General features: G+C 40.2%; 1 protein-coding gene across 1 annotated transcript; it reads left to right on the top strand.

Moving 5' to 3' along the window:
• The first annotated feature begins 20,296 nt into the window (after window positions 1-20,296).
• On the top strand, window positions 20,297-66,722 carry ARL8B (ADP ribosylation factor like GTPase 8B). Its single transcript, NM_001046071.2, is given in 7 exon segments — window positions 20,297-20,601; window positions 55,278-55,358; window positions 56,696-56,769; window positions 57,401-57,494; window positions 60,973-61,040; window positions 61,349-61,419; window positions 66,491-66,722. Coding segments are annotated over 7 exon segments (561 nt in total). The 5' UTR covers window positions 20,297-20,478; the 3' UTR covers window positions 66,541-66,722.
• Window positions 66,723-72,089: the final 5,367 nt, after the last annotated feature.

Below are 72,089 nucleotides of genomic sequence, written 5' to 3'. Positions count from 1 at the left end.
CTGGAGGAGGGCATGGCAAGCCACTCCAGTATGCTTGCCTGGAAAATCCCATGGACTGAGGGGCCTGGTGGGCTACAGTCTAAAGGGTCGCAAAGAGTAGGACACCACTGAGTGACTAACACTTTCACTTTTTTCCATAGGTAGTTAATACTTATTTCAAACACTATTGCATATTCATATCTTATCGACTGTAGATGGTATCTGTTGTCTTCAGGCCATGAGCTATGAAGAACACAGTGCATTTTCTCTACTACCTTTGTACCCACAACTCTTCCTTCCCCATCTAGGTGTTATCTTTAATTTTTATAATGGTGATCTTCATGACCTAAAATAATATCAAACCTCAGTTTATTTTTGGAATGTAGACATTTGTCTATTGACACTCCCCAGTGATGGAAATGGAAATCAACTCACAAACATCTCCATCAAGCTCTCACCTCCACATACTTTCAAATTTTTATTTTTCTTCTTTTTTACTGGCAAGATGGTAATTCTTTTCTTATCCATTTCAAGACTGAGTCTAAATTTCAAATTTAATACAACTATTATAATATTTTCATTAAGTAATCACTAGTGCTGTGATTAGTTGCTCAGTCAAGTCCGACTCTTTGTGACCCCATGGACTGTAGCCTGCCAGGCTTCTCTTGTCCATGGGGATTCTCCAGGCAAGAATACTGGAGTGGGTTATCATGCCCTCTTCCAGGGGATCTTCCTAACCCAGGGATAGAACCCAGGTCTCCTGCATTGCAGGCAGATTCTTTACCATCTGAGCCACCAGGGAAGCCCAAAGAGCTAAATTAATCTGATTGAATCCATAGAGAAGAAAACGTAATCTTGTGCCCTTAAACTTCAGCTACTTGGCAGGAGATTCCTTGACCATCAGTGTTCAAGGGTACCTCCCTTCCTTGCTTTTGAATTTTCCTCTCTTCATCTGAATCATACTTAACCATACTGCTGCTTTTTTGTCTTACTCTATGTTCTTGCTTGAATTTTTTTTTCTCATTTTGCTAAACTGTCTCCTTTTTAATTACTATGTTGTTCTGGACTTCTGTTTATTTTATTGCAGGATAATCATAAACGTGTCCTGTAAGCACGTGAGTGCCTTCATTTCTCCAGGAGGTCACTGTGGCATGGGTTAACTGTAGGTGATGCACATTCCTATTTTGCTGGCTGAATTTTTACCTTGTAATTTTCCATCAGAGACTGCAGATTGGAATATGAGTTTGTTAGAATGCCCTCCTTATGGCTATCATTGAAAATCCTCACTTACTGATTTAAAAATATTAAAACAGACAATTGGCAACTTTGGTGGCTATTGATGGTACAGAGTTACTTACAACAAAGTCCATCCTGTCATCATGCGCTGTTGGCTGAGAACTCCAGCTCTGACGCTTTTGTTCATGACCCTTTTATTCTCAGGCTCAGCTGATAGTATTAAAGATTCCTGAGAATCATATTTGTGTGTCAGCCCTCCCATCTCTCCCTCTTTTTACACCCAATCATTAAAACTGGTGAATTTTATGTCTTGATTTTTTTTTTTCCTTTGTAGATACCTTTATGGAGGCAGTTTATGTAGAGGAAAATGCCCAAATCTTAAGTATACAAATCTCAGGACAAACAACATTCCTGTTACTCTGGAAAGTTCTCTTATGCTCTTCTTTAGTTAGTTATTTCCTCTCCTCCGAGGTAACTCCTCTTCTGACTTCTAGCACCGTAGTTTATTTTGACCTCTTCTAGAACGAACTTAGGAGAAGGCAATGGCACCCCACTCCAGTACTTTTGCCTGGAAAATCCCATGGATGGAGGAGCCTGGTGGGCTGCAGTCCATGGGGTCACTAAGAGTCGGATACGACTGAGCAACTTCCCTTTCACTTTTCACTTTCATGCATTGGAGAAGGAAATGGCAACCCACTCCAGTGTTCTTACCTGGAGAATCGCAGGGAAGGGGGAGCCTGGTGGGCTGCCGTCGCACCGAGTCGGACATAACTGAAGTGACTTAGCAGCAGCAGCAGCAGAATGAACTTAAATGGAACTAGACCTTTGGAGTCCTTTGTGTCTGATTTCTTTTGCTCAACATAATGTTTTTTGAGATTTATCCATGTTGTTGTGGGTATCTGTAGTTGGTTCTTTTCTACAGATGAATGTTATTTCATGAATATACCAAAAATCTTTTTTTCCCCATTCTTCTGTTGATGGGCATTTGGATTTTTCCTTAATTTTGGCTATTATGAAAAAAGCTACTATGAGCAGTTGTGTATAAATCTTGACGTGGGCTTATGCTTGTATTTCTCTCATTTATACACCTAGGAATGCCTTTTGCTAGGTTATAGAGTAAATAAATACATGTGAACTTTACAGAAAGGTGCCAAATTGTTCTCCCATAGTGGTGGCAGCATTTTATACTCTCACCAACAATATATGTGTTCCTAGTTGCTCCACGTCTGCACCAATACTTGACAGTTTTTTTTTTTTAATTTTAGCCTTTCTGATGTATGTATAGTAGTATCTCATTGTAGTTAAATATTTCTTCTATAATTTTATTTTTCAGTTGAGAATATATGTATCCTAGCATGTATGAATATGTCTGCATGTGATTCGTGTTGGCTGTGTATAGAAATAAAAAAAAAAATCCATTCAAAACTAGAAAACATGATGTCTCTGACTTTTCGAATCATGTTTGCCGAGAAGTTCAGTGACAATAATGGGTCTCTGCTTTATAGATAAACAGTACTGGTGCAAAGAATGTGAGTATTTCTTGAAGGATTTTTTTCTTTTATCTTAGAAATCTGAAGTTTCAATTGTGTGTTTCTCTTCATGAACTTTTTCTTTATTCCATTTAGCACTCAGGGACCTTTTAGATTCCCAGATGGCCCCATCTTTTTTTTTATCTTGACATTTTCCTCTTTTTAGGGAGATTACTTTCTCCTCTTTGTGGCGGCTGCATCTCTTTCGGATAGTCCTAGTACGTAACAGTTGTGACCTAGTGGACTCATCTTCTATGTTCTTCAACTTTTTAATCTTTAACACAGCCTCCTCCATTATCAGCATCACTAACCAGAATGATACTTAAAAAAAAAATTAGAGTGACCATACACTGACACATCATAGTCACCCACAGTCCATAGTTTACATTATTGTTCACTGCTGGTGTTATATATTCTGTGGGTTTGAACAAATGCATAAAGATATGTATCCATCATTACAACATCATACAGCATTATTTTCACCGCTCTAAAAATCCTCTGTGCTCTGTCTCTTCATCCCTCTCTCACTTCCCTCAGTCCCTGGTGACCACTGATCTTTTTACTGTCTCCACAGTTTTGCTCTCTGCAGAATGTCATATGGTTGAAATCACACAGTATGTAACCTTTTCAGATTGCCTTTTTTCACTTAGGAACATGCATTTAAGTTTCCTCTATGTCTTTTCATGGCTTGACAGCTCATTTGTTTTTAGTGCTGAATAATAATCCACTGTCTTGATATATCACTGTCCATTTACCCGTTCACTTACTGAAGGACATCTTGGTTGCTTCTGAGTTTTGGCAATTGTGAATAAAGCTCATATATACATCTGTATGGAAGCTATTGTGTAGATGCAAGTTTTCAACTCCTTTGAGTAGATACAATCTTAAAAAAAAAAAAAGATTTTCCACCTCTTTGCTTTTGCTCTACATCGTAGGGGATTTTTTTCAAGATTATCTTCTAGGTTGCTGTCTTAGGCCTCACTTTATCTGTTCTATTATTCAGTCAGTCCATTCAATAATTAATTTTGGTCAGATTCTTTTATTCTGCTTCTGTTTTTCTCATATCAGCCTATATTATTTTATGGATGTAAAATATTCTCAAATAATTTTGATGGTCTTAATTAGTTCTTATTTAAAAATTAAATCTTTTTTTGCTGATTTTTTTTTTCTTCCTTCTTGGGTCAGTTGTGTTTGTTCCTCTTAATCCTTCTCTTCACTGTTTTTTGTTTTCCTTAATCATCTGGTGTACTCAGTCTAAACACAATTTGTGGCAGCTTATATTTTCCAAAGATAAGTACGCAAAAGTATTCCATCTCATATATACTTCTTAAAATGTGATGCTGACACTGTTCCATCAAGAAGAGAAGTGTATATTCTTTCCCTTGAATTGGAGACGGTCTGCAATTCACAGTCTGCAATGGATGTGATGCTATATGACTTCCAGAGCTAAGCCACAGGGTCAGTTCAGTATCTGCCTGTCTCTTTCTTAAGATATGTCCCTTTGGAGCCATGAGCTGCCATGTATGAAGCTGAGCTGCCCAGAAGCCACCACATCTGTAGACACCACACAGAGATAGCAAGCAGTGCCTGTAGTCCAGGCCCAGCATTTGAACTGCTCCAGTGCTCCGAGGAGCAGACACAGCTGTCCCCACTGAATTCTGTCTGCCTCAATTGAAGATTTGTAAGCAGAATAATCGTTGTTATTATTTTAAGTTTTTCGCCACTTGCAGCCCAATGATAGATGACCACAACACTGCTCTTAACCCGTGATGGCCTCCCAGCTGCTCTACCCTGTGGATTTCCACCTTCAAGCTTCTCTTGTTCTTGGGAAGGATTGCTCTTTATTTGAGTGCTTTCTCTCTTCTCCCTTTACCAAATCCCATTTTGCTTCTACCTTTTAGAATCACTCCCTCCCCCAATTTTAGCTCTGGTCCTGGTTCCTCTACGTTGTTTTTCTTCATAGTTATGGTTTTAGTAGCATATAAAAAAATAACTCCTTTATCTTCTCAGCAGGCCTTGGGGGACTAAATTCTGTCCTCAGCTGACCAGAAGCCTTGAAAAAGTAATACACACACACACACACACACATTTTCAAAATGGAACAAAAATTCTGAGTGGAAATAATTTGGCAAAGAAAAAATTTTGGTCAGTCACACACAATGAATTTTTAAGTTCTGGAGAAGTGAACATTCAACATGATGGAAAGCAAAGTTACAGTATGAAAAACCTCCTTTATTTTGGTGAGAACACAGCACATGATCTGTCCTCTTAACAAGTTTTAAGTGTGCAGTACATTATTGTTGACTGTTGGAACAATGTTATAGCACAGATCTCTTCTTACCTGACTAATCCTTCTTACCTAACTGAAACTTTATGCCTCCCCATTTCGCCCTCCTCCTGGCCCTTGGTAACTGCTGTTTCAGTCAAGGATTTTAAGAAGTTGACTGTTTTAGAAACCTCACAGAAGTGTAATCATGCAATACTTGTCTTTCTATGACTGGCTCTTTCACTTGGTATAATATCCTCCAGGTCCACTGCGTTGGCACATATAGCATAATTTTTTTTCTTTTTAAAGGCTGAATAATATTCCTCTGTGTATATATACCACATGCCCCCAGTCAGAACCCACGGAGAACCCCAGGACCAGAACACATGGAGAACTTGAGAGTTTTCCACAAACCTTCAAGAACCTGCTTGCCCTTATCTCCTCTGAGGAAAATATTCCTATGAGGGGCTTTCTTCCAAGAGTTGTCATACAATCTGAAAAATGAACTCACATCTCAGGCTGTGTCTCATTGGATCAGAAATGGCACCAAAACTCTCTGAACATGAGAAACTCCACGCTGTAAGGCTGTGTGGGGCATGAAATTCTTCATTCCACTCTGCATGGTGAAGAGCTGTCCAATCTCTGTGGGAAATATATGTTCTAAATGAACAAACATAAAGATGGGTACTTGACTTGGGCTGCCTCCTGTGCCTCATTGATCAAAAAAGCAATTGGAGCTAGAGAGATTGCTTGGCTGGAGAAAGGGACCATGTTAGCTCAATCCTAACATCCCATCTTGGGACTTCCCTGGTGGTGCAGTGCTAAGACTCTGTGCTTTCAAAGCAAGGGGCACGGATTCCATTTCTAGTCAGGGAACTAAGACCCTACACGCTGCAGGGCACAGGCCCCCCGCCCCCCAAAAAACCCCAAACCCTCCAATCTCCAAAGGAATCTCTGGGCATGTTTGCCGTGGACAAGTTACAGGAAATAGACTAATAGGGTGAGTGTGACAACCAAAGTTAGAGTGTAGCATTTACTTCTAGGTTCAGCCTTAGGGCTTGGGAGAGGGCAACACCCCTGACGTTGCTTTGCGAAACACAAAGTGCAGCCGAAGTCCTTGCTGAGGACCAATGGGGCTTTTGTTTCCATGTGACCGTCTGCCTCAGAGCTATTTTTTGGGAAGTATTTTGTTTAAAATACAAAAATCTGTGTATCACTGGATGCCTGATTAACTAGACTCTGGGAGGAGTGGGGAGAAGGATGGAGCCCAGGAAATCTGCGTTTGCAGCTTCCTGGGATATTCCTTCTGCACACTGAAGTTTGAGAACCTATACATGGGTTCAATCCCTTGGTGGGAAAGATCCTCTGGGGAAGGAAATGGCAACCACTCCAGTATTCTTGCCTGAAAATTCCACAATGCAGGAGGCTGGTGAGCTATAGTCCACAGATTCGCAAAGAGTCAGAGATGCTGAGTGACTAAGCACAAAATACAGGTAGCTTTCTTCAAGGATGTGTGTGTGTGTGTGTGTGTGTGTACGGGGGGGGGGGGGTATATGCACAACCTGTGTGTCAAGGGTTATGTGGTGGCCATTCTTAGAAAGGGTCCAAGGTTTGTGGGACCAACCTCTTGCCTAGAAAAGAGGGTGAAATTAGCATTTTATTGGGTTGACCAAAAGTTCAAATGCTCTCTGAGAAGTTCCCTTTGGGAATAAGAAGGAAGCTAGTGATGTCATTTCCACCAGACTGCAGAGCCCTCACAGAGGTAGCCCCTTTGAGGAAAGGTGATCTCATGGGAGGATGTCTGTTAGAACTGTGTTCAAATGTTGTAGAGTGCAGTGAAGGGCTCCTTGGGTCAAGGAAAGGAACAAACATAATCTACGTTTCTTCAGGGGAAGTGCTGTCTAGGGCATGAAGTTGGGCAAGCAAGAATCCACTCCCAGTGTCACCAGCCCCACTTGACAGACAGGCCATCAGTGGGGCCAGGGACTGCATAGGTGGTTGACATACTAAAATACTTTTGTAATGGTGGTTCCCGTAGCCACTGCCTCAATCCCCTGTCCCCTCCAGTGTTCTCTCCTGACAACTCTATCCTTGCTTCCCCCTCATGTCCAGTATCTATGATCTAATGAACAAAGATTAAATTCAGGAATGATGGGGGTCCCAGAACCCTCCCTGGCCCTGCAGCTTGCTTATCTTCTGATGGGTTGGTGCCATGCAACATAGATGGTTCATTATTTGGGGTCACAGTTGTAGTGGGTGATTCATTTCTGACAATGACATCAAGTGATAACTTGGAACATTAGTAACTCTGGTCAACTCTGAAGTGAGGATGCTTCCTGTTGAGCAGACCCCCTTCTTGGATTCTAACGTCCCCTCTATAGTCTTGCATGCCAAGGCCAAGAGGGCACCCCAAACAGACAGATACCAGACTGCCTTCTAAACTTGATATATAGGCCTGTGAACAGCTCCTAATTCTATTTTAAAAATAAAGACATAGAGTCATTGCAAACCCCAGGGTCAGGAAGCAATTCATATGGGTTAAATAAGCATAAGGAATTATTATTTTTATTAAATTACCATGTATGTCACAGAAAGGTTACTGAAAACAGATCATCAGGGCCTGTGGTTTCATGGCCCATTGGAAGTTCAGACCAGTAGAACAAACCTTCCAAGAGGGTTTTCCTTTTTCTGTTTTGTTCACTGAGACCCCGTTGCCTAGGGACTAGGACAGTGCCTGGCACATAATAGGTGCCCATCAAACGTTTTTTGAATGATACCACAATTTCAAAGGATACCTAGTTGTTTGTTTCAGCAAAGGTAAGAAGAAACAAGCAGGAGATAACAAATCTATTTTCTACATGGAAACATGAGAATTTAGAATCCCTACCACTGTAACTGTGGGATTCTCTATTAGAACTTAAATATCCATGGCTTTGACTTGCAACCTCTGCTTTTGAGGCCAATTGCAATTTACTATGTAGAGTAGTACTCTATATGCGTGCTCAATTGCTCAGGCATGTCTGACTCTTTATGACCCCACGGACTGTAGCCCACCATGCTCCTCTGTCCATGGGACCTCCCAGGCAAGAATACTGGAGTGGGTTGCCATTTTCTTCTCCAGGGGATCTTCCCAATCCAGGGATCAAACCCATTTCTCCTGCATCTCCTGCATTTTACCACCTGGCCACCTGGGAAATCCTGTAGTACTCTAAAGAATTGACAAAACAAAATAGGGATGTCCTCATTATTCCAGATTTGCACTTGAGCTCTGTGGAGAGGCTCTCAGTAAAGGCTCACTCAGTGACAGGCTCTGGGCAGATCTAGACTCAGGAACTGAGTTCAAGAGGCCAGAGGGATTGATGGATGAGATGAAGACTATTTTTTAATTAATTTATTTTTTAATTGAAGGATAATTGCTTTACAGGATTTAGTTGTTTTCTGTCAAACATCTACATGAGTCAGCTATAGGTACATAGACTTTAAAATTTTTATTTGTTTTAAATTATTTTTTAAACTAAAGTAGAGTTGATTGACAATGTTGTTAGTTTCAGGTATACAATAAAGTTTTATACACACACACACACATATATATATTCTTTTTCAGATTCTTTTCCTTTATGCTGCTGCTGCTGCTAAGTTGCGTCAGTCGTGTCTGACTCTGTGCGACCCCATAGACGGCAGCCCACCAGGCTCCACCGTCCCTGGGATTCTCCAGGCAAGAACACTGGAGTGGGTTGCCATTTCCTTCTCCAATGCATGAAAGTGAAAAGTGAAAGTGAAGTCGCTCAGTCATGTCTGACTCTTAGCGACCCCATGGACTGCAGCCTACCAGGCTCCCCCGTCAGTGGGATTTTCCAGGCAAGAGTACTGGAGTGGGGTGCCAGTGCCTTCTCCATCTTTTCCTTTATAGCTTATCATAAAGTACTGAGTGTAGTTCCCCACGCTATACAACAGGTCTTTGTTGGTTATCTATTTTATGTACAGTAGTGTGTGTGTTAATCCCAACCTCCTAATTCATCCCTCTCCCCTTCCCTCTTTGGTAACCATAAATTTGTTTTCTATATCTATGGGTCTGTTTCTGTTTGGGGATGAGGTGAAAGTTTTTTTTTCTTTAATTTTATGAATGTTATTACTTGGATTCTCTGGATCTGATTTTCACCACATGAGATCTTTTAGTTGAGGCATGTGGAATATAGTTCCCTGACCAGGAATCGAACCTGGGCCCCCTGCATTGTAAACGTGGAATCTTAGCCACTGAACCACGAAGGAAGTCCCTGAGGCGAAAGGCTTTGGACTTGATCTCCTGTTGTCAGATTTCTTCTTGGCATTTCACCTGTTTTGCATTTTCTGTTTGCTTCTCTGAGCCTCATTAAAAAGTAGCTTAAACATTAATTAGCAGCTATCTATTATTTCCCTCCTCTTATTGAGCCCACAAAATCAAGCCCTCAAAGCAAAATACCCAGAGAGAACTGGCAAGCCCTTGAAATTCAATAGATTTTAGTTGCATTAGGATGATTGCATTAAATGAAAACAAATAAACACACACATACACACACCCTTCTCTAACAGTGGCACACCTGACCATTAACTAGGAATGCTAATCGGGATATTAACAGTTGTAATTTCTTGAGTACTTACTATATACCAGGCAGGTATTTCACATCCATAAGTGAACTGTCATGTTGGTGAAAACATGGAAACTGAGGTTTAGGGAGATTATCTTGTTCAGTGAAATGAAGCCAAATTAGAAGGCTACTTATAGGCTTTAAGTGTAATATGCTTTTGTGAAAGTAGCCAAATTATAAGGCTACTTCTGGTTTAAAGGTGCCTCTAATGTGTTTAGTGAAAAAAGGCAGATTTCACAAAAGCATATTATACTTAATTTCATTAATAGAAATTGTACATAAACACATACACATGCACTCATATATCTTCATAAACACATGAGAAAAATCAGCAGAAAGTTGCCCAAACTTAACGCAAGTTACCCACCTTCTCTATGCCTTGGTTTTTACATCTGTAAAGTGGATGTGGTAAAAGTATCCATCACATGAAAAGGACATACTGGTTAAATGAAGCAGTCTATATAAAGCATTTAACACAGTGCCTGACACATAAGTGAGTCCTTGATCTGTTTTTGCCATTATTATTTTTACTATCACTACTATTACTAAAGAAAAGTCAGTTCAGTTCAGTCGCTCACTGGTGTCCACTCTGCGACCCCACGGACCGCAGCCCGGCCAGGCTCCTCTGTCCATGGAATTCTCCAGGCCAGAATACTGGAGTGGGTTGCCTATTCCTTCTCCAGGGCACCTTCCCGACTCAAGAATGGAACCGGGGTCTCCTGCACTGTAGGAGGATTCTTTACCAACTGAGCTACCAGGGAAGCCCTATATAATTTACATTATATATAATGTAAATTATTTTATAAAAAGTACCGCTCATGTCAAAATTTATTTCCCCAAGCGCTTTTACCTTCACTCACAAACATCCAGTACAATAATAATGAACTCTTAAAAAAAAAAAAATCTGAAAGGTCTATTCAAGTGTTTCTGTTCCACAGCGTATTTTTGGCGCAGAGCAGTTTGTGGAACCCCATGTCATTAACAAAGTTTTCTTTGGCTGCCTAGGATCAGTCTTCCCCCAGTACATCCGCAGGGCAGGCGACCTGCCTGAGTCTGCTCAACGCCGGGGTGTTTTGGACTGACGCATCTATTTTGAAAGCTTCCAGGCCGCCTTTGAACTTGGCTTGACAGCCGATGAAACTCTCCCGGAGCATCCCAGACAATCCCGCGGCGCTTGGGAACCGTGTTCCTCTCTCTAGCTGCCAGAAGGAGCCCTGCAGTGCGCCCGGCAGCCGCCAGCTGGAGCTCAAAGGCAGCAGCGCGGCTCGGAGACCGCGGGGAGACCGCGGGGAGCCTCGCGGTGGGGGCGCCTCGGCTCCCGCCGCCCAGCTTCCTGCGCGCACCCCGCCTGCGGGAACCAAGGGCATACTTTCCAAAGCTGGACGGAAGTTCACTTACATCTCCCTGTTCTACGCCTGTCTATTGCATTATAACAGGTTGTTGTAGGGGTTTAATACGACCAAACTGAAACGTTGTCAAAGGAGAGAGATCCGAATGTGGAGAGGACTGGAAACTGGCCATTACTTCATTCACTGGCAAACATTTACAGTTTCCCCTGCTAGGTCTCAGGGAAGATTGGATCTTCCCTGGTAGCTTAATCGGCAAAGAATCTGCCTCAGTGCCGGAGACCCCGGTTCGATCCCTGGGTTGGAAAGATCCCCTGGAGAAGGAAATGGCAAACCACTCCAGTATTCTTGCCTGGAAAATCCCATGGACAGAGGAGCCTGGCGGGCTACAGTCCATGGGGTCACAAAGAGTCAGACACGACTTTGCAACTAAACCACCCACCAGGTGTCTGACCTGCAGCCAGGGGCTGGGAATGCCAAGTAAGGCCAACCAGCCTTTCCAGACAGAGGGCCTCAGTCTAGTTAATAATAACAGGGTAAAACATGGTTTGGATGAAACTGTTTGGTTCGGCTTTTGGCTGAAGCACCAAAACCAAAATTCATGTCACATATCAATGAGATGTGTGAGATCGCCCTGCAGAATTGCAAAGAGTGATGGCTTGGAGGCGCTGAACTCTTCATCCCCACTGAGGGTAGGAAAGGGACCTAGAGAAGGAAATTGAAGGAAAAAGTATTCAAAGAGGGCTGTTGATGAGTTGAATCTCCCCCCCAACCCTTACAGCCAGGGAGGGGGCATGTGAGGCTAGTTCTCTTAGCTTAAAACCAAGGGGAATGGGCTTTAAAGGGACCATTTAGAGAGGCCATCTGGGAAATCTAAAACATGTGGCCTGGGTTGACTAGCTGTTCTGACTGAAGAGGAAAAGGTGTTACCACGCTGGGGGTGAGCTTACCCCCAAAATTTGTGAAGACAAAGTACAGTGAGTGTTCCCAGGAGAGCGGATGTGGGTCTCCAGTGGAGAGAACTGAGGTGGAGCTGCCTTAGGTCTTGTCCGTGGAGACCTCCTGGTGGAGTGAGGAGATCTCAGCAAAAAAAGATAAGACTCCTAAGTGCTCTGATTCTAAAGGAAGGAATCCTTAAGGCACCTGCTAACACAGAGATGCATTTGCCTGAATCCAGTGAACTGCAAGTAAGGTACTTCCAGTGTACCACGAGGGGCACCGTCAGCCCGAAACACCTGCCATGCCTGGAGAAGGCCAGTCTCTACCATGGCCATGCCAGTCAAGCCAGCACTTTCTGCTCCCCACGCCTGGCTCCCTGTCTCCACTGCATCTGTGCTTCATGGGTAGGGTGACCGTAGACCCCAGTTTGACCGGGGTGGTTCTGATTGACTTCCAAAGTTCTGGCATAATTATTAACAGCACCCCCTTTCACTCTCAAAAGGATCCCATTTGGATGAGAAATTTCATGTTCATCCTACTGATGGGAGGTAGCCCCTTAGGCAGGTCTAACCTCCAATGCCTCAGTCTGTAACCTTATTTGGAAATGAGGTAATCAAGTTAAGATGAGGTTATGAAAGTGGCCCTCTATGACTGGTGTCCTTATAAAAGGAGGGAATTTGGACACAGAGTCAGGCATGCACCCAGGGAAGATGCCATATGAGGATGAAGGCAGAGATGGGGTGATGCCTGTACAAGCCATGGAATGCCAGCAATCTACCGGAATCTACCAGCAATCTACCTCTCCTGTGGGAGAGGCCTGGACCATGCTCCCTTACAGCTCTCAGAAGGGACAATCCTATGACAGCTCGATCTGAGACTTCTGTCCATCAGACTGTAAAACAAAGCATCTCTGTTTTCTAAACTCCCAATCTGCTATCCTTCTTTATAGCAGCCTGGGGAGATGAAAACACCAGGAAACAGAAGCTGCCAGTCTTATCCTCTGTCCCCTTCCCAAAGGTCCAATCTGCAGCTCAACCTAGGCAGCAGGAGAAATTTTGCCTAAAATAATTTGTTTTTTTCAGTTTTCTTCAAACTCCATATATTTGTTACTGAACCTGAAGTATGTGCAGGTTATTTTTGACGGCGTAAGAATATGGGTGCAGGGGGAGAAGCCTAACTCTAACTGCACCAGAGCAATGGCACAGCAGCAAGGGGTGCTGGGTGTCCCCAGAAAGGAGCTAGTTGTCTGGAGAGAAGATAAACCCAATAGCAAACCAGTAGCAAGTAAGCTGTTTGTTAGTATTTCTGCGCTGCAGTACTGAGTGAGGTTGGTGATAAAATAGTCCTCCTACCTGGGTGCCACTGCTGCTGCTCCCACCTCTCAGTACACCATTGCCCCAGGTTGGATTTGAAAGACAGGACGGTGGGAAATAGGAAAAAACAAACACCAAAGAGTAACGTTGAATCCAGCAGTTTTTCAGCTGGGGCAGTCTTGCCCCTAAGGGATGTCTGGAGCTGTTTTTTATTGTCCTAACTGGGGAAAATGTGTGCTACCAGGGCCTAGTAGATGGAGGCCAGGGATACTTTTAGAGATTCTATAGAATACAGAACAGCTGCCCACAGCTGGAATTCTGTGGCCCCAAATGCCCATAGTGCTGAGGTTGAGAAGCTCTGGCTTCAACACTGAAACCATAGGATGTATCTTAAGTGCTTCCAAAGTGCCCCTGGAAACAGACAGGACTCCCAGGGCATGTGACTGTAGAATGGGAAGCCTTAGAAGGGGACTGTGTTGGTCACTTGCTGGGTAGTGTGCCTGTCACAACACGGAACTTCCATGTGAGGCATTGGGATCTCGGATGTGAGAAGCATCAGTAGTGGCATTTAAGGAGCACCTTCTGTGCACAGAGCTCTGCTGAGAGGCAATGTTGCATTGTTTCATTTGACTCTTGTGACAATCCTAAGTTGTTGTTTAGTCTCTAAGTTGTGTCCAACTCTTTTCCGACCCTATGCACTGTAGCCTGCCAGGCTCCTCTGCCTGTGGAATTCCCCAGGCAAGTATACTGGAGTGGGTTGCCATTTCCCCCTCCAGGGGATCTTCTTAACCCAGGGATCGAAATTTTGTCTCCTGCATTGGCAGGGGATTCATTTCCGCTGAACCACCGAGGAAGTCCAACAGCCCTGACAGGTAGATATATTTCCATTTAGGCTAAGAGAGGTGTAGTAATTTGCCAAAAGTCAGAAGGGAAAAAACTGGGATGCAAACCTACTCCTTGACTCCAGAATGTGTGTTTTCTTACCTTACAACTGGATTTGCCTCTTGGTGAGAGTTGAGCCCAAAGACACAATTAAGCCAAAGAGCCAGAGAAAAGAGGTTTTATTACTTGCAGTGAGTAAGGAGAACACCGGGATCTTTCCCAAAGCGGTGCCTCCTTGAACAGCAAAACTTTAGTTAAGGACATGCATATTCATGAAGGGGCTTGCACAGTGCGTGCATATTCATTAAAGGGCTTGAGCAGAAGAGAATTCAGCCTAGAATTGGGGCAAAGGTTGTCAGGATCCACGTTTTGGTTGATTAAAATCATGGGAGTCAGAAGAGGTCAACATCATCATTCCTTAGGTTCCCACCAGTCTGGGGTCTCAGCATGTGGGGACCTTAATTCCTGCAGAACTCAGAGATTTGTGTCAGATTGTTATGTATAGCTCTTGAAGAGGAACTGGACTCTGTTTTGTCCCTGAACTGTTGTTTCTTGACTGCTTTCCCCTTGTTCCTGCCTTCCCTTGTTTCCTTAACATCATTAATTACTGAGACTTGCTCAAAAACAAACATTGTGGCCAGGCTTACATCTATGACGTATGCCAAAGAACGGCTTCTTTTGCAACAAGAAAGAGAATAGACTGGCTTAAAATTGGGAAAGGAGTACCTCAAGGCTGTGTATTGTCACCCTGCTTATTTAACTTACATGAAGTGTACATCATGTGAAATGCAGGCTAGATGAAGCACAAGTTTGAATTAAGATTGCTGGGAGAAATATCACTAACCTCAGAAATGCAGATGACACCACCCTTATGGCAGAAAGCAAAGAGTAACTAAAGAGCCTCTCAATGAAAGTGAAAGTAGAGAGTGAAAAAGCTGGTTTAAACTCAGCATTCAAAAAACAAAGATCATGGCATCTAGTCCCATCACTTCATGACAAATAGTTGGGGAAACAATGGAAACAGCAAAGACTTTATTTTGGGGGGCTCCAAAATCACTGAAGATGGTGACTGCAGCCATGAAATTAAAAGAAGTTTCCTCCTTCAAAGAAAAGCTATGACAGACCTAGATGGCATATTAAAAAGCAGAGACATTACTTTGCTCACAAAGTTGGTCTAGTCAAAGCTACGGTTTTTCCAGTAGTAATGTATGGATGTGAGAGTTGGACCATAAAGAAAGCTGAGCAGCGAAGAATTGATGCTTTTGAACTGTGGTGTTGGAGAAGACTCTTGAGAGTCCCTTGGACAGCAAGGAGATCAAATCAGTCAATCCTATAGGAAATCAATCCTGAATATTCATTGCAAGGACTGATGCTGAAGCTGAAGCTCCAATACTTTGGCCACCTGATGAAAGAACTGATCCATTGGCAAAGATCCTGATGCTGGGAAAGATTGAAGGCAGGAGGAGAAGGGGATGACAGAGGATGAGATGGCATCACTGACTTGGTGGACATGAGTTTGAGCAAGCTCCAGGAATTGGTAATGGACAGGGAAGCCTGGCATGCTGCAGTCCATGGGGCTGAAAGTGTCGGACATGACTGAGCGACTGAACTGAACTGAACATCAAGAAAGCCTTGCTGGTTCTCTTTCTCCAGGACCCCTCCCCTTTCTTATCTGGTTAGACTTTTATCCCCGAAACCATAACACTGGCCAGTAATCAACTCCACCAAAAAGCAGTGATGACCTGGATGAAGGAGAGATCCATCTGAAAAAAGTTAATGCTTCTATTTTGCACCTGCATTCTTTTCTTTTTCTATGTTTTTCTACTTTGTTGCATTTTATTTCATTTCCTTACCTCCCTTTGTACCTTTCATAGATACTGGAAACTAAAGCCCAGAGAGGGGACATGACTTGCCCAAGGTCACTGTTTAGTCTTAGCCAGAAGAAGAACTTTTAATTTAAGGCTTTTTCCTGTCAGCAGAATGCTCTTTTCATTACCCAGTGTTGAGTAGCCTTGGAGTTCTCTAATGATTGACTTTTCTTACAATGGGGTTAACTAGCTCTTAGATGAGTGAGGAACATGAGGAACACTCATGATGAGTGTTGCTTCTAAAGAGAACTCCCTGGGACTTCCCTGGTGGTTCAGTGGTTAAGAATCTGCCTGCCAATGCAGGGTACGCAGGTTCAGTTCAGACCCTAGTGGGGGACCTAAGATCCCACATGCTAGGAAGCAACTAAGCCGTTGTGCCACCACTAGAGAGTCCATATGCTGCGATGAAAGATCCTGCGTGGTCCATCTAAGACCTGACGCAGCCAAATAAAGAAAAATAAATAGATAGAACTCCAGAATTGTTTCTTGCTTCCCTGTTCCTGAGGCCTACCCTCCTTTTAAAAGACAAAGCTGACATTCTTCCCCTTGTCAATTTCGAAGGACTCTCTCTGTAACCTGGGTGACATCCATGGCTAAGAAAAGATTCTGGCTCCTTGACTGACTTGGCCAAGATGCAGCCATGTCCTGCGGAGAAGGCTCAGGTGCTGTCATTTTAAGACGCTGTGAGGCTGATAGTCAGGCCAGTGGGAACATGTGGAATGTGTCACACCCATCTTCTTCTTTGTCCAAAACTATTATCCCATTAGACAAATGTGAGGCTCACAAAACAGAGAGCTAAGAGATGAGACACTAACCACTTATTTTCTCAGAATGACTTTATTGGTTTAGATAAAAACCAATGTGAAGGCGATTACAACTTAAAATCACGTCCCTAGCTGTGATATTTCCTCCCCTGTGTCTCAGGTTTGTTTTGTTTTCTTTTTCTTTTTTTGCCTTTTTCTTTTCTTCTTGATTATTTATTTTTGAGATCGACCCAGTGCAAGCTTTGTTCAGTGGCCAAAGAATGGAGAAGCTGGGACAGATCAACTTCTCACACACCTGGCAAGAACGAGTCATTCTGTTTTTCTTTTTAACTTTTTATTTTATATTGGAGTAGAGTGGATTAACAATGTTGTGTTAGTTTCAGGGGTATAGCAAACTGATTTACTTGTACATATACATGTATCTTCTTTTTCAAATTCTTTTTCTGATAGCTAAAACTAGAGTGGTCTTCAGGGATGCCTCTAGCTCTGATGCCATAGAGTTTTCCTTTTCTTACACAACAGTCATATAGCAAGCGCATGCGTCATTCTGACTTGCCTTGTTCTCTTCATCCACATTCTCAGGACACTGGGATTCCTGACCTTTACATGTGACCTGGGAATGATCTGAGCACGTGATCTGGCATTCCCATTTTTAAAACTTAATTCTAAATAAAGTTCAAAGGGAGGAGTACCCACAAAGGACTTTGGTTAAAATATCAGATAAAGGTGGTATCTTTGCCCCTGTTTTTCAGATGAGAAAATGGGCCCCTATATTGTTAACTAAATGTCCGGAGTCACTATGTTCCAGAAATAATAACTAGCATTTCGTGAATGTGAATGCTGTGCCAGGCGCTATATGAAGAGCTTCATGTGGACTCATTCACTTGCTCCTCACAGTAACCTTTTGAGGCTGGTAACAATTCTCTCACTTTACAGTGGACAGAGGCGCAGAGAGACTGAGCGACTTGCACAGTTCACACCGCTGATAGGCGGACGGGGTCATACCACAAGGTTCCTTCTTCTGTAAACGCTGTAAATATACCAGCTTGCCTTTCATTACCTTACTTCATCTAATTTGCAATTATTTTATTTCATTCTCATTTGAATGCTACAAATTATGTACTTACTCTCAGTGGTGTGCCAATAAATGTCTAATAACTGGCTCACTAGGGAAGGGAGGAGCCTAATTTGTAGTGTTTGCCAATTTCAGTGGTGCAAATATCCCCGGTGTTCATCTCAAGCTACTAATGAGACATCGATGAACCCAGACTTTTGAAAAGAACTGTTCTCCGTTATAGGGTATTTCCATTCTGTGGATACATGTACATAACTTCAAGAATTATAGCTAATAGTAAACTGTATTAAAATAATTAGGAAATTATGTTTTGAATATTTGAATATTTATGGTTTTATTTTTAATGAAATGTATTTAACTGTAGATAAACAAAGGAAGCTCAGAATAATACCTACAACATGTTCCCATTTTGGGGCTTAAGAGAAAATTCTCTACCCCATATATGTGTATAAACATTTTCTGGTGCTGGGTGCTTAGTCAACTCAGTCATGTCCGACTCTTTGCAACCCCATGGACTGCAGCCCACCAGTCTCCCCTGTCCATGGGATTCTCCAGGCCAGGATACTCGAGTGGGTTGCCATGCCCTCCTCCAAGGGATCTTCCCAACCCAAGGATTGAATCCAGGTCTCCTGCATTGCAGGCGGATTCTTTACTGTCTGAGCCACCAGGGAAGCCCATAAATGTTTATTTGACCAATAAAAAAGTAAATTCTTCAAATGGGTTACATCAGAGATGGGGAAGTGAGGATGCCCAGAGACAGATTATGCCTCTGTACTTCTTGATTGTTGTACAACCATCATACTGTGCTTTTATGACAAAAAATAATTTATAAAGGTTTTAGTTTTAGTTTTTTGGTTTTCTTTGTTTTTGCTCCCACCACACAGCTTGCGGGATCTCCAGGGACTGAACCTGGGTTGCAGCAGTGGAAATGCCAAGTCCTAACCACAGGACACCCAGGGAAGTCCCGATATAAAGTTTTTTTTTCTTTTAATATGAAACTAGAATAAGGAAGTAAGGAGTGACTTTTCTATTAAATGGAAAAGTGGTGGTTTCTTGGCCATTTCTTGGTGTTCCCTGGCTTGCAGCTGCAACACTTCAGTCTCTGCCTCTGTCGTCCCGTGGTTTTCTCCCCTTCTGTGCCCGTGTATCTTCTCCTCTTCTTACAAGTACACCAGTCATTTTCGATTAAGGGCCTACTGTACCCTGCTAAGACCATCTTAACTGATTATATCTGCTTTGGTCCTCGTTTGCAAAGGTCACATCCTGAGGTACTGGAAGGTCAGGACTCCAACATATCTTTTGCAGGGACACAATTCAATCCATAATGCCTTCCCACCATCATTGCTGCATGGAACTGCCAGAGCAAATTTTAAAAATATAAATTGGTTCACCTTCCCAGTTCCCTATTACACCAAGATCGAACTAGAGCCCCCATGCCTTCCTTCTTCTGATCCCAGCCTCTGCCTCCATTCATCTCTCTTCCCATTCCCTGTCTTATTAATCTGAGGTGACAGCACTGAATTCTGTTCCTAGAGCATTCTAAACACCTTTCCCCTTCAGAGTCTTTGCTGTTCCTTCTGTCTGGAATGTGCTTCCACTGGATGAGTGCCTCGCTCTCCTTCTCACAGCCTCTAGGTTATCACGTTGAGGGTCATCTCCTCTGAGAGGTCTAGTCTGACTACATCAGGGGCCACTCCCTGTTCTTCTCCCTCTGTGGAAGGTAAGCTCCTCAGAGGGAGGGTTTTCTAAAATCTGAAAACCTTGCAGACATTTTAATGTACCTTTTAATTAAACTTTTCAACAGGCAACTCATTTATATGATTTAAGTGAAAATGATATAAAAAGATATTCAGAGAAGTCTCATTCCCATTTCTGCCTTTGACCATCCAGTTTACCTCACCCCAATAGAAAACTGTTTTTATTAGTCTTCCAGCATTTCTTTATGCAACCATGTGTTTTATATATGTACATATGTATTCTTGTTTTCCCATATTATACCAAAAATATCATATAATGCATAGTTGGTGCCTTAGTTTATGCACCTTGAAAATACTTCCTGGACATCATTACATATCAGTTTACAGAAAACTTTCTCATTTTTTAAAAAACAGTATTCAGTTTTGGGAATGTGCTAATCACTCCTCTACTGATAAACACGTGTGGCTTCCATCTTTTGTTACGTAGGACAGGGATTTTCATGATGAAACCCGCAGAGTTTTGAAGTCTTTCTGCACAGAGCCGACAGTCAGTAAACAATTGTAGAGAAAATGAATGATGAATGAATCAACAGGAATGAGCCAAGGAGTACATAGTAGGAAAGGAGCCCAAGGGCGGCACGCTGGTGCACGGTGCTGCACGGAGGCTCCACCAGGTGGCGCTGCAGGCGGCGGGCGCGCCTGGCCGGACGGGCCTTGCCGCTCTTGCCGTGGGCGCCGGCGGCGGCGCGGGGACGAGCGTGGGGGGTAGGGCGAGTCATATGACCGGCTCGGCTTCCTGGCTCCGGCCGCCGTCGCCCGCCAGTGTCCGCCTGTGTCGCGCCGGGGCCCCGAGGAGCCGTTGGCGGGGTCCGGGCCGAGGCCCGCTCGTGTGCAGGTCGTCGCCGCCGCCGCTGCCCGCCCGCTCGCCCGTCCGTCTGTCCTCCCTCCCGGCCGCCATCATGCTGGCGCTCATCTCCCGCCTGCTGGACTGGTTCCGCTCGCTCTTCTGGAAGGAGGAGATGGAGCTGACGCTCGTGGGGCTGCAGTACTCGGGCAAGACCACCTTCGTCAATGTCATCGCGGTGAGTGCCCTCCCGCTTACCCTCCCGGGGCGCCGCAGCCCGCGAGTCCGGCCCGGCGTCTGCTCGAAGGCCGGGCGGTGGTGGGGGGGTGGGGGTCCCCTCAGCGCGGCGGGGCTCTTGGGAGTGTGCGTGTCGGGGGAGGGGGCAGCTGTGCTGGTCGCCTCCCCGAGCGTCAGGACCTGGAGTTTCCCGCGTGTTGGTGGCTGAAGTGTATCGGTGCGGTCGGCAGTTGAAGGGTTATTTCCATTTAGTCGTCTTCTTCCAAGCGCCGTGTCCTCGTCGCGGCCGGGGTTTGGAAAAGGTGTAATTGGCCTTGTCACATTTTTAAGGCGCTTGGGGGTGGGGGTCTGGGATTTCCTTCGAGTTTGGTCTTTTCGGGCCGCGCAGGGGTTAACTTCAGCTTGTCACTTTCCTGAAGGGTGGGATTTGGCCAGTCCGTGTGTCCCGTGAGAAAGCCTAAAATAATTGAGATTGTCTCAACTAGCCACTCGGGACGGAGAGCACCATTGTGAGGAAAGCAGGGGACCAGTGTGGGTTCATCCCTCAATTCTTCGGGCAGCTTGTCTCGTGTTATTCAGTTAATTGGTTTTCTCACCCGTTCCCCGAGGGGCCGAGTAGATTGTGCTGCGTTCGCCGGTAAAGCTAAAGACAGACATTTCCAGCCAGTCCATAATAGTGCACAGCTTTTATTTTTTTAATTAATTTGTTTATTTGAAGTATAGTTGATTTACAAGTGCACAGCTTTTACAAAGCCAAGAAGTTGGGTGGGTGGGTGGGGTCTATATTTCTAGAGCTAATTGTCCTCGTTTAGGGGCTAAGATTTGTGGTCAGCATGAAGTTGGAAAAGAGGTGTTGGTCTTCTGTACTGGTTTTTCTTACATACAGAGAAAGGAAGGGACTGGGTAGAAACATCCACGCCCAGGGAATGAGTTTCTGGGAGGGAAAGAAATTGCCCTGGGAACCTATATACAGTGTGGTGTTTATTCATCGGTGATTGAGGGAAGGAGGATAATTAAATTTTGCTCGTTTGGTTGGCAGGGGAAGGAATAAGAGTGAACGATTCTCGTCAGTCTTCGTTTAGAGCCCAGGAGTTGCTGTGACTCAGTCTTAGCTGATATGGACTTGAGCTTGTCATGGATGAACTTTTGAGCTACTCCAAAGAGAGATGGCAGCAGTTTTTCCACCGTTTAGATGATGGGTGAAATCCTTTTTTTATTGGCGACTCGCTGTCCAACTGGTTTGGTTAGTGGAATGATTCAAACACGCCTGTCTTGTTGGAGAACACAACTTGTGTAACTTGTGACTCTTAGTCCTTGCAGTGATAGAGCAACAGGAAGGAGAAGTAGAGATGAGCAGACATCCAAACTTGCTTTGAGGAATATTGCATATAAGCATAAGGAAAACTTGCCTACTTGTTTGGCTCTTGTAATGTTATTGGGCTGGAGGCTTGAGATGACTGTCTTTTCATCAGGCCTAAAAGAGTGGATTGGATATCTAATACCATTAAAATTAGTAAGAAAAAACTTCAGGCTTTGGCTAAGTATCCATATTCGAACTCCTTATATGATGTGGAAAAGATAAGCTGAGCTCATTTAATTGTAAATTTTCTGATACTGTTTTGGGATGTTGAAGAATTGGTGTCTCTTCCTAAATCCTCTCTTTTTGAGAAGACTTAATTATAGTGTTTTGTAGGTTTATTACTACAATGAATTGTATTTGTTACAGAGAAATAGTTATGGTTGGGAAACCTAAAAAGATTTTAGTAAATCTTGAGGAACTCCTGAAACCATAAGCTCGATTTTCATGCTTGTGTGTTTAGTAGACAGGTTAGCTTGACATAATGAGCATGAGCTTTGAAGTCAAACAACCCTGGATTTGCAATCTGGCTCTGCCACTTAGCAGCCTTGTATCCTCTTTCAGTTTTTGCTTTCCCATCTATTAAGAGGAGTTAATAATAGGTTTCTTACAGAGTTGCTGTGAGTGCATGAAATGACAGATGTTAAGTGATGAGCATCATGCCTGCCCATAGAAGGGGCTAGATAAATGATAAGTGTTGTGTTATTTGTAGTGGGTACAGTCATTTAATGCAGAAACGGCATTTTGAAAAATATTTAGAAAGATATTAGCTGAGGTCATTCCTTTGCATTTGTGTAGGTATTCAAATGTGGACTGCTGTAGTGGATTCATAGATCATGACAAGTAATCGCAGCGTGTCCTCCCTCTCCCCCCATCTGTTAACATCTGGAAAGCTGTTGAACTCAAAGTGAACTGTTGTTTTAACGTTAGACTCTTATTTTTGTTTCGGTTTGGGCAAGCTGTGCAGCTTGGAGGATATTAGTTCCCTGAGCAGGGATTGAACTCTGACCCTTGGCAGTGAGAGCTCTGCGTCCTAACCACTGGACTGCCCGGGAATTACCTAGACTCTTCTTTCTGAATGTGGGTTGCAGATGCAGTCTTAGTCACTCAGTCATGTCTGACTCTCAGCGATCCCATGGGCTGTAGCGTGCCAGGTTCCTCTTTCCATGGAATTCTTCAGGCAAGAATACTGGAGTGGTACCCATTCCCTTCTCCAGGGGATCTTCCCAACCCAGGGATCAAACCCTGGTCTCCCACATTGCAGACTGATTCTTTACCCTCTGAGCCACCAGGAAAGACCGTAATGTGACTAGGTTCTGTTAAGAAAAAAATCATGACTGTGATCGCCTGTGGTCTTTAAGATGATGGAAAAAAGTTGTCAGTTACTAAGTCCTGTCCGACTCTTTTTCGACCCCATGGACGCCTACCAGGCTCCTCTGTCAATGGGGTTTCCTAGGCAAGAATACTGGAGTGGGTTGCTATCTCCTTCTCCAGGGGATCTTCCTGACCCAGAGATCAAACTCGAGTCTCCTGTGTTTGCAAGTGGATTCCTTACTGCTGAGCCACCAGGGAAACTTGGAAGAAAGAGACCTCAGTAAATTTTTTTTAAACCTCAGGCTTTAACCTAATCTGTGTTTCTTATATATCGAGGGTGAGGGAAAAGTTAGTAGTCTATAGTGAATTTACAGAGTTTTAGATAGAAACAGTATGTCTAAAATAGTAAATTTAGCTTTATTTTTAAAAAATCAACTGCATTATTCTTTGTATAAAATGTTTGATTTATAGACTCAGAGATTCAGACGTGTTGAACACTATGTGTCACTTTAGAAAGATGGCCATTTATTTCTCAAATTCAAAGTAATTTTCCAGGTATGAAAAGCTTCAGGTGAAACTGGTTTTCTTAGGTAAATATCAACTTTTTGTAAACATCACATTAAAATGTGGCTATATTTACTGCCTGAAAAGTTAATAAGACTGAGAGATGTTATTTAACTTACTGTAGAGGTTTGTGAAGCTGAATTACTTACATGTAGAACACCTCCAAGTCTTTAGTTTTTTGATTAATGTTAGAAAATGAAATACTGCTTATTGCTAAGTATTATGGCAGTTGTTGCATAATAAATCATGTGTTTTGTATGTGTAATTTATGTTGAGTAACCTTTACTCTTAACTGAGACTCTTAGATGGGTTATAGGATAGTTATGAAGAAATGTTTGGTAGGATTTACCAAAATGGATAAGTTTTATAGACATTGTGTATTTTTGAAAGTAGTAGTATTATAAAAAATTTCTTTACATTTTTGTGAAGTGTTGATAGCTCATAGGTTAATCAAAGGAAAAGTTTATTACTCCTGAGAATTACGAAAAGGAGATACTTGGAAAGACTGTAGAAATTTGGACCTAGAATAATTTTTTTAAGTTTGTTAAAAAAAAAAATTAAGTGGTCTACTTTTATCCTTGTTTTATAGATGTAGCCAGGAGATCCAGAAAGGTTAAGTGAAATTCCTAAGGCTAATTAGTAGCAGAGATAAAATTAGAACCCAGGGCCAGTGCATTTTCTCCTTACCTACCTCTGTAGACCTGAGATTAGAATCATAGAGCTCTGAATTGGGAGATCTTAATTCCTTAAATATTTATTTTGAATGTGAGCATACTCCTCTTATGAATATGAACAGCATTTTAAATCCAACATCTTAAGTGTATTGACTACCATTTGAGGACTACACATGCATGCACACACACAAATACAGTCTGTGTGTGTGTGTGTGTGTGTGTGTGTGTGTGTGTGTGTATGTGTGTATTTGAAGACATGAATTGGGGGAAAGAATGATCTGCCCATGAATTAGGGGCAAGTAGGCACACAGCAACTCAGCAGTGGCCACAGGACTGGAAAAGGTCAGTTTTTATTCCAATCCCAAAGAAAGGCAATGCCAAAGAATGCTCAGACTACTGCACAATTGCACACATCTCACATGCTAGTAAAGTAATACTCAAAATTTTCCAAGCCAGGCTTCAGCAATACGTGAACCGTGAACTTCAGATGTTCAGGCTGGTTTTAGAAAAGGCAGAGGAACCAGAGATCAAATTGCCAACATCTGCTGGATTATCGAAAAAGCAAGAGAGTTCCAGAGAAACATCTATTTCTGCTTTATTGACTATGCCAAAGCCTTTGACTGTGTGGATCACAATAAACTGTGGAAAATTCTGAAAGAGATGGGAATACCAGACCACCTGACCTGCCTCTTGAGAAACCTATTTACAGGTCAGGAAGCAACAGTTAGAACTGGATATGGAACAACAGACTGGTTCCAAATAGAAAAAGGAGTACGTCAAGGCTGTATATTGTCACCCTGTTTGTTTAACTTATATGCAGAGTACATCATGAGAAATGCTGGGCTGGAAGAAGCACAAACTGGAATCAAAATTGCTGGAAGAAATATCAATCGCCTCAGATATGCAGATGACACCACCCTTATGGCAGAAAGTGAAGAGGAACTCAAAAGCCTCTTGATGAAAGTGAAAGAGGAGAGTGAAAAAGTTGGCTTAAAGCTCAACATTCAGAAAACGATCATGGCATCCGGTCCCATCACTTCATGGGAAATAGATAGGGAAACAGTGGAAACAGTGTCCGACTTTATTTTCTTGGGCTCCAAAATCACTGCAGATGGTGATTGCAGCCATGAAATTAAAAGACGCTTACTCCTTGGAAAGTTATGACCAACCTAGATAACATATTGAAAAGCAGAGACATTACTTTGCTAACAAAGGTTCATCTAGTCAAGGCTATGGTTTTTCCTGTGGTCATGTATGGATGTGAGAGTTGGACTGTGAAGAAGGCTGAGCGCCCAAGAATTGATGCTTTTGAACTGTGGTGTTGGAGAAGACCCAACCAGTCCATCCTAAAGGAGATCAGTCCTGGGTGTTCATTGGAAGGACTGCTGCTGAAGCTGAAACTCCAGTACTTTGGCCACCTCATGTGAAGAGTTGACTCATTGGAAAAGACTCTGATGCTGGGAGGGATTGGGGGCAGGAGGAGAAGGGGACGACAGAGGATGAGATGGCTGGATGGCATCACTGACTTGATGGACATGAGTCTGAGTGAACTCCGGGAGTTGGTGATGGACAGGGAGGCCTGGCGTGCTGCGATTCATGGGGTCGCGAAGAGTCGGACACGACTGAGTGACTGAACTGAACTGAGGCACACAGCACAGTTGAATATTATTACGTTCGAACATTTAAATAACTAACAGGCGTTGTTGGGTTATTGAACTATGTTGTTATTGTTTAGTTGCCAAGTCTCTGCAGCTCCATGGACTGTAGCCCGCCATGCTCCTCAGTCCATGGGATTTTCCAGGCAAGCATACTGGAGTGGTTTGCCATTTCCTTCTCCAGGGGATTTTCCTGACCCAGGAATCAAATCTGCATCTTTTGCATTCGCAAGCGGATTTTTTACCACTTAACTACCAGAGAAGCTGAACTATGTTAAAAAAAAAGGAGAAATAATTCTGTGATCAGAGTGTTCCTTATTGAATTACTCTCGGGTAAGAACGCCAAAAATAGTTTTTATATTTACCTGTAAAGTTTAGCAAATCTGAACTGTGACTATAGGAGCTGGCCTTCCGGGTTGCCTTCAGATAGAGATTCGAAATTGTGGAACAGGAAGCAACTTGCTAAAGAGCATTTCTTCAAACTTCTTTATCCTTTTCCCCTCACTCATTATTTTTTCCAATGCAGGCTTAGAATCCCAGAGCAAAATGTTCTTGTTAAAAAGCTGTTAAGAGTGCATTAAGGCATTTTAAATTACTATCTTAGAGGATATTTCACAACTTAAAGCACTTACTAAGTTTCTCAAATGTTAAGTCTCTTTTAAGATAAAGAATGTCACTGCACATGGATACAAAATTCATTGTACTATAAAAAATAGTTACTGTTTTTAGAAGATTTTTTTTCCTAATTATCAAACTATCACAAGTCATTAGTAGATATTTGGAAAGAATACTATAACATAGAAACTGCTTGTTATCCCCACCATCCAAGATTAACTACTGTCAGCATATCAAAGTATTTCCTTTTCGTCTTTTTTTTTTTTTTAATAATGTGTATATCCAAACCCCCTTTTTTTTTTTTAAGTTTTGAGATACTATTTATAATGTTTGTATCGTGGTTTGTTTTAATTATCATGTACACATTCTTCTGTTCTAAAACCATCTTTAATGCCTTCATAATTTATTCTGTTATAGCATATCTTGTGGATATACCATAATGTATTTGATCATTTCCTCATTATTGGACATTTGAGTGGTTTCCAGGGTTTTGCTGTTGTACATCAATTTGATCTGCATTTCCTGGGGATGGATTCCAGAGTTGGCATCACTGAATCAAGGGCATGAACATATTTCATGTCAAATGGCCAAAATTGTTTTCCAGAAAGTATGCACTCCTACTTAGAAGGTCTTCTGAACAGATTTTATATACTACGTGAACTTGGACTTCATTTAAGCACTGTGTCCTATGGTATTTTTAGGGAATACTTAGTTTTGTTGTAAAGTTAACCAGCAGTATTTTTAAACTATCCTATCAGATAATTGCTCTGTTTTCATGTTTTCATGCTTCCCTCGTGGCTCAGACAGTAAAAGCGTCTGCCTGCAATGCGGGAGACCAGGGTTTGATTCCTGGGTTGGGAAGATCCCCTGGAGAAGGAAATGGCAATTCACTCCAGTACTCTTGCCTGGAAAATCCCATGGACGGCGGAGCCTGGTAGGCTACAGTCCACGGGGTCGCAAGGAGTCGGACACGACTGAGCAACTTCACTTCACTTCATCAGATAATTGCTCTGTTTTCGTGTTTTAAGAAGTACCATTTATGCTTCAGCAACTGCTAAGACTAAGACTGTAGAAAACATAATTCCTTTTCAATTTTCTTTTTTTAATTGAACTTTTAGGCAACCCATAAAAATACAGCTGATCCCCTGTAGCTATCACAGTTTAGTTTTAAACTTACTGGTGGATTGCATCAGGAGTTTGTATTGCAGAATTATGATGTATTTCCGTGCAGTCCTTACCCAATCTTGCCCTGTTACAGTGGGATGCTGCTTTTTGAAGGGAGAGGTGTTAGAAATATTTTTTTTCTAAACCAGAGTCTAAAGAAGTTTGCTAGATAGATCACTTCTTGAAACTATAGCATATGACATTTTTAAACTTGTAACTTGAGTATTGTTTATATTTGTAAAAGTTGATTCATGTCTTTTGAGCTCTTGTATGAAAAAAAAAAGGAAAAAGTATTAACCTGTTTGCTGAATAGGTCAAAATCAAATGATAATTTAAGGATTTTAGTTTTTCTGAGATGGGACAAATCAAAATTGAAATGTGTAATGGAGTAATTTGAGTTCATTTCTTTCCTCAAAGTCAAAACCACAGGTCTTATATTCTATTGTGCTATTTTTTTTTTTAAGGTTACAGTGTTTCTTAAATTAGACATTGGATCTGCTATTTGGATCTGATTTCATAGTTTGCCCAGTTTTATTTAATAGAGGAACATTCTTATTTCATATCCTGACAGGAACTTAAAAAAAATTAAAATAGTAATAAAACTTTAGGGTTCATTTAGAAATGATCTTCAAGAATACTGTAATTTTAAAAAATTGTAATACTGGCAAAATAATTTTAGGATTCAGATATCTAAGTTGTGACACCTATCTTGAAAATTGAGGCCTTTTCTGCTAGACTGGGGTTAGAAAAGTAATTGTTGTTAAAAAGGAAAAATTGAATGATGATTGGCAAACTGATTCTAAAAATGTCCTTTGTACCAATTGACAGGAATTAGTTAAGCATCCGCCAGAATAGTATTACTGTGAGAATATATTTTGAGCCTAAATTTGTTGGCATATGAATGTGGTATAGTTGAGTTTATTTAGAATATGTTTAAGTGGCTCCTTGAGTTAAAATGGCAGGGAGGTTAGGAGTTGAAAGCCAGATGATCTAGGTTCACATCCTGACTCTTGTGGTATTTTTGGTAAGTTATTCAACTCAGTATCTGCTTCCTTATTTGTAAAATGGGAATAATAGTCATTTCTTAGAGTTACTGTGGGTTAATACTTATAAAACACTTTGAACAGTGATCAGGATAAGGCATGTGTTAGCTGCTAGGTTACTGTTTATATAATGTGATCTCCTTGGAAATTCTCTTTATTTGTTCTCTTGAGTATAAAAGTGCTTTAAACACTGCCTGGCACATGCTTGGTACTCAGATGTATTTACCAGTAGACAAACATTGCATTTAAAATACAAAATTAAGAACAAATGTCTTTATGAACCCATATTCATATTTCAGTGTGCGAAGTGTAGCGTAGTTAGGAATGAGAGTTCTGGAGTCTGACAGATTTGGATTTGAATACTGACTCAGCTATATATCACTTTTGTTAGCGTCTGTGTTTCATTTTTCCTCCTCTGTAAAAAGTAGATAGTCAAAGAACTGCCTCCTGGAGTGGCTTTCAGAATTAAATGAATGTTTGTGAAGTGCTTAGCCTTGTGCTCAGAGAAGGCAATGGTACCCCACTCCAATACTCTTGCTTGGAAAATCCCATGGATGGAGGAACCTGGTGGGCTGCAGTCCATGGGGTCGCTAAGACATGACTGAGCAACTTCACTTTCACCTTTCCCTTTCATGCATTGGAGAAGGAAATGGCAACCCACTCCGGTGTTCTTGCCTGGAGAATCCCAGGGACAGCGGAGCCTGGTGGGCTGCCGTCTACGGGGTCGCACAGAGTCGGACACGACTGAAGCGACTTAGCAGCAGCAGCAGCCGTGTGCTTAGCACTGTGCCTTGTACATAGAGAGCACTCGGTAAACGGTAACTAAAAAAAATGGTGACTGCTGTGTGTCGGGAGTAATGTTGGGTGTAATCATCAGCTTTATGTTAAATTACTGCTTATATTTGTCTTTATTATATTTAACTGTAGCTTTTGTTTAGGAAGTAAGCTTTTGTTTTGTTTAATTGTTTGAAAAATCTTGAACGTTATATTTTATCATGTTGAATTTTTTTGATAGCTGAAGTGGGCTGGTAGGAAAATGTCTTAGCCTCCTGGATAGGCTAGTAATTTTTGATGGACCTACTTGTATAATTCTGTGTGTGTGTATGTGTGTGTGTGTGTGTATGTAATTGCAGTTTTTGTTGTGAAAACAGTTTGAACTGGGAATTGGAAATATGAGTTGTTCTTTTGTTTGTCCTACCACTGACTAATAGCAGGACTGTGGCCAACTCATTTAACTTCTCTGTTCTTCAGTTGTGATGCTTCTAAAGAGTGAATAAGCACTGAGAACCTTATTATTTGAGGTGTAGTGGTGTTTTCTTACATCTGGAATTGGACCTTTTACTCAGAGACCAGAGAATAAAATGAAAGTATAAGGCTCCAATATACGATAGTTATAAGGTCCCAGCCTCTTCCCAAAAGAAAAATTGAGATGTAAAAGGTGGAAAGGTAGATTGAACCCAATAGGAAGAAGAGTGGCCCTTTTGAGTCGTACCTGCCCTCTAGAATATAGGTATCCTGTACAAGTGTATGCACAGAAGACAATTTTAATTTTGGACAAAAGACCATAGTATTGTTTCTTGCATGTGTTTGTTGTAATTTTTCGCCAGGATTTAAGGGTCAAGTGGGTTTAAATCACCGTTGACCGCTGTAAATTTGCAAGTCCCAACAGACAGTGCTGAATCTGTATTGGCCTGTTCCCCTAGATGAGAAGTGGGCTGTGTAGACTGCATGCAGACTGGGCCAGAAAGGGCTTTTGGCAGTGTTTCTTCTCTGAAGGTGCCTTAAGGTCTGGTTTAGACACTCACCACTAGGCCTACTTTTTCTTTACTTTTTTCTTGAAAGGTCATTTTGTCTGGAGAAGGGTTTAGCAAATGTATAGATTTGGTCATTTCTGAATAGAAGGAAATTGAGGGGAGGAAATTCACTTTTTTTACCCCTTCCAAAATCTACCTGTTTCACTCCACTAGCTGTTGGTTTCCTTATTTTGGTTTTATTTCTTTATTCAATGGCTCAATTAAAAACCTTAAAACAATGGGAAGGAGTGGCAGGGAGACTCAGGAAGGAGGGGATTTATGTGTACTTACAGCTGATTCACATTGTTATACAACAGAAACCAATTCAACATTGTAAAACAGTTAATCTCCAATCAAAAATTTGAAAAACCAAGAAACCGTAGAATGTTTGTTTTTTTAAAAAAATACCCCAAATCCATATTGTTTAAATAGTGCTGATACAAATAGGAAATAATAATAATAACACCATTAAGGTTTAATTACTGTTAATATTAAGCTGGGTATCCATCACATTTTCCCCCATCCCTTTGTATATACAAATATATACTTTTAAAAATGGACATAGTTGACATGTAACATGAATTTGGGGTTTGTAACAGTGATTCTGTGTTTGTACATATTGTGGAGTAATCACCACAGCAAATCCAGTTCTCATCACTAACATCACTAGCCTTACATCGTTACAGTTTTTTTTCTTGTGATGATTAACTCTCAGCAACTGCAAATACACATACAGCACAGTGTTCTTAACTGTGGTCCCATTTCTGTACATGGCACCTCATGACTTATGTATTTTGTAACTGGAAGTTTGTATCTTTTGATCTCCTTTCATCTGCTCCCTATCCCATCTGTTTTGTGCCTGCAAGCTTGGCTTGTTTTGCTCTTTGTTTAGATGCCATATATGCGTCTTCCTCCGTGAGACTTATTTCACTTAGCCTAATGCCCAGTACATGCTTTCTGATCACAGTGATGGGATCATGCTGTACAGACTTAGTGGTCTCGTGTGCTCTAGTCTGTTTGATTTACCTTGTGTCATGGTGATAGGTGACTCAAGTTCAGTCAGTTCAAGACAGAACTCTTGATCTCTTCCTCTCTCAATCCAAGGATGGATATCTTCCCCAGTCAGGATTGCTCATATTACCTCCATCATAATTTTCACCACACTTATACCACCATCAGAAGTTATCTTGCTTTTTGTCTTCATTTGTTTTCTGTATATAAGTTCCATAGGGGCTTTTTCCTTTTTTCACTGCTGCATCCCAATGCAAAGAACAGTGCCTGGCACATAATAAGCTCTCTAAATGTTGAGTAAATGAATGAATGAATTTAACAGTAAACTAGTGTGTCTGTTCTGTTACACTCAAACTGTGTGCAAGGCATTGTGGTAGGAGATGATTTGTAAATGTACCAGACAAGATTATTTATAGTAGAATATGTGCCTTATAGTAGTCATGTATAGGTTAGAAATATCAACTGTCTTAAAATTTTCTCATAATGCTCTGGAAATCTCCCTACCCTCATGGAAGACATCAGAGAAGTTCTAGAAAGGCAGTTTGCTGGGACTGTGCTGAGAATGGGTGTCAAGCTAAGCTTTGATTAGAGTAGTTTTCATTCATTCAGTAGTTATTTGAGGCATTGTTCTAGGCAGCATATGTATAATGAAGAACAAAACAGACATGTTTCCTTCCCTCCTGGAGCGTCCAGTGCCGTGAAGGAACAGTAGGAGAAGCAAAGGAGAAGCAGAGACACGTTTGAGGGCAAAAACTTTTGTCAGATTAATTATAACCTGTGTGAGTGCATGCTCAGTTGTGTCTAATTCTTTGTGACCCCATAGGACTGTAGTCTGCCTGCATGAAGGAAAGAAACAAAAGACCGGAAAAATAGGCTGATCTAGTTCACAGAAAGCCTTGACTGAGTTTGAATCTGTAGGCATGGGGAGGCATTGAAGATTCTTGTTCAAGGGAATGAAGAACTGTGTTTCCAAAGGATTAACTTAGTAGCAGTGTAGAGACCATCAAAAAGTTAACAGCTCATTACAAGGATCTAGTTGAGAGAGAATGAAATGGGGATAGGGAGTCAGGGAAAGTAGTGAGCATTATTATGAAAGTGGAGTGAGTACAGTTGAGCAGTTGAATCAGATGGGTCAAGCCAAGGGAAATTCATACGTAGTCAAAGACCTTTTTAAGGATTTAAGTGAATGGTGGGAAATGTGATTGTATGGTGAACAAGTAGCCCATATGGGGTAGAGAAGAGAGGGTATGGTGAAGAGAAGGAGATGTGTTGAGTATAAAATGTATTATATACTTAATGATATAAAGGGAACGATGTTTGGGAATTAGTGCTATGTTTAAGTACAGTGGAGCTAAAACTGAGCATTGAAATTTCATTCCACGTCTTGCCAGTGTTTTGTACACAAGGACCAAGCAGGGTATCTCCACTTCTTTGAATTGCAGTTGGACTATCTTGACTTATTTTTGGTGCTTAGGGACGTTAGTCTGTGCCCAGAATGCAGGCCGTCCATAACAGGTCCTTTAGACAGCTGAATTCAGTGACTCAGACTCTTGTAGTCTTGGAAGCTTTTGCTGCTTAATTTGAAGGGGATATTTCTATCCCAGGAACATCCCTGGTTTAGTGTCTTTCTTCTGAGAGAAAAGTCGGTGTGTGTTTTTTGTGTGCTTTCAACATGCAGGGCTGGATGGAAGCACAAGCTGGAATCAAGATTGCCAGGAGAAATATCAATAACCTCAGACATTCAGGTGACACCACCCTTATGACAGAAAGCGAAGAGGAACTAAAGAGACTCTTGATGAACGTGAAAGAGGAGAGTGATGAAGCTGGTTTAAAACTCAACATTAAGAAAACAAAGATCGTGGCATCTGGTCCCATCACTTCATGGCAGATAGATGGGGAAACAATGGAAACAGTGACAGACTTTATTTTTTGGAGCCCCAAAATCACTGCAGATGGTGACTGCAGCCATGAAATTAAGATGCTTAACTCCTTGGAAGAAAAGCTATGACCAACCTAGACAGCATATTAAAAAGCAGAGACATTACTTTGCTGACAAAGCTTTGTCTAGTCAAAACTATGCTTTTTCCAGTAGAGTCATGTGTGGATGTGAGAAATGGAGAAGTGAAGGTGAAGTCGCTCAGTTGTGTCTGACTGTTTGCGGCCCCGTGGACTGTAGCCTACCAGGTTCCCCCATCCATGGACTTTTCCAGGCAAGAGTACTGGAATGGTTGCCATTTCCTTTGTCAGGGGATCTGCCTGACCCAGGGATCGAACCTGGGTCACCCGCATTGCAGGCAGATGCTTTTACCGTCTGAGCCACCAGAGAAGTGGATGTGAGAGTTGGACCATAAAGAGGGCTGAAGGTTGAAGAATTGATGCTTTTGAACTGTGGTGCTGGAGAAGACTCTTGAGAGCCCTTTGGACTGCAAGGAGATCCAACCAGTCCATCCTAAAGGAGATCAACTCTGAATATATCATGTCTGACTCTCTGTGACCCCATGGACTATATATGTAGCCCACCAGGCTCCTCCATCCATGGGATTCTCCAGGCAGGAATACTGGAGTGGGTTGTCATGTCCTTCTCCAGGGAATCTTCCTGACCGAGGGATTGCGGGCAGACGCTTTACCCTCTGAGTCACCAGGGAAGCCCGAATATATATTAGAAGGACTGATGCTGAAACTGAAGCTCCAATACTTTGGCCAGCTGATGTGGAAAGCCAACTCACTGGAAAAGACCCTGATACAGGGAAAGGTTGAAGGCAGAAGGAGAAGGGGATGACAGAGGATGCAGTGGTTGGATGGCATCTCTAATTCAATGGACATGAGTTTGAGTAAGCTCTGGGTGATGGTGAAGGAGAGGAAAGCCTGGTGAGCTGCAGTCCTGGGGTTGCAAGAGTTGGACGTGACCGAGCAGCTGAACAACAGCAGCAGCAGCAGCAAACATATAAAGTATCTGATCTTTTGTGATTTAAGTTGGGATTTTTCTTAGGTGTTGGGTAAGCTTGTGGATAATATTAGGCTCAGAATATCATTTTTTCTCTTTGTTATTTTACTCTGTAGTTGCAAAGACAGAGTGTAGTCCTCAGTCCTCGTATCTCAGGCTGTTTGATGTCCACTTAGAAACTCCCTTCGTGTGGTCTGTCGTGGATTTATGGTGCTCGCAGTGCTCACAGACACCAGTGCATTTTGGAACATGTGGACATCACCATAAAACAAGACAGGAAATGGCTGTGCCAACAGCACCATGTCGTTCTCAACGGTAGTTAACATGAAGAATGTTCCTAAACATCCTACTATTTCTTTATCATCCTTTTCCTTTATCTCCATTACACAGGGCATTCAATAAAAATCTTTGCATTTCATTTATTTAGTTACGGAAACTGTTTTAAGAAGTGCTTTCACACACAAGGCGCTGTACTTTTTTATTGGCTCATTTGTCTAGTGGATATTAAATAAGGTAAAGAAAGGTGTAATAACACAGGTTTTAGCTAAAGCTGGAATTCAGCTTCAACTCTCAGGTTGAATGTTCTGTTCCATAAAAATGGTGAGCTGTGCTGAATCCATGTTTACAGACAAATCCTTTAGGCTTGCTTTGCCACCTGATAAGTACTGCTCCTCCAAGTCTTGCAGCTGAGACTAATTTGGAAATTATCTGTGATCGTGTGGTGGTCCATTTGCAGTTTTAGCTTTCTTTGGCCGTTTGTTGCTGTATGCTTTCAGTCTGCTTTACTAGTCCCTATTTTATTGTTCCTAAGAGCATTTCTAAATCTTAGTGTTGTGTTGTGCTTTTGTGACACTTCGGAGGAGGTCTTAAATTTGCCAGTGAAAATCAGCAACGTGGATATGGGGAGAAGGATGGAGGCATCAGGCCTTGGAGTACATGTTAGACTCTGGTAATGAAGGAGAATGAGACATCCGTTCTTTTTGGGCCTATACCTTTTCTTTATTGGACTACAATACAGTTTTTAGCTCCCAGTGTTCCTTTTCCCTTAGATGACTGTCTTATGTATTGTTTAGGGCCCACATCTGTGAACCCTTGCCCCAGGGAAAGTTAATTGTCTCTTGCTCTGTTTTCACAGTACTTTGTTCAGAATTGTATTTGTGCCAGTTATCTGTTCATCTATGCCTACTTCCAGACTGTAAGCTTTATTATTGTTTTGGCCCCTAAGTTAGCTCTGGGCCTGACTCAATAGCTGCTTCATAATTCTTGACTTAACAGAGTGAGGCAGTGTTGGGTCATGTTTAAATGTGTTGGATCAGACCTGCCTCAATTTGAATTCTTGATCTGCCCAAGTTCTGTGACCCCCTCAAAGCTTCAGTTTGCTCACTGGCAATTTGGGAGTGACCCTGGGTATCCCATGCACTCATGGTATGAGGTAAGATAATCAGCACAGTCCCTGGCGTACAGTGCTCCACGGTTGGTAATTATCACTGTGGTTGATGGGACATTTGGGGATTCAGACAGGAGCATGTGCTCCAGCTAAATGGTAGGTGAAATGGAAAGCCCTCACTCCTTAGTGAGCACTGAGCAGGGATCCTGTTTCAGCGACTCCTGAGTTTTAGGGTAGAGGTGTAGTGGGCTCCGAGGACCAGTTTCTGAATGTTGATGTAAGTTTTCCAGTATTGTGAGAGAGAAACTAAGATAACAGACTATCCTTTGCCATAATCCACTATGGATGTGCTAGGATGTTTGGAGTAACCCTTTGAAAAATTTGCTAGTCTGTTTGGTTTGTCTTCCTGTTTGTAACTTTGTGGTCACTAATTTTGGCTTGGTGGAAGAGATTCTGATCTGCTCTAAGTTTATTTTATTGTACATGCTAGTAGATTACTAACACAGTATCCATTCATATTTACAACCTCTCAGTCCACGGGGTCGCTAAGAGACGGACTCAACTGAATGACTTCACTTTCACTTTTCACTTTCATGCATTGGAGAAGGAAATGGCAACCCACTTCAGTGTTCTTGCCTGGAGAATCCCAGGGATGGGGGTGCCTGGTGGGCTTCCGTCTATGGGGTCACACAGAGTCGGACACGACTGAAGTGACTTAGCAGCAGCAGCAGCAGTTGATCATTAAGTGTGTTTTTGTTGTTGCTGTTGTTGAACATCCTAACGTTGGTTTCAAGCTTCTGTACAAATAATGACCCTTGCCTGTCAAATAACCCTCAAATGCCTGAAGTATTTTTTTTCAACTGGAGTGTAGTTGCTGCACTCAGTATTATATTCGGGTAGAGAATAACATTCTGGCTTTGAAATTTAGATCTGGGTTCAGATTCCAATTTTGCCACTATTTAGCTGAATATGTGATCTTGAGACCTTGACTTCTGATTGCCTTTTCTGTAAAATGAGGCCAGTAAAATGACAGATGTGCCACTATTGTTATTTTTATTGTTATTAATAGGGTTAGCCAACAGCATGTATCCTAGCTAATAAGTAATATGTTCTTGATGCAGTAAACACATATCACTGGAGAATATTCTTGTTCCTTCAGTCTCTTTCTGCACTTTCCGTTCCCTTCCAAACTCCCCACCCAACTCCCCACCCGGATGGTAGTAAGCGGGGCTGCAGACAGCTACTGAATAAATAATGATGATAGCCTCTTGGAAGGCACGCAGTTTGGAACTGAGTGCTGTGCAGTGACGCAGTGTTCATGCCTGGCCATCATTTAAGAGCTGCGTTTCAGTATGAAGCAATCCTGATAGTACTGACTGGGCTAATGGAATAACTTCACAGAGTGTAATGTTTCTTTGGGGACACCCATTGAGCCAGAGGGTAAAAAATAACCATGAGAGAGAATGTATTCAGACCATGGCATTTTGTGCAGCCATGCCAATATACTGCCAAAGGGATAAATATTGAATCAGAGATGTCTCTACTGATATGCAGATAAACAGATAGCTAAAAGAATTGATATACTCTTGTTTAAAACGTTGAGGTGAAATTATTGACTTTGATTTTTTAAAAGGTAAACAGTGCTGCTAAACATTTTACAGTGAGGGAAGACAGAGCAATCCACATGATGTTATTAGCGGGTGAGATAAGGTTGTAAATCCACAAGGCTGGAAAATTTAAAAGTAGGCCATAAAGGGCTAGTAAATTAAAATTCATGTTTTAATGTATCCTAAGGATAGATCTCACAGTTTGTTTTCTCAGAGTCTGACATCACAATTATGTTTAGAAACATTTTCTTGCCTCCACTACTGCTGTCTAGAATGCCTCGGCTAGTCCTTAAAAGATAAGGGAGGCTTGCCTGTTTTATGAAATAAAAACCTATGGAGCAGGGTTTCAGTAGCTTCATTTATACCTTCCAGATGGAAAAGGAAACTGATAAGAGATTATGCATGTGCTGTCATCTGGCATGATATGCTGTAATCCTTGGATATATTTAGAGAATTTTTCATACTAACATTTAAGGGTTCCAAGTAGCAGTAAGAGTCACAGGTTAAATTCCAAACTAGGAGACAGTTTCTTGGTACTTTCTCAGTAATTGGTATTTGTTTAATTGTAGATCTAAAAAGCCACTAATGGATATTACAGTTTCAGTGAACAGTGAAATTTGTTTCCCTGGAAATAGAATGAGGCAGACTCAGAGAATTGTGTTAAATGTTGTCAACGGTTACATGGCCCAGAGAAACACCCATATAACTTCCCTTAAAGAAATGGAGATGAACAGGAAGCAAAAGTAGTTAATGGATATTATTGGACCTGGGAGTTCTGAATGAGTCAGTTCAATTCCTCATGGGTGTTTTGTCTAAGAGAAATTAGGGCAGTTTGTGACACAGAGTTCGTGGGGCTCCCAGTGGCCTTCCTAGTCATGTTCTTTCAGAGGTGGCATTGGTCATGGCATCATCTTCCTATACAGGATGTGATTAGTTGTTTTCTTCACTTTGGGGACCATGTGTGGCAGTTTTAAAAATAATGCTCTCATGGTGTTTCAGGAACTAAGCCTCATGGATAAGTTCCAACACAGATTGATCTTGTCTTTAATTCTCTACGTAGTGAATGTTGGAACAGATTTTAACACTCCTTAAAACTGAAGCATGGGTACAGTCAAAAGAGAAAAGACACTCTCAGAGAAGCAGCTGTATATGTGGAACTGTGATTTGCTGTATTTTGAAAATTAGAATTAATTTCAGAGATGTTACCACCAGAAGCCAAGGGGCTTGGCGTGCTCCCACTCCCCTCCCTCCTCCCCCAGCATTTGGTTCGACAGAACTGCCCGGTTTTGACATCTAGACCATTGAGCATATCATAACCAGTGAGCCATTCCTCTTCCTTCTTGTTCCTGTCTTATATTTTATGTTTATTTTCGGACAGAGTATCAACCTTTGTGTATGTTGTAAACTATTTTTGGGTATCAAGGTAATGCTGAACTTTTAAAATGAGCTGGGAAATATTCCTTGAGAAGGAAATGGCAGCCCACTCCAGTATTCTTGCCTGGAGAATCCCATGGAGGGAGGAGCCTGGTAGGCTACACCCCATAGGGTGGCAAAGAGTCGGACATGACTGAGCGACTTCGATTTCGATTTAATTTTTAGGGAAGAGATTTTGTAGAGTTTGTATTGTTTTGGTAGAGTTCCCCAGTGAAAATATCTTGGTCCAGAGATTTCTTTTTAAGAAGATTTAAAATCACTAATTCCATTTCTTTAATAAATTGTGGCTGTTGTTTAGTCGCTAAGTCGTGTCCGACTGTTTTGCGACCCTGTGGACTGTAGCCTGCCAGGCTTTTCTGTCCATAGAATCCTCCGGGCAAGAATACTGGAGTGGGTTGCCATTTCCTTCTCCAGGGGATCATCCCTACCCAGAGATCGAACCCCGTGTCTCCTGAATTTGCAGGCGAATTCTTTACCACTGAGCCACCAGGGAAGCCCTCTTTAGTAAGTAGAGGACTGTTAAAAAGGGCTTCCCTGGTGGCTCAGTGGTAAAGAACTGGCCTGCAGTTCTGGTAGATTGTGACTTTTAAGGAGTTGGTCGATTTCACTGGAGTTGTTAAATTTGTGTGGGTAGAGTTCATAGTATTTCCTTATTATCCCTTTACTACCTATTGAGTTTAGTAATATCTCCATTGTGGATGTTTGTAATTTTTATCCCCTCTTTTTTCATTGGTCAGTTGTTCATCAGTTCTATTTATCTTCAGAGAATCAGCCCTTGGTTCCTTTGATTAATGTCAGAGGATTTTCCGATCAGTGTTACTAACTACTGCTCTTACTGTTTCCTTCTCCTTGTTTTGGATTATTTTTTTCTCTCCCACCCTGCTTTCCTAGTTGTATTGAGATATAATTGACATAAGCACTGGGTACATTTCAGGTATTCAGCATAATGGCTTAACTTTCATATATTGTGAAATGATTACCACAACTTTAGTTAATCCCATCATCTCAGTTAGATACAAAAAAAAAAGAGGGAAAAATTTTTTTTTCTTGTGGTGATTAACTCTTAGGATTTTACTCTCTTAACAGCTTTCAAATATACCATACAGCAGTGTTAACTACAGTCACTGTGCTGTACATATTTGTTCTTTTTTTTTTTTTAATTTCTCACATTGTTAATTTGAGGCTCTTCTTATTAGAGAAGAATATACACATTTGAGTCTTCCTTCTAAGCATTGCTTTAGCTGCATCCCACAAATCTGGATAAGTTTTTTATTTAGTTTAAAATACTTTGTAATTTTCCTTGAGACTTCCTCCTTGCCCCAAAGACTATATTTGGTTATTCCTGATACTTTTGTATTAATTATTTCTAGTTTAGTTCTGTTGTAGTCAGAGAACATAGTTTCTATGACTTGAACCTTTTAACATTTCTCCAGTGTTGTTTGATGGCCAGTATTTGGTTTATCTTGAATGTTCTATGTTTACTTAGAATGTGTACTCTGCTCTTTTTGAGTGTTCTATAAATGTCAGTTACACCTCGTTTGTTGTTATTTAACTGCATCCTTGCTGGTTTTCTTGCTATTTGTTCTTTCAGTTAACATGAGAGTAATTCCACAGTCACTGTAATTGTGGGTTTATTTCTCCTTTTAGTTTCATTAGTTTTAAATTTATGTATTTTGAAGCGTTGTTAGGTGCATACACATGCAGGACATTACATGCTCTTGGAGAAATGATTCTTTTATCATTACTTAGTGTTCCTCTTTATCTTTGGTAATTTTTCTTACTCTGAAGTCTATTTTCTTTGATACGAATATATTTACTCCAGCTTTCTTCTGGTTAATGGTTGCATGGTGATACTCTTTCTGTCCTTTTTCTTTTAACCTACTCTGTCATTTTATTTGAAGTGGATTTCTTGAAGATAGCGTACGGCTGAATCTTCGTAAAATATGTGTATTCTGGCAATCTGTTGTCAGTTGTGTGTTTAGACCACTTTACTCTCATTATTGGTGTGCTTGCGTTGAGTTCTGCCATTTTGTTCGTTTTGTCACCCTTTTTTGTTCTTTTTCGTCTTTGCTGTTTTCTGTTCATTTGGACTCTGTTAGAATTGTAATTTCTTGAGGTTTTGGCTGTTCTCTTTGTATAGCTCCTTTAGTGGTTATCCTTGGGATTAAAATACATATACTTTACCTAATTTACTTAAAATTATCGTTTCATGTGGAAAGTAGAAACTTACCACCATGTAGATGTGTTTACTTTCTTTCCTTTGTGTTATATGTGTCATATTGTATCCGTAGATGTTGAGAACCATACCAGTGTTATAATTTTTTCTTTCAACTATCAAATATTATATTGTAAAGAGAAAGTTAATAGTTTATTACATTTATCCAAATATTACTGTTTTTGTTGCTTTCTTTTAATTACTAAACTCTAGGTTTCCTCTGTTAGTTTCTGTTACAGCTGAAAAATTTCCTTTAGTATTTCTTTTAGAGCATGTCTGCCAGGTGCAAATTCTTTTTGTTTTCCTTCCTTTGAGAGGGTCCTTATTATCTTCATTCCTGAAGGGCATTTTCACTGAATATAGAGTTCTAGGTTGACAGTTCTCCCCCCTCCTCCAGCACTTTTGAATAGACTTTTATTACTTATGATGAGAAATTCATAATCATTCAAATTGTTACGCATAGACATTCTAATTGCTATTTTCATGTATCATTTCTCTCTGGGGCTACTTTCAAGATTTTTTTGTCTGATCTCAGCAGTTCAATTATGATGTATCTGGATATGGATTTCTTCGAGCTTACCCTGTTTTGGATTGGTTGCACTGCTTGAATCTCTTTCACCAAATTTTGAACATTTTCAGCCATTCTTCTCTCTTTTTTTCTTTATCGTGTAGTTGGCATACAATGGTTAGTTGTATAATCTGAAATAAAATGATTAAATATTCATATGCCTTGCAAAATGATAACCACAATAAGTGTAGTTAACCTCTATCACCTTTCATAGTTGCCAAGAAACTTATTTTCTTGTGATGAGAACTTTGAAGATTTACTCTGGGCAACTTTCAAATATTTAATACAATACTATTAACTTTGTCACCATGCTGTACATTATATCCTTATGACTTACTTACTTTACAATTGGATTTTTGTGACTTTTGACCCTTTCACCCATTTCTGGCAACCACTTGTCTGTTTTCTGTATCTGTAAGCTTATATTTTTTGCTGTTTTCTTTTTAGATTCCACATATAAGTGATATCATTTAGTATTCGTCTCTGTCTGACTTTTTTCACTTAGCATTACTCTTGAGGTCCACCTGTGTTGTTCCAAATGGCAGGATCTCATTCTTTTTAAAGAGTGAATAATGTTCCATTGTGTGTGTGTGTGTGTGTGTGTGTGTGTGTGTGCGCGCACGCGCAACACATGTGTATATAACTGTCTCACATTTTAAACGTCTTATCATTTGTCATTGGATGCTCAGGTTGTTTCCATATTGTGGCTTTTGTAAATAATGTTGCACTGAACATGGGGATGCATGTATCTTCTTGAGTTAAAGTCTTCATTTTCTTCAGATAAGTACTCAGAAGTGGAATTGCTAGGTCATATGGTAGTTCTGGAATGTCAGGTCCATGAATCAAGGCAAATTGGAAGTGGTCAAATAAGAGATGGCAAGAGTGAATGTCGACATTCTAGGAATCAGCAAACTCAAATGGACTGGAATGGGTGAATTTAACTCAGATGACCATTATATCTACTACTGCGGGCAGGAATCCCTCAGAAGAAATGGAGTAGCCATCATGGTCAACAAAAGAGTCCAAAATGCAGTACTTGGATGCAATCTCAAAAACGACAGAATGATCTCTGTTCGTTTCCAAGGCAAACCATTCATTATCACAGTAATCCAAGCCTATGCCCCAACCAGTAACGCTGAAGAAGCTGAAGTTGAACAGTTCTATGAAAACCTACAAGACCTTTTAGAACTAACACCCAAAAAAGATGTCCTTTTCATTATAGGGGACTGGAATGCAAAATAGAAAGTCAAGAAACCCCTGGAGTAACAGGCAAATTTGGCCTTGGAATACGCAATGAAGCAGGGCAAAGACTAATAGAATGTTGCCAAGAAAATGCACTGGTCATAACAAACACCCTCTTCCAACAACACAAGAGAAGACTCTATACATGGACATCACCAGATGGTCAACACTGAAATCAGATTGATTATATTCTTTGCAGCCAAAGATGGAGAAGCTCTATACAGTCAGCAAAAACAAGACCAGGAGCTGACTGTGGCTCAGACCATGAACTCCTTATTGCCACATACAGACTGAAATTGAAGAAAGGGAAAACCACTAGACCATTCAGATATGACCTAAATCAAATCCCTTATGATTATACAGTGGAAGTGAGAAATAGATTTAAGGGCCTAGATATGATAGAGTGCCTGATGAGCTATGGAATGAGGTTCGTGACATTGTACAGGAGACAGGGATCAAGACCATCCCCATGGAAAAGAAATGCAAAAAAGCAAAATGGCTGTCTGGGGAGGCCTTACAAATAGCTCTGAAAAGAAGAGAAGCAAAAAGCAAAAGAGAAAAGGAAAGATATAAACATCTGAATGCAGAGTTCCAAAGAATAGCAAGAAGAGATAAGAAAGCCTTCTTCAGCGATCAATGCAAAGAAATAGAGGGAAACAACAGAATGGGAAAGACTAGGGATCTCTTCAAGAAAATCAGAGATACCAAAGGAACATTTCATGCAAAGATGGGCTCAATAAAGGACAGAAATGGTATGGACCTAACAGAATCAGAAGAGGTGGCAAGAATACACAGAAGAACTGTACAAAAAAGATCTTCACAACCCAGATAATCACGATGGTGTGATTACTGACCTAGAGCCAGACATCCTGGAATGTGAAGTCAAGTGGGCCTTAGAAAGCATCACTATGAACAAAGCTAGTGGAGGTGATGGAATTCCAGTTGAGCTATTCCAAATCCTGACAGATGATGCTGTGAAAGTGCTGCACTCAGTATGCCAGCAAATTTAGAACACTCAGCAGTGGCCACAGGACTGGAAAAGGTCAGTTTTCATTCCAATCCCAAAGAAAGGCAATGCCAAAGAATGCTCAAACTACCGCACAATTGCACGCATCTCACATGCTAGTAAAATAATGCTCAAAATTCTCCAAGCCAGGCTTCAGCAATATGTGAACTGTGAACTTCCTGATATTCAAGCTGGTTTTAGAAAAGGCAGAGGAACCAGAGATCAAATTGCCAACATCCGCTGGATCATGGAAAAAGCAAGAGAGTTCCAGAAGAGCATCTATTTCTGCTTTATTGACTATGTCAAAGCCTTTGACTGTATGGATCACAATAACCTGTGGAAAATTCTGAAAGAGATGGGAATACCAGACCACCTGATCTGCTTCTTGAGAAATTTGTATGCAGGTCAGGAAGCAACAGTTAGAACTGGACATGGAACAACAGACTGGTTCCAAATAGGAAAAGGAGTACATCAAGGCTGTATGTTGTCACCCTGTTTGTTTAACTTCTATGCAGAGTACATCATGAGAAACGCTGAACTTGAAGAAACACAAGCTGGAATCAAGATTGCCGGGAGAAATATCAATAACCTCAGATATGCAGATGACACCACCCTTATGGCAGAAAGTGAAGAGGAACTCAAAAGCCTCTTGATGAAAGTGAAAGTGGAGAGTGAAAAAGATGGCTTAAAGCTCAACATTTAGAAAACTAAGATCATGGCATCCGGTCCCACCACTTCATGGGAAATAGATGGGGAAACAGTGGAAACAGTGTCAGACTTTATTTTTCTGGGCTCCAAAATCACTGCAGATGGTGACTGCAGCCATGAAATTAAAAGACACTTACTCCTTGGAAGGAAAGTTATGACCAATCTAGATAGCATATTGAAAAGCAGAGACGTTACTTTGCCAACAAAGGTTCGTCTAGTCAAGGCTATGGTTTTTCCTGTGGTCATATATAGATGTGAGAGTTGGACTGTGAAGAAGGCTGAGCGCCGAAGAATTGATGCTTTTGAACTGTGGTGTTGGAGAAGACTCTTGAGAGTCCCTTGGACTGCAAGGAGATCCAACCAGTCCATTCTAAAGGAAATCAGTCTTGAATATTCATTGAAAGAACTGATGCCGAAGCTGAAGCTCCAATACTTTGGCCACCTGATGCCAAGAGCTGACTCACTGGCAAAGACTCTGATGCTGGGGAGGATTGAAGGCAGAAGGAGAAGGGGACGACAGAGGATGAGAAGGTTGGATGGCATCACTGACTTGATGGACATGAGTTTGAGCAAGCTCCAGAATTGGTGATGGACAGGGAACCCTGGTGTGGTGTAGTCCATGGGGTCGCAAAGAGTTGGATGTGACTGAAGTGAACTGAACTAATGCTAATACCCACCCCCCAACCCTCACGCTTCTGAGTTTAGAATCTGCTTGATCCCACATGTGAAGATTATGTAGGATAATTTTTTTTTAATGTGAAGATACAAGTGTATTTTACAGATGTATAGTGGACTTTTGATGTTCATGGGAGAAATACATCCAGACATTAATGACTTGATAAGTTAGCCAATTCTGTATATCCTCAAGCGCTCCAGCACTGATTTCTTTGGGAGCCCTTTTTTCACGTTGTTATTTATTTATTTTTTTTCACATTGTTATTACATCATCAGAATTTCTGACTGAGTGAAAACGCTGCACTGTGATGTGGTCGCCCAGTGGTTGACTAGGATGCTCACTGTCAAATTGTTCTACAAACAAGTTGAGTTTTCTTCAGCAGTTCTTTGGAGATACTGTGTTGGCACAAAAGTTCTTTTAAGTTTTTCTGTAAGATGGTAATGGTACAAGACCCTGAACGAACTTTTGGACCAACCCAGTAGATGTGTAAAACCATTACTAATGTGCTGTTAATGCAAGTTATGATGAAAATTATGATGGATATATGAAATAGTAATCAGAGACTTTTTGAAGTGAATTTTCTTCAGGAATAGAAGTTTGCAGGAATGAAGGTTTTCAGGCTTCTAATAGAAGTTGTGGGTTTGAGGACATTTTAATCCTCAGGAGTTGTCTTTGTAAAGGAGATTGCTGCAGAGTAGCTGTCTTGGTATTAGCAGTGCTAGTGGTAAAGGACCCGCCTGCCGATGCAGGAATCATAATGAGACTAGGGTTTAATCCATGAGTTGGGAAGATCCCCTGCAGGAGGGCATGGCTACCCACTCCAGTATTCTTGCCTGGGAAATCCCACGGACAGAAAATCCTGGTGGGTTACAGTCCATAAGGTCACAAAGAATTGGTTATGATTCAGCAACTAAACGGCAGCCACAACTCCTGTTGGACCATAAAGAAGGGAGTCAACAGTCATAGGTGTTTGTGAATCAGTACAACTCAGATTCATCATCTATGTCTGCTGCTGCTGATTGGATCATCTTGCAGCAGAGTTTTAGAACTAGCCTGCCTCCATCAGAACATCCAGACCAGAGTTCATAAATGCCTCATCTATGTGCATAAGACAGATGAAGGAAGAGCACAGCACTCACTGTGCCCAGGTGGAAGCCGCTGCCAGTCAGTTGGAGTTGGCAGAGCAGATGGAAAATATTGACATCTAGAGCAGAGTCTCCACAAGGGGCCTGTCCATGCCAGATCCTAAGGATGCTTTTTTATCTTTTTGGCTAGTGTTTTTGAAGAGTGAGAAGCTGTTTTGACTATTGTTGCAAATTTTGTCCTTTTTTGAAGGATAATATTATAAATTTATGATTTTGCTGAAGGTTTTTATTACTTGATTTCCTTCAGAAAAATAACTTAGGAGTTTAGTTTATTCGGAGTTATAGCTCTTTTTCAGAATTTGGGCCATTTGAAGATGAGAGGCCTTAATTGACCATGCCCTAAGAAACCTGAAAATTTTGTGTGCTACTTAATTTTGTTTGATAAGGACTGAAGAGAATCCCTCCATCTTAAAACAAACTAAAGTCAAAACCCACTGGGATTTTGAGAGATGTTATTCTTTGGTTAGTAAGATTTAACTCTCAAATGAAGCTTAAATATGTCCTTTTAAACTGATGTCCTGTGGGAAGGAATTATGTCTGTAGTTGGAAGTAATTCTGGGTTTGCGCTTAAAACTGATAACAAATTACAGTTTTTTCGGAAATTAAGGAAAATTGTCCAAAGATTTCTAAAAAGAAAATGAACATGATATGATCCTTGATGTACCGCTGTACTGAATGATTATACCTTTTCTAGCCCCTTAAAAAAAGAGAGCCTCAGATATGACATATGTGTTCACAGTGGAAACTATGAAGTGCTGAGAGAGAAGAGAAGAATATGTATTAAGTGGGATAGTTTTCACCCAGAAGAGGAACTTAGACTTGGGAGAGCACACTGTGTTTAATTCATTTCCCAGCTTATACATAAATATTAAAATATAGAAAATCAGAGTAGATTTAAAAATGCCAATTTCAAAGCCTAGAGGCTTTTCCTTTATATAGAAATGATTAAATATGGATTTTTCTATTAGAAGACATTTGTAAGTCAGTATCCTTTTAGAACATTGAAGGACAGAACTAGATTAGCAGTGATTTGTTCCTGAACTAGTTGTCATAATTTCTTAAGATTGAATCTGTTCATGAGTTTCACTAATATTATAGTAGGAAATTTATTTTTTTCAATTCTAGATGTGTCCTAGATATGATACACAAGAAGGTGATATTTGATTATCCTGTTTAAGAGATCTTTCTTTGGAAACAATTTCAAACTTACAGAAAATTTGCAGGAATGAAAGCACTCCAAAAAACATTTATAGACCCTTTGTTGAGGTCAGACATGTCACCTCATTGCTGTAGCCTTCATGTACTGTGTATGTCACCCTGTATAAGGAAGATCTCTGTGTGCCATGCCCATTGTTCCTAGATGTTTACATTTGTATTTTCTGAGTTTAGGAATATTTTCTTACGTGACTAATTTAGTTGCCAACTTTATTGTGTTTTTTAAAAAATGGTATCTCATAGATGTTATCTATCACTATTTTGTCAGTTGACCCAGTAATGTTGTTGATAGTTTTTTTGCTCCCCAGCAGAGGATCCAGTCTAGGGTCAGGTACTGCATTTAGACATCCTGTCTCTTTAGCACCTTCTGTCTAGTCTGAAACATTTTAGAGTTTTGATCTTTTATGACATTGGCATCTTTGAAACTCCTCCTCTCCCCCTGCCTTTTAAATACAACGTTCCTCTGTTTCGGGTCAGTCTGATGTTTGTTCATGATTAGATTTAGTTTATGCCTTCTCAGTTGAAATACTTGGATGTTGTGTCCTTATGGTAATACTTCTTTGGGCACATGAAGTCCATTTGAGAAGTCCATGTGAAGTCAAGATTTTGTCTTGATTTCTTCATTGTATAATTACTTGTTTTTCCCTCTGCAGCTGATGAGTGGTTTGTGAGGTATACTTTAAGACCGTTTAAGGAATGGAAATACCTTATTCCTCATCAAGATTTTCTCCTAGATCTACCTTTCATTTTAAATAATTCCAGCAAAAGTGGGTTGCCATTCTTTTTTTTTTTTAACTATTGTAGTTTGAAACATAAGAGTAATATTATTGGCAGTAATTTAACTTATTAGTGAAAATACAAGAACCAAATAATGATACAAACTAGGAAAATGGGTATTAGTAATGAGTTTTCCAATTGAATTAAACGTTCTTGGAAAAAAAAGTGAATTACTTGTATGTTTATTTGCTTTATCTTACTTGTCAAATGTGTAAATTTTGGCAGTTTAAATGATTTGCGTCATAGTTATGTTGTTTAAAAAGAGAGACGACTGCTCTGCTTAGCATGTGAAAGTAGTTTCTTTTGGCTGAGAGGAGAAATGTAGTCTGAATCTTTTGTTCTTGCTGTTTATCTCATTCTGTCTCTACAAAGTATCTTGATAACTAAAACCTTAAAAAATAAAAAGATTCTTAGAGAAAAACCTGTGAGAGATTTGTCAAAGCAGGTATTTTTCCACTTGTGTTTAAAGTTTATTGAATTGGATCAGACTGCTGCTAAAGAGAAACAGATCAAGCAAAGAGAAGCTTCTCCCATGTTGTTCACAGCTTGATTTCTGCATTTGTTCATTTACGAGAGCAACTGTAAAATCTCATCTGTTGCATCTGGAATCTCTATTTTAAAGCACTGAAATGTATGGGTATTTCACTGTGTTCTCACAAGTGTCAGAGACCATGGTATATGAGCAGCCAGTGCTTGCATGGTGCGTTTCTACCTTAATCTGGTTACAAAGAATAAACACCTTCCCAATTCTTACTGTCTTAGAGTATGGTCAGTGAAGTGTCCTTTCACTAGTACAGGTCCTCTGCCTCATGTTTCTGCCTTCCTGGGGTTAACCATTACCTTGGTTCTTCTCTTTCCTTTTCTTTTTGCCTTACTCATGCGATCCACAGTAATAAATTTAGGTAAGCTCTGTGTACTGGAGTTGACGCAAATAGAACTTTATGGGACAAGGTCTGCTTTTAGCCTTTGGTATACTAATGATTTTGGGGGGAGAAAAAGTCACATTTTTCCTACTCTTGAAGGCATTCATCACTTAACTATATTTTATTCAATTTTAATTTTTTTCTAACACCAAGAACATTTTATATTGGGTTATAGCTGATTCACAGTGTTGAGGTCATTTCACTTGAACAGCGAAGGGGGCTTAACTATCCATGTACATGTATCCATTCTCCTCCAAAACCCCTCCAATCCAGGCTGGTACATAACACTGAGGAGAGATCCTTGTGCTGTACAATAGGTCTTTGTTGACTATCCATTTTAAATGTAGCAGTATATTTTAAATGAGAGGCCTGTGAATAAGCATAAAATAAAAAGCAAAGACATTACTTTGCCGACAAAGGTCCGTCTAGTCAAGGCTGTGGTTTTTCCAGTACTCATGTATTGATGTGAGAGTTGGACCATAAAGAAGGCTGAGCGTCAAAGAATTGATACTTTAGAACTGTAGTGTTGGAGAAGACTCTTGAGAGTCCCTTGGACTGCAAAGAGATCAAACCAGTCAACCCTCAAAGTTATCAACCCTGAATATTCATTGGAGGAACTGATGCTTAAGCTGAAGCTCCAGTACTTTGGCCACCTGATGCGAAGAACTGATTCATGGAAAAGACTGATGCTGGGAAAGATTGAAAGCGGGAGGAGAAGGGGACGACAGAGGATCACATGGTTGGATGGCATCACCGACTCGATGGACATGAATTTGAGCAAGCTCTGGGAGTTGGTGATGGTCAGGGCAGCCTGGCGTGCTGCAGTCCGTGGAGTCGTGAAGAGTTAGACACAGCCGAGCAACTGAACTGAATTGAACTGATGAATAAACATAAAACCATAAATGCTAGAGCTGTAAGTGACTTTGGAGATAGTCTTCCAATTTCCTTTTCTTCTAGTAAGATAGCTTAATCCTGAAGGTAAGATGACTTGTGTGTGGTTAGTAATTAGTGTAACTGCTAATAAGATTCCTCGATCTCGAGGGTATTTTACCATCTTATTTTGCTTCAAATTTATTTTGTCCCAGCCAAACAAATTCCAGAGATACAACCTTGTGACTCTAGGTGTGCATAATAGCTGCAGTTTCATCCATTGTCCCAAAATCATTGTGAGTGCCACTCATGATCTTGAATTTGTGTTAAGTGAAGGTCAGTTTATATTTGATATGCTATTTAAGAAGACAGGTATGAAAACATCTTTTTATTTCTCTTTACAGATGTTAAAAATAATGTGACTTTGAGCAAATAGCTTAACCTGTCATTGCCTTGGTTTTCTCATCTGAAAAATGAGGATATTGCCACATATTTCATAGGGTTGTTATAAGGATTAAGTAAGTTAATATTGATTAATATTTACTGAGTATTTAGACCAGTGCTTCATGCTATGTAAGTATTTGTTAAAATAAAGAGCATGATACACAATTAAGTAGTATTTTTAAAACATCTACTTGTTTCCTAAATTGCTAGTCTCAGTTTAGTGGCATTTTGACAGCATAGAAATAAATTCTGTTATTTAGAGCACAACTGCCAACTGAGTGGTTTAGTCATTCAACACAAGCTTTGAAAAGTGACAATTAAGATTTGACACTAAGAAAGAAGTAGAAAACGCTTCCAAATCTATAAAGTTGTTGTTCCACAAAATCCATTCATCAAAGCCAACAAATGTTTTTTGAACAATTATGCTGTACTCAGGACATTTGGAATTAAAAACCCAAAGATACGATTACCTAATTTTCAGCCTTTGCAGGTTATCAGTGGCAGGTGAATGAGGGAAAACTATGGTTAACATCTGCCAGCAGTGAGAAGTAATGGTGAAGAAAGAGATGAACAACTAAGACAGTTCAGGGTCAGCTGAGTATACTGCAGCCCCTACATCATGATCGTAATCATAAAATTTTACTGCCAGAAGGGCCTGTGAGGATTATGGAGTTTAGTTTTCTTGTTTTACAATTTGTAAAATGACCCTGAAACACCAAGAACATATTCAGTCATATTCCAAGGATTGTGAAAAGTTAGCCAAGTATGTACTGCACCTTAGAAAGCTTCGTGTGCAAGCTGTTGTAGAAGTTTTGGTACCAAAAAACTTCAGCTTTGATTTCTGCCTGCCTCATTATGTATAGCTTCTTTTCCTAATGATACCAAATAAATGAGGCATTATCTCAGACCTCTCCTCAGATATTAGTTAAAGCCTATTATAATTCACAGTGGCGAACTTTAAGAAAAATAATCAACCACTGTTGAGCAGTGTGACCTTGGGAATTTATTTCCTGTTCCATAAAATGATAATGATTGCCTTCACTTACGTCACACAATTTTTTATAATTGTAAAATGCACAAGATATAAAATTTACCATCTTAACTATTAAGTGTATAATTCAGTACTAATAAGTACATTCACATTTCTTTGTAGCCATCACCACTCTCCATCTGTAGGACCTTTTATGTACCCAGCCTGAAATCCCATACCCACTAAGCATTAACTCCCTGTTTCCACCGCTCTAGCCTTTGGCAACTACCATTCTACTTTCTGTTTTTATGAATTTAACTACTGTAGGTTTCTCATATAAATCGAATCATGAAGTTTTTGTCTTTTTTGTGCCTGGCTTGTTTCACTTAGCACAGTGTCCTCAAGGTTCCTCCATGGTGTAGCATGAATAAGGTTTTAAGGCTGAATAGTATTACATTGTAGGAATAGACCACACTTTGTTTATCTGTGCATCATCAGATGGACTCTCAGGTAGCTTCCACATTTTGGCTATTGTGAATAATGCTGTGAGCATGGTTGTATAAATATCTCGGATTCCTACTTTCAGTTATTTTGGGTATATACTCAGAACTGGAATTGCTGGATCATGTGGCAATTCTATTTTTAGTTTTTTGAGGAACTGCCATATTGTTTTCATTCTCCCACCCCTGACAACTACTGATCTTTTTATTTACTGTTTTCTTTTTTTTCATAATATCATATTGTTGGAATCATGCAGTATGTAGTCTTGCCACATTGGGTCTTTCATGAAATATGCATTTAAGGTTCCTCCATGTTCTTCGTGACTTAGTTGCTCATTTCTTTTTAGTACTGAATAATACTATATTGTCTGGATGTACCAGTCTTATCTGTTCACTTACTGAAGGGCATCTTGGTTGTTTTAGGTTTTAGCAATTATAAACAATGATGCTGTAATCATTTAATGTGTGGATTTTTTTGTGGACTTAGTATTCACGCCCTTTTGGTAAATACCAAGGAGTGTGATTGTTGGGTTGTATGGTATGAATACGTTTGGTTTTGTAAAATACTGTCAGCTGCCTGCCAAAGTAGCTGCACCATTCTGCAAACCTATCAGCAGTGACTGAGAGTTCCTCTTGCTCCACATCCTCATCTGCATTTGATGTTATAAAAAAATACCAGATTTGGGCCACTCTAAATGGTTTGCAGTGGTATCTCATTGTTCTGAATTGCATTTTCATGGTGACATATGATGTGGTGCGTCTTTTCCTGTGCTTCTTTGCCATCTGTGTATCTCCTTTGGTGAGATCTTAGGCTTATGTTTTAGTTGGATTGTTTTCATATTGTTGAGTTTTAACAGTTCCATTGTATATTTCCAGTAATAGTCTTTTATCAGGTGTCTTTTGCAAATATTTTTCTCCTACTCTGTGGCTTGTTTTGAGTCTCTTTGACATTGTCTTTTTCAGAGCAGAAGTGTTAATGAAGTTATTAGCTTATTTCCTTTATAGAGCATGCCTTTGATGTTACCTTTGCTCATGTTTTAATCAGGTTATATGTTTTGTTCTTTTGTCATGGCTAGTTTTGATATATGTACATTTGATATCACAACTAAATCTTCACATATAAATCATATATGTGAAAGTTCTGAAAATTATACTGTTTGACAGGTGAAAATAAAATAGTGATTATGGTTATATTAACATTTTTTCTAAAATTAGCCCAAATGCCACTGAACAGTAGGGGAAAAGAAAAAGAGGTAGAACATTTTGGGGGATATGTAGAACAAATTAGCTTGTGAAATTGGAATTCATTGTGCTCAGTACTTGTAGACATTTTGAAATGAATGTGTGGCTAATAGTTGGCCGATGTTAGGGACTTTAAAATAGTCCCATTTTGTTAAAGAGCCCCGTGTTGATAGAGTTCATATTCCCAAGTCGCAAAATACATAATATTAATATATAAAATCAGTATTAATGTGACTCATTAGGTGTACTTCACTAGAGGATATAAAGAATGTTTGAGTGGACAGACATATGTGCTTGGGTGGAGAGACTTGGTTCAATATCAAGAGTTGATAAAAGGCAGGCAGTATTGTAACAGAAATAATTACTTTCTAAAGTTTATTTCAAATGTGAGCAATGAACCACATTTCTAAACATTCCAAATTCTTGATCTTCTATTTAGAATAATACATAGATAAGCTACAGTAATTTGTGTAATCCTAATTTATTTCCAATTGGAAAAAAACAGACTAATGGAAAAGAATTGAGGACTCAGATATAGAACTTCCGCTATATGAAATTTGCCATTTCACGTCAGTCTAGTCAGGAAAGTGTGGATTTATAGATCCATTTGTAAAATGGACCTTTGTTACACTGTGTAATCATAAACATTTAAAAATATAAATAGTATTAGAAGATACTTAATTTTGGTCTCTGACAGGAAGGTCATAAACCAAAAAGAGAATGGAATTGAATAGAATAGAATCCTACATAAAAGGAGGATCATCTTTATGAAAAAACATTTTGTAAGCATTATTAAAAAGCTGACTCAGAAGAGCAACAGTGAATTTTAACAGTATTGTCAATATAATTTCAGTGCTACAAATAGAAAACTCTAACCATTTGCTTCTGATTTACTTCTGCCTTGTATACAAAAAAGTATGTATAGGTGGAGGAAATTTACATAACAGATTTCTTAAGTAGTTGTACAGTATTTTTCTTAAACTTAAAAATATGTAAAATTTGCATTAGTTTCGAAAATATCTTTAAAAGGAGAATGTCTATGAATGAAAAAAATGCATCTCTTCAAAATCTATGGCTATCAGGAATATTTTCTTAAGGTTACCATCACTAAAAAATTAGTTACTTGCTTAGAGCCGAAGAATTGATGCTTTTGATCTGTGGTGTTGGAAAAGACTCTTGAGAGTCCCTTGGACTGCAAGGAGATCCAACCAGTCCATTCTAAAGGAGATCAGCCCTGGGTGTTCTTTGGAAGGAATGATGCTAAAGCTGAAACTCCAGTACTTTGGCCACCTTGTGTGAAGAGTTGACTCATTGGAAAAGACTCTGATGCTGGGAGGGATTGGGGGCAGGAGGAAGAGGGGACTACAGAGGATGGGATGGCTGGATGGCATCACCGACTCGATGGACGTGGGTTTGAGTGAACTCCAGGAGATGGTGGTGGACAGGGAGGCCTGGTGTGCTGCGATTCATGGGGTTGCAAGGAGTCGGACAGGACTGAGCGACTGAACTGAACTGAATATGGGTACAGAAGTAAAGTTGATGTGAAAGGTTGTACAGTGTTGCAGTTTTAATAAGTAACAATTAGTCTAACTTCAAATGTTTTCTTTCATTCAGTCAGGTCAGTTCAGTGAAGATATGATACCTACAGTGGGCTTCAACATGAGAAAAGTAACTAAAGGTAACGTCACAATAAAGGTACGTCAGCTGCTTGCATACTTGATGTAAATTGTTAGCACATACAAATTAGGAGTTTTTCTGTTTGTTTCTTTTGGTTTTTACATGAGTATTGGCAGTTCTTAATTGGGCATGTTCCAAAAGAGTATAAATTAATTTTTTCCTTCTTTCTCTAATAGATACAAATGTTTAAGTGTTGAAATGTTAAGTCTCATAAAAAAACTTTGCATATGGGTTGGCAAAAGTAATATTTGGGATTTAGATGTTCCTAGGAAATAAAAATCCCATCTTCAGAGTGTTTGGAATGTAATATTGCATATATTTCATGAATAATTTATGTTGAAAGAGAGTAACTGTTTATAATATTGGTAACTTAGTATTGTATTTATGGTAGCAAATACAGTAACCTAGTTTTCCTTTCTTTACTACTAATCCCTAAAATTAAAACTATAAAACAGTAAAAAATTAATTAGTTTAACATAATTTTGTTTCTAGAATAAGTTTGATAGGTTTGCATTGTGGACTGTTGGACCAGTTTTTAATTTATTTTTATTATTTTTGACTCCTTTGTTCATGTGGGGAGTTTTGCTTCTACAGCCTGAACCCTTATGGCCGTTTTATCCAGTTCTTGTGGCTCACAGAAGCTGTTTACTAAATTCTTTCTGTAGCTTATCTAATGAAGCTTCTAATGTCTCATGTGTATGTCATTATGCATGCGTCCAGTGTTTGTAGCTAAACTGGAAGCCTTTTGAAGATAAACATCATGACTTAAGACCTTTACATAGCCCTACAGAGTAGCCATAATGGTGAAATGACTGTAGTCGGTGGCTTTCATATGGATAAAATAATTTTATATAAGAAAAGCACCTAGGTAGGAATATTTTCTATGTTATATACGGAATAATTGAAAATGATTACATTCTAATATATATACCCCATCAGACAATTAAACTCTAATAGATTCTGAATGAAGTGTTTTTTTTTCTCTTGGACTTCAAATGTGGATGGTGCATGATCATGCAGATTCTAAGAGTACTATTTTTTAAAGAATAGGTTTTCGGTATTGGAAATCTATTGGTTAACAGGCAAAGAAAGTATTGCCCCAATATGAAATCTTTGCCACGCAGCACGTATTAGATCTAACGTAAACATATTAAATACGGACTTCAAGTTCAGAAATGGCCCCAAGAACTTCCACGTCAAGAGCTTGTTTGAGCTCAGTTTTTTCCAAAGCAGTTTGGCTCTCACATTGTGGAGCTGAGCATATCTGCTTCATTTTTTCTCTTCTATCTGCAGCTTTTTTCTTCACTGTGTTATTTGAAATATTGTTATTAAGATTTGTCTATCTTGATTTGAAGATTTGGGACATAGGAGGACAACCCCGCTTCCGGAGCATGTGGGAACGGTACTGCAGAGGAGTCAATGCTATTGTGTAAGCTGCCTCCCTTCCACCCTGACCCCCTGGTCCCCCATCCCCCCTTATAGTCAGTTTAGGTTTCAAGGGAATAAGTCATTTTTCATACTTTTAAAGGCTTAATTTTAATTTCTGGCAGTAAAATCTTTTTTAGGTATTTTCTTAGTATAATTTCCCATTAACATCAGACTTTAAAAAGTAATCATCAAATGAGACTTTTTTTTTTCTCTATGTTGCTAAGAGCTAATGGATATACATACATGTTTTACTGTCATGTCTTAGCCCCCTAAAGAACAGTCTGTTTCTCTGCTTATTTTATTGATGTGTAGTTGCTTAACAGTATTAGTTTCAGGTGTACAGCATAGTGATTCAGTATTTTTGCAAGTTATATTCCATTATGGGTTATTGAAAGATAATAGGTATAATTTCCTGTGCTATATAATATATCCTTGAAGCTTATCTAATTCTGTATATAGTAGTTTGTATCTTTAGGACAGTCTTAAGTATTTTGGGGTGATAGCCTTTTAAAATCTAGGACTTAATTTTGATCAACAGTTTCAGTAGTATAAATTAAGAAAATTAAAAATTTGTTCATTGTGATCATTAAAGAATATGGTGGAGGCATTTTGAGATCACTTTTTTTTTTAAGTTACATGATAGATGCTGCAGATCGTGAAAAGATAGAAGCCTCTCGAAATGAACTACATAATCTTCTAGATAAACCACAGTTACAAGGAATTCCAGTAAGTATGGTTAATTTCACATTATATGATTATAATATTTGTAGTTATATTATTAAAAGTTTAATTATGCATTTTTGTTAATTATGTTTGAAATCAGTAGAGTATCTTATTTGTTTTAAAGTCTGGAAAGCTTATATTTACTGAGTATCCATCATATGCTGGGCAGTGTGCTATTTAGTCATTTCTTAACAAGCTGTTCAGTGAACTGTATGTAGTAGAAGCAGTGGTTAGTCCTGGGGAAGTAGTAGTGAACAGAAGTAGATAGAAACATGCTTCCTGCCATCATGGAGCTTATGGTTTAATAGGAAACTAGGTAGATGATATGAAAATAGCTTGAATAATGCAGCTCTGATAAGTGCTATGAAGGAGAGATTCAAGGGGCTTATGGAGTTGTAAGTTACAGGGCAGATTTGATACAGTTTGAGAGAAGAAGGAAAGATTCCCCAAGAAGTGCTACTTGAGCTGAGGTGTGAGGGATGTGTAGGCATGTGAGGGATGTGACAGTTGGAGGAAAAGAGAGTTGCAGGCAGAGGCTCTTAGGCAGGAGGAAGTGGGGTTTGCGAGGAGGCTGGTGTCTCTAGAGCGCTGAGCAGAGTGGGCGGGAAGAGCATTGTGAGCCTGTGACAGCAAGGGTACTTCAGGAGGCTGTGCTGGGTGGGACTGGGTGTTTGAAATGCTCAGACTTACCTAAATCATTCTTACTTCAGTTTAAAAAATGGATTGCACGGGGACTATTCCCACATGGTGCTATGGTAAAGAACTCACCTGCCAGTGCAGAAGACGTAGGAGACACGCGGGTTCGATCCCTGGGTTGAGAAGATCCCCTGGAGAAGGGCATGGCTACCCTTTCCAGTATTCGTGCCTGGAGAATCCCTTGGACAGAGGAGCTTGGCGGGCTACAGTCCATGGAGTGGCAAAGAGTCAGACACAACTGAAGCAGCTTAGCATAAGGAGGACAGTTTTAGGAAGCTATTGAAACAGTTTTCAAGTTCAAGACAGTTTTGAACTTGTCTTGGCAAAATAGAGTACCATGGATTGGGGTGGTCATAGACAAGGTTGTGAGAAGGAAATAAATGTGGAGGCTGTTTAGGAAGACAGTCCACCAGACTTAGCAGGGAAGATAAACAGGATAATTCCTAGTTCCTGGCTAATATGGTTAGATGGGAGGTGGTGCCATTTGTTGAGTGAAAAAATGCTGGAAAAGGCCTAGGCTTTACCCTCATGACAAGGTCATGAGTGTCAGATCTCTGAAGTGTGTTATCTCAGTTAATCTTCACAGTGTACTGAGGTTGATGGTGTGATCCCTCCTGGTAACAGTTGTTACTTGCTCAGGATCACATGGCGACTAGTGTATTGCACAGCCAGGTTTGAATCTGTTTATTTCTGACTTCAAGGCCTGTCCTTTTCCTTCTGTATTAACTAGTTCTGCATGTTGTTGTTCAGTTGCCTAGCCATGTCCGACTCTTTGTGACCCCATGAACTGCAGCATGCCAGGCCTCTCTGTCCCTCACCATCTCCTGAAGTTTGCTCAAATTCATGTTCTTTGCATTGGTGATGCCATCCAGCCATCTCATCCTCTGACACCCTCTTTTCCCTCTGCCCTCAATCTTTCCCAGCATCAGGGACTTTTCCAGTGAGTCAGCTGTTCGCATCAGATGACCAAAATATTGCACACCATAAGTAAAAAAAAATCTTGTTCCCCATGAGAGTTCTTAGTAGCAAACAGTAGAAAGCTGTTTAAGTAGAGAGGAATTCATTGAAACAATATTGGGTAGTTTACAGAGTCTTGAGAAGGCTTCCCATAACCGTGTTGAGAAAACACACTGGAACAAGGGAAGGCTGAGCAGCTGCTAGGACCACATCCAGATTGACATCATACAGTAAGTCTGGTGACCCCACGCAGTTGGTGAACACCAGACACAATCACTCCAGTTGGAAGAGCATTTAGTTGATGCCCCTTCTGTAGCAGAATGGGTTCAATATTCCTGCTTTCTTGTAAAACTGGCTCTGCATTCAGAGTTTTGGTTGATCGTAGATTATATGTCCATTCTCTAGCAGAAAAGAAGGCTGGAAAAGAAAGTATCTATAGAAGCAATAGCTTTATTGGGAGGCAGAGTCATAAGGTGGAAGATTTCTTTGTTTTTTTTTTTGAAAGACTTTCTTAAATGTAGGAAGAGGACTAAGATGCCAGGCAATCCCCAAACTGAGAACTGATCACAAATGACCGGGATGTATTTTTTTTTCAACTCACATAGATCCAGGTTGAGAACCTGAGGTGACTTAGTAAGACTAGTGAAAGTGTTAGTCACTCAGTCGTGTCTGACTCTGTGACCCCATGGACTGTAGTCGTGAGGCTCCTCTGTCCACAGGATTCTGTAGGCCAGAATACTGGAGTGGGTTGCCATTCCCTTCTCCAGTGGATCTTCCCAACACAGGGATCAAAACCTGGTACTTGCATTGCAGATGGATTCTTTACCTTCTGAGCCACCAGAGTTTGGAAAGGGGTAAGAATGGGAGAAGGGAGGACAGGCTGCCCAAGGGTGCTGAGATTTGGCTTTTGGCTCTCTGACCCCTACGATTTCAGCATTCTTTCAAGAGCTCTTGGTGCTCCTTGCACTCTGTGCATCTTTTCTTGGCTCTTTCTTCTTTGTGAGAAAAAGAGTCTAGGGCCTGTGGGTAGAATCAGTCACAGTATCTGGAGTTGAGGGTGGGGGTGGGACTTGTATTAAGTGAAAGAACATAGGTTTGACACGTGTTTGACGAGGCGACAAGGTAGCCATGGTGTGCACTCTCCTAGGCTTGGTCAAAGATACAAGTTCTTGGAGAACATTGACTCAGAGTAAGGATGTTATCAAATACATTATGTGTACTCACAGTTTTTGCTTTTTGTAAGGCAGAAAGGAGATACCTGGGAAAGACAGATGGTTTTGGAATGCCCCTCTCCACTTTCCTCTTTTTGCAAAGCACATCTAGTAATCACATGACACATTTGTTCTCAGAGTTGATGGCTACTGTATTTATCCTGGTTCCCAAACTTACCTATTGTCTTAATATTTATACATGATATTTTATAGGATGGATATAGAATTTTAAAGTCTTATTTACATGTTTACTGTTAGATTAATGCCTAACAGGTAATAGTGGTTGAAAATCATGCCTCTACCCTTGGCAGTTAAGATCATATTCACATTTTGGTGAAGATTTGTTAAGAAATAACAGAATGCATACCATAGACTTAGAATATCTTAAATAGAAGTTGGTAGCCACGTATTGAATTAGACATCTGCGTGGCATTAATAGAAGTTAGAGTAAATGCTTATTTGAATTACGAAGTGAATGAGATAGGCCAGTGGTCATGTAAATATGCTTTTAATACTGTGGCATGCAGTAACCTCCTAATTTTACTGTGGACACATGTGAATATGCTTCTGTGACATTTTCTTACATAAAATTTACTCAGTGACTTTTCTTTTTAAAGGTGCTAGTACTTGGAAACAAGAGAGATCTTCCTAATGCCTTGGATGAGAAACAGCTCATTGAAAAAATGTATGTCTTAAGAATGAATGATGGGTTTTTTTTGTTTTTTTGTTTTTTAATTGGTTCTATTTTGCCCACAAAATGTACTATTTTTTTGTTTTGTTTAGCTTTGCTCCATTATTTAGTAATGATCATAGCCCTGTTTTGGGGTAGATAAACTTGACTTACTAGAGAAGTAAACCCGTAAAATTTTATTAGTAATAACATAATTTCTTCAGTATAATAATTTAAAAGAACAAGTAATATTGAGCATAGAGAGACAAGATGACAATTGTTTTAAAAGCCCAGACTTACTTTCCTAATTCTGCTTCTTACAGGAATCTGTCTGCTATTCAGGATAGAGAAATTTGCTGCTATTCAATTTCTTGCAAAGAAAAGGATAATATAGGTAAGAAATGACGGATATTTGTGGAGAAGTTGATATCAGTAGAAGGGATGTCTCTTTCTTTTTACTGTTTATTACCTTTATTTCTGTTTACTTGATTTCTCCTATAAAGTACTATTGCTTTTGCCTCAGGAAAAAGAGTAGACATTATACCTTTTAGCAACAAATACAGTATCCTAACTCTCCTCTGTGCTATTTAAAAAGTAAATGCAATAAAGACATGAGATTAATTATGTGCTATCAGCTTATTGCATTTTTGCAGAGCTAGTGTCTTAACTGTGCTTCATAACAGAATGACGTTCTTGAAATAAGACTTAACAGAAGTTGGTTTATAGACACTGTAAGGATTTTACATTTACCAAACCAGTATATTACTGCAGTATGTTAGCACTCGCAACTATAAGCCAAAAATAACCCTTTACCTACTTAATATTCTGTATTAATTTCCTAGGACTGCAAAGTACTACAAACCGGGTGGCTTAGAAACAGCAGAAATTCGTTCTCTAAGGTTGAGGAGGGTAGAAGTTTGGTATCAGTGTCAGCAGGGCTGTGCTCTCTATGATGGCTCTAGGGGAGGATCTTTCCCTGCCTTTTCCTGCCGTGGGGCTGCCAGCAGTCTTTGACCCTCCTTGATTGTAGCTTTGTATCTCCACCCTCTTCCTCTGGCTTCAACATGGCTTTCTCCTCTGTGTGTATGTCTGAGGGTCTGTTTTCTCTTCTTACAAGGATGGATGTTACTGCACTAGGGGCCAACCCTAATCCAGAATTACCTCATCCTGTGTCTGCAAAGACCGAATTTCCAAATAAATTCTGAGGTTCTGGGTGGATGTGAATTTTTAGTGGTCACCATTCAATCCAGTACAGTATCCGTAAAGAATAAATATGTCTGACTCAACTTCAGTCTCTTAATTTGGTGAGGTATTATTTAATTAAAGTGTATTGGCATGGAGAAGATCAGAAAGTTAAAAAAAGAAAAGAAAGAGAAGTGTTTGACAAGATGAAAGGCTTTTCTGTATTAGCTGCTCAAGTGAAAAGACCCGTAACAGTGCAATAAAAAATACTCCCTAGTAAAAGATAACTTTGTCACAAAAGCTTCTCAAGCCATCTTGTCTGGCATGACAGACTCCACTGAAGTCTGAAAGGAGAGTTTGATGCCTGTGCCTTGAAGCAGATGGGTAGGAACCTAGGGATTTTCATGGCTCCTCACTTCTCCCAGTTGGTGGTCACTGGTGAAAAGTTTTCTCTCAGTGGGTCACTATAGAAAAAGAGGCTCTCCATCAGGGCTGCATTGTGACTAGAAATAGCGTGGGCTTTGGAGTAAGGCAGCCTCAGTGTGGAACACCTGGTCCTAAGTTCCTTTCTCATTGGCCTTGGACAGAGCACTTAAACTCCCAGATTTCTGCATTGTACTCATCTGTAAAATGGGGATGGTGGCAGCAACTTCGAAACTCTCTTGCAGGAGTGAGTAAAAAAATGAATTGCAGTGTTTAACTTGTGGGGGACATCACAGGAGTATATTCGTTTTCTCTTGCTGCTGTCAGTCAGAAGCCTGTCACTGACCTTACTGAGCTAAAGTCTAGGACTAAAGTTACAGGCGAGCTCCTTCTGGAGACTGTAGAGGGAAGAATCCATTTCTTGGCCCTTTTCCTCTTCTAGAGAGTGCCTGCTGTCTTGGCTCATGGCTCCATCCCCATCTTCAAATTCTCTCTCGCTCACCATTCTTCCATAATCATTTCATCAATTAAAAAAGTATATCAGAATAAAATGTAATAAATCAATAATGCCAAAACAGTGTGTTTAAAAGGTTTTTTGACACTTTTTCTTTAGCCTTTATTCAATATGTATTGTTTCTCCCTGTACTTAACTTTTTTTCCCAGTCATTTCCAGTCTGTATCTCAGCTCCTGCCCTATTCCCCTCAGACCTGCTCTAATTCGCTTATAGTAATGATGGTTTTTGTCACTGATTCTGGGCTTCCTTTAAAGACCACCCAGAGCAGTCTGAGCCCACTACATTGCTGATGGACACAACCTCTCCTCTGTTAATTACATAGAATAAGTGACTTGTTATTTTGGGATCATCTGGCTCATTTGAGAACAGACTGTTCCAGCAATTAGGGTTACTTCAAGTTTATTTAAAATGTTTTTCCTATATTGAGGGGAACTCTTGTTAAGTTTTAAGCTGTGCCCCCAAGAGAGCATTTACTTACACAGCAGAGGTTTTCATGGAGGGATTATTTTTCTCCCAGAGACATTTGGCATTTTTTCCCTCTGGAAACTCTTTCAGTTGTCTTAGGAGGAGAATGATGCTGGCATCTAGTGGGTGGAGACCATAGTGGCCTTAAACATCCTCTCACCTCCAGAGCTGAGAAATGTTCGGCCTAAAATGTCAGTAGTGGCAAGATTGAGAAACCCCGTTCTATACTAACCAGGATTTTTAGTACGTTGTGCTATTCTGTAAATCCATTACTCCCTTAAAACCCTTATTTTCTGCTGTGACAAACTAGTCAGATACTTTGCTCATTTATGAAGGAAATGCAGGAGAACTGATGAGACCTTCTTAATGCTTTTTAAGCCTAATCTTCACAGTTTACTTCAGAGCTCCATGGTCACCAGGTTTGTGATCGTAGAACTCCTGGTTCACTTCATGTTATTATCAAGCTCAAGGAAACTGATCCACTGTTAACTAGATTCAAAATTAGTTTGTAAAGCCTGTTTATTTGGAACGAGAAGTGCAACAGCCAAGTCAGGCTTCTTGAGTGAAAAATCTCAGAATACTCTCCTTAATTTCAGCTTTTGTAATATATTTTAGTACCAAATTTATGAATTTTCTAAATTGCTCCCTAAAGTATTCATTGCACATGGGTTGGGTTGTGTGTTATACTTGCAGCTTTCTAATGGGGAGCATGAGGTCCCTTAGTTTCATTAGTAATATGTGCTCAACCTATGCATCAAGTGAAGTCGCTCGCTTGACTCTTTTCGACCCCGTGGACTGTAACCTACTAGGCTCCTCCCTCCATGGGATTATCCAGGCAAGAAGAATACTGGAGTGGGTTGCCATTTCCTTCTCCAGGGGATCTTCCAGACCCAGGGATCGAACCCGGGTTTCCCGAATTGCGGGCAGACTCTTTAACCTCTGAGCCATCAGGGAAGCCCTACGCATAGGGTAGATTATTTCAGGGAAGATGGTCTTTTTGAAGATGGTTGATACTTGTGGCCTTATCATAGAGGTAACTACTCCTTCATCTGAATATCTTACTTTTTGCCTTTTAGTCTGGTCTTAAGGATTCATCTGTCTTTAGAGTGTGACTTAAGTCCAGTGTCCATAGGTTGGTTGGTTGGTTTTTACCATGTGTTTCTTAAATACTTAAACCTTGTCATTTCACTTTCACATTTCCCTTTGCCTCCTTTCAGTTCTAGTGATTGTGGCTTTGCTTATATCACACACTGCTGTCCTCCTTTTGAAGTGCAAATGACCTGCTTCAACATTGTTTCCCCAACTCTGAACAGGTTGTGTCTGTTCACATCTCAGCTCTAGGCTCTTCTTTATATACAGTGTTTGGCTTACAGTTTCTGTAATGAATGTTAGCTGGAAAATTGGGAGATTGAATATTTTCCAGGCTTGGAGAAGAGAGTGCTGCTTCTAGTAGATGCTTGGGTATCCTTTATGCGGGTAACACATTTTAAAGAACTCAAGGGATAGTAATTCAGTGTTTTGATTTAGCTGCCTTCTGTCAAAAGTGCTTTTCCTGCCTATTCTCAGCCACTGTAGCTTCAGTTGCCACCTCCACAGTGGTATCTCCATTTCTTCCTCAGATCTGTACAGCTGAAACTACCTGCTGAACGTCTTCATGTGTTAACCTTCTGTACCTCAAACCTCATGTGCTCACTGCCAAATTCTTTGTCTTTTTCTTTCCCAAATCTGTTCTTCCTTTAGCCACTGGGTTAGTCAGCAGCTGCATGATAAACACACTTATTCAGGCAAAAAGATTATTTCTCACCCACTGCATTTGGTCAGTCCTGTTAGTTCTGTATTTTAAATATGCTTCCCATTTTATTCCTCTGTTCTTACAACACCCGATGTGCTTCAGGCCTTTGTCCCTTTGCTGTTCGTGTTGTGAATGATCAGTCTCTATACCGGCAGCCCTCCCAGGTGCCCTCCTCCGTTGCCATTGTTGAACTTGCTACAGTGAACTTACAGTTTACAATAAACAGTATAGCTTTCCTGCTTAAAATTCTCCAATGACTTCCTATTGACTTGAGAATAAAATCCCAACTTCCGAGCCTCTTAGAATGGCGCATAAGGGTATCTGGCTCTCTCTAGGCCTGTGGTGCTCAACTGAAGACAGCTGTGCTCCACAGGGGCTGTTTGGAGATCCCTGGAGACATGACTTGTTTTCACAGCTGAGGGTGGGGGTGGTAATAATGGCATCCTATGGTCGGGGTTATAGATGTTGCAAAATATTCTACTATACACAGGAAAGACTCTCCCCTCCACCTTCCTAGCAAAGAATATTCAGCCCCCAACGTCAGGGTGAGCTTGAGAACCTCTGCTCTAGCCTTAGCAGTGAGCGGCATCCCTTCCCCGCCCCTGCGCTTCAACCACCTATCACTTGTCATCCATCCAGAGCTCAACATTTTGTTTATTCTTTTGCGCTTTCTTATGCCTGGAATTCTGTGAGGGCCATCCTCCAAACCCAAATGATACTTGGAAAGTAGAGAGGGGTTCTCCCATCTCTTTGGATTCCTGGAACTTCACATACAATACCTGATCTTACAGGCAATCATTAAACTTTTGAATGAATAAAGAAAGGCACATGCTGTTCTGTACACAATTTAACTTTTAAACTGGAGACTGTTCAGTTCTTTGTGTTTCCAGATTAACCTCTCAAAGGTCAGGTAATGAAGAAGAGTAGTACAGATACAGATATCTATGTATTATAGTAGTAGAGAGGCAGAAAAGAAGAGGGCGGGCCTGACATGCTTTGAAATAGCCGCATTTTAAATATTATCTCTGATATCTCGTTTCTTCACTTTGATGTCTTAACATCTTCACTTTTTTTCCCTCCATCTTTAGATATCACACTTCAGTGGCTTATTCAACATTCAAAATCTAGAAGAAGCTGAAGCATCTCCTGAAGTCTTCCAGTCCTTCCTGGCTCTAATCCTAGAATTATTGTCCGTTCCTCTGAAGTACTTCCCAGAATACGGTCCTTCCTAATCCCAAGAAATTGCCTTTTTCAGAGTTTATTTCTCATGTGCACTGCTGAAGATGTGTATCCCTAATCCATCATAAAGAATCAGCTAGAGTTGTCATGATAAAGTCAACACACACAAAAAGACTTCCTATACATACTTGTCTTTAACAGTGTGTAGAGCTTTTTTTTTTTAAACAAAACAAAACACACTTTTGACCATCTTAAATCAAGAAAAATTGCATACTTCTGTTCTGGTCTTTCTGGGCCAGGTTTTTCTATTGGTTTTCGGTAAATGTCTATCTATGATATTTCATTATAGAGTCCAGTAGCTTAATACTGATACTGACTTGATACAGCATGACGTTTCTAGTGCCACACACAGTATTTAGCAAACCTTTAGCCTGACTCCTGTGGGATAGAAACATGATGTTTATATATCTCACAAATGCATGTGAAATGTATAATTACACCTTAGGAATTTAAAAAAATGGTCTGCAAAGAGTGAGCAGAGGCACCAGATGAATGTTGTTATTGGTTCTTTACACTGGGAAGATCTTAGGCAATGAATTTTAAACACATTCTCTCTGTGAGAATTCTTCATCTCCAGAAGGCAGTTGGGGGTACGGGAGGAACTGAGGCATGCTGTTTTGTATCTGTCCAGATCATTACTTCTATATTTTTTCTCCTTTTTTTTTTTCCTGGTTCAACACACTTTTTTAAGGGGTTGGGAATTGAAGATTTTCTCAAAAGCTTTCATGAATTTAGAGCATTCCAGCCAATATAATAAAACGTGTTAAGAATGTCAGACTGTTCACACACCTGTTTGTTCTTTCTCTGTCCAGTTATTAAACCAGTGTTGCTGCATGACACTCTAATTCTTGACTTTTTATATCCAGTCGTAAAGTTGACTTTCAGCACAATAGATACTTAGAGACAAATAAAAAGTCTTATTTTTCTCTCTTACCAATACAAGCTTTGGCACTGTTTTGTCTGGTGCCATTGGACATCCTGATTATTGTGACAACTCTAGACCTGCCTGCTTTCTCTGATGTAATCATGCCCAGTGTCCGCAGGTTGTTGAATAATCACACAGAGAGTGGAGGAACCAATGCTGTCTATTGTTTGCTTCTATGCTACGGAGATGTGTACAGACTTCCATGAACATGTTTTGTAGCTTAGTTATCTTCATACACATAAAGGGACATATGAAAACTGGATCACTTGTAAATCGTTACTTACATAGCCCACTGTAGTAGCTAAAAGTCTGTGGTACACCTGCTTATGTGTTGCCTCACACTGTGTGTGATTTTGTTTCCTTTGTTAAGCAGCACTCATGTAGACAGTGCATTTCCAAACGTGTTGAGCACTCAAAAGTGCAGTCAACCGTAAGTTCTTTTAATGATACCAGTTTTAATTTATAGACTGCCATGGCCTTAAAAATATTCTGTACAAAATACTGCACCGTGTTGCACAGACACTACTTGCTTTCCTCCACTCACATTTTTATGAGTAGAACCTCAGCTTTTAAAATTCTGTTCTTACTCTGATGCATGTTGCATACTTCCCTGATGGGATGGATGGTTCTGTAAACAAAGGGATATGTAAACTTGCTACTATGTATCAACACCATTAATGGTCACTGTGAACCATTACAAAGAATGTGGCAACTTGCTTGTGCCTGAAAGGAGGAACCAGAACTAGAATGTGTGACTTTGCGGGGACCGCATAGGTTCGTTTAATTGACCTACAGCTAAACCGTAATGTGTTTGTGTGTCTCTTCATTGCTTCCAGCGTTTCAAGACATCCAGACACTACTACCAACATTTTCCTGTGCACTAACTTCTGCATGTGAAACTTAACAGTTACTGAACTTTGTAAATACGTGAATTTTTTTAATTTAGGTGGATGCATTTTTTTTGTCTGTTTACTGCTCTTCTCAGCTTTATTCAATAAACTTGCATTTTGAGGGTTGTATTGACAGTTTGAACTTAAAATATGCATCATGGTGGAAGGTGCTGACACATTGGAAAGGGGTTGGAAAGATACCATGAACACAGTCTGTAGAACATGTGCTAGAAAGAAATCAACTCAGCTGTCAAAGAAGTGGGTCTGTGGGCCAGTTGAAATAAGCACTTAAATATTCACAGGACTGACATTGCGACTTGTGGGGTGGAGGCAATGATATTGCTTGTAATGGGCTTCCCTGATGGCTCAGAGGTACAGAATCCACTTCCAATGCGGAGACTTAGGTTTGATCCCTAAGTCGAGAAGATCTTGTGAACTGTCATAATACACCAAATTTAGGACTTTTTGAAAATAAGTGGCAAGAGCTAGTTAAGCATTTTGTAATCCAGTTTTTAAAATCATAACAAAACTATTAATAAACTGAAATTGCAAGACATGTCTCCTTACTGACTTCAGTTCCAGAATGAAAAGATTTAAAAGTATCAAACGTGGTTTTCCCAGAGGGGCACACTTCTAAAGTAAAACATTTGATCTGTTTTGTTTCATATGTTATCTTTCACACTGTGAAAGTGAACATTTATTCCATCAAAGCTATTGGGGAAATGATCTTATGTATTTTTTCAGAGAAGTTCAACTTGGCTTTTCTTCCATATCCACACTGTCACTCTGTACAACCATACAGTGTTGGTCAGTGACATGTGTGTTTTTACATTTCTAGGATAGAAGTAACTGGGCATCAGGTTTAAGTTTTTTATTGAATTGGTGGAACCATACAGTCAAGCTACCAATTTGGTCCTCAGCAGCTTCCTACTAAAGTAGTATTTTGAAGGAGGCGTGTTTTAGGAGCAGGGTGGGGAGAGGATATAAATTTAGCTTACTTTACCCTCAGTTCTAAGTCTATGTTTACTTTCAAAAGTTGAGACTTCTAAAATTAGTCCCTTTGATTCTGTCAAGTAAATTGCATGAATTGGACTGCGTCTGCTTTTGGTGTTTATTGTTTTTGACTAAGGAACTAATTGCCTTGTGTACTCTTTTCCTGTAGGATCCAGTTACACTGAAATGTTGATTTGATATTATAATTTAACCTTTCCAGGGACTGGAGGATTGAGAACTGGAGTGTTAATTTTACTGTAGCTGGAACCCTATCTGTAACATCCGGTTGGCTGAATGTGTGTGCATGTGTGCTAAGTCGCTTCAGTTGTGTCCGACTCTGCTATCCTATGGACTGTAGCCCACCAGGCTCCTCTGTCCATGGGATTCTGCACGCAAGAATACTGCAGTGGGTTGTCTTGCCCTCCTCCAGGGGGTCTTCCAGATCCAGAAGATCCACATCTGTTAGGTCTACCTGCATTGGCAGGTGGGTTCTTTACCACCAGGGCTCCCAGGGAAGCACAGTTGGCCAAATGCTTTTCTCTAGAAATGTGTCGTTGCGGGAACCACTATGTTCAGAATGTGAAATATTTTAATTTTGTTCCAAACTTTAAAGGTGGTACAGTCAGCAACATATACATCAGTGAAGATACTTGAAAAGGAAGACAGTTAAAGCAAACACTAGGCTTGCCTGATTTCCCTTCAGTTTGCAGTTCTACAAATAATGCAACCTGTGGCAGGTGCATCCTGTTGATTAGTAAATATTTTCCACACAATTTCTGTTTAAAATTCAGCTATTAATAAAAATAGGTACTTTTGTAATGGCTGCTTCTTGAATGTCATTAGGGAAACTAGTCATTGATGTCCCAGACAGACTCAATGGAAAGTTCCTTAATCTGAACAACAGCCAAAGTCATTCATTATTCCATTTCATTAAAGAGCTCTCTCCGGTAAGGTAATTTTAAAATCCCAAGGTAGCCGGTGATTTAGGAAATGTAGATTTCTTGGCAGAAATTGGGAAGGAGGGGATACCTTAACCTCATTTTACTGGGACTTGGAGGTCTTGTATTCATCAAAGGATTGTGGTGTGAAAAAATTGTCACCTTAAAATGCTTCCTTAGCTTGGTTCCATGTGCTGGATGGGTGTTTAATAAGAGAATGAGTTCTTTTCTTTGCTGTTAACGATTGTGTGACTGGTGAGTTGCTGAACCCCTTTGGCTCTGCAGTGTTCCCTTATGAATAGTAGAGGGTGTCTACTATCATTTCTCCCACTAACAAGCTCTGGTTCTAGCAGCCTAGAGATCTGGATGGTGGTGAGACCGAAGGCAGGGAAGAGATGAAGATGCCCACTGGTCCTGGTGTCCCCAGTGATTATGTTAGTGGTGTGTGAGCCTCCTAAAACCACAGAAATGCTTATATTTCATAACTTTAATTTTAATGTAGTTAAGGGCTAGAGATCACAGACATTTTACAGTATGACATAATAACTTACATTTTGTCTGAAGGAAATGCTGTAGCCACATGGGCTTTGAAAGCCATTAAAAATTTTCAAGCATTTCTCCCAGACTGCAAAAAAATATATTCTGGTATACAATGTGGAAAAATATAAACCACATATATACTACTAATTTGGGGGCACATATCTAGAGTGAATGTTTAATACTTTATAAATGCTGTGTTGCTAGGGTTCTGCTGGAATTTATCTAGAGCTTGGAGAAACCTGGGGCAGTTAGAAAATACTTCCTTTAAAATACGGAGGGGGAAATCCCGCAACAAAAATTATGCTCCCTTTTGAGCTGGGGGAGTAGAACATCAACAGATTGCTAATTATAGTATGTCTCCAACCAGCTCTTACATAATCTACAGTCTTCAGTTTTATACAGTCTGTATTACATAATGTACTATCTTGTTTCTACATTTTAACAGAGTCCATCTTTTCTACTATTACGCAATACATGAATTAGATGACTCCTTTTTCTACTTGTATAATCCCCTAAGGAAAAAGAAATCGTCTTACCAGTAGCCACTTTATGAAATTGCTAGCTCTCCTCACTCTTAAGAGTTAAAAAGTATCATTCCTACTTTATCTAGATGCATCAATAACTTAAGGGCTGGGGCATGTGGCATATGAATGGTGGTGATGAAAATCATTTCTTGTTGGAAACGTGATGTGTTTGATTTAGCAGAACATGTGGGCAAGGAAGCTCGCCACGTTTTTTCTAAGTTCCATTTATTTTCCCAATACTTTGATTTTTTTCATAAGCCCCATTATTCACCCATGACTGAGTTACCACTCTTCCACTACCATCCCTCTTGATATCAATTTCTTATCTTGTATAGTGTTTTCTTATTGAAAAAACAAATATAAACTTTTGGCTTTTATAAACATTACTCCAGTGGATCATTATGTCCGCGTGCAGCAATTCACAGAAACATGGCTGGGTCAAAGGGTAAATGCCTTTACACTTTCTCTGGGAATTGCCACTTTGGCCCCCTCAGGGGATGTACTAGTTTTTATTTCCAATAGTCTCTGTCCCCTGTGTCTTGCCAACCTAGTGTGTTGACAGACTTTGAGACTAATGCCCTTACAACAGGTACAGATGATAATTCTCTACTGTCCAGTTTTAAAACAAATGTGAAATT

The sequence above is a fragment of the Bos taurus genome, chromosome 22, assembly GCF_002263795.3.
Source record: "Bos taurus isolate L1 Dominette 01449 registration number 42190680 breed Hereford chromosome 22, ARS-UCD2.0, whole genome shotgun sequence".
Lineage (NCBI taxonomy): Eukaryota > Metazoa > Chordata > Mammalia > Artiodactyla > Bovidae > Bos > Bos taurus.
Note: the sequence above shows the minus strand (reverse complement) of the source record. Positions and strands in the feature narration are given on the sequence as shown.